The sequence below is a fragment of the Macaca thibetana genome, chromosome 10, assembly GCF_024542745.1.
Source record: "Macaca thibetana thibetana isolate TM-01 chromosome 10, ASM2454274v1, whole genome shotgun sequence".
NCBI classification, from domain to species: Eukaryota; Metazoa; Chordata; class Mammalia; order Primates; family Cercopithecidae; genus Macaca; species Macaca thibetana.
Window position 1 is genome coordinate 26658964 of NC_065587.1, and position 61513 is coordinate 26720476.

A 61513-nucleotide genomic window follows, 5' to 3' on the forward strand; every position below is an offset into this window, starting at 1 on the left:
AATGCAGCATGGGAAGGGGTGCGGTGGGGCTGCTTGTGGGCCAGGGACCTTTCTGATGGACTCTGTCTGCCTTCCAGGGCAACAGCAACAAGAGGAGGAAGGTGAGCAGCTGGGGCACTCACGTTGCATGAGGGTGGGGATGTGGACGTCACAGTCCACCTTGGACAGGACACTCCCTGGCTCCATCCTCTACATCTTAGGTTTACTGGGAGGGGTTGACACACACAGGAGGAGGAGACCTATCCCAGTGGAGAAAGTGGGAAATGGAATGAAATCAAAGACCAGTTCCTGCAGGAGGGGCTTTTTACATCCAACTCTGAGAACAGGCTGGGGGCTGCATGGGGCCCCCTCAGAAAACTGCCCGAGGGATCAGCCCCTTCTCCCTGCCTACCAAAAGTGCCCTCAGCATCTTCCACCCAGGCCCTGTCAGCATCCTACCTTCTGTCTCTAGGAGGTCCGAGTTCTGCAGGAAATGCAGATGCTCCAAGTGGCTGCCATGAATTACAGGCTTCGGCCTCTTGAGAAATTTGTCACCTATTTCCCAAGAATGGAGCAGCTCAGTGACAAGGAGAGGTGAGGGCCTGGCACATGGGCAGAGGGTGGGGGAAGGCTCTCCATTTTTTTTTTTTTTTTAATGTGATCTGGCTCTGTCGCCCAGGCTGCACTGCAGTGTGTCACCATCTCTGCTCACTGCAACATCTGCCTTCTGGGCTCAAGCCCTTCCTCAGCCTCTCAAGCAGCTGGGATTACTGCGGTACACCATGTCCCAGGACGTGGTACAGCCTGTACAGACACCATGTCCTGTTGTTCTGCTGTTGTTGTTCTGGTACAGATGGGGTTTCACAATGTTGTCCAGGCTGGTCTCAAACTCATGGCCTCAAGCAATCCACCCACCTCAGTCTCCCAAAGTACTGACAGTACAGGTGTCAGCCACCCCACATGGCCTAGAGGAGGCTCTCCTGTGGACAGCAGCAGAGAGCCTATGGCCATGACTCCACTGCCAGCATCAAGCCCTGTTGCATGGGGACCGCTGGGGACCCAGGATTCCAGCTGGGCAGGCACTGAGAGGGGACCTGATGTGTGGCTCATGGTGGCCTCACAGCTGCCTCACTGTTCTGCAGCTACAAGCTGTCCTGCCAGCTGGAGCCCGAATCACAGTAGGCCAGTAACATCCTGCAGTGGCTGGGACCCCACTGGGATGCTGGTCAGAACACTGGCTCTGCACCATCCTTCACCTAGACCATGACACCAGGGAACCACATCTAGGTGGCTGGCAGCTGCATCTGGCCCCTGCTCTTCAACATCAGCTGCTCCTCCTGGCCAGGATCAGGCCATGGGTCTTTTGCCAGGCAGGCGGGAGACCATTTTATGTTTAGTTTCTTTAGTGTATAAGTAAGGGTTTTTTTCTTAACTTTCATTAAAATAAAATTTTAAAACACTATTCAAAATGTTCTATAGTTGTTGGAATGAGAAAAGTAACCGCGGTGCAGTAACCGTATACCAGTCTTCAGGATTCATAGTCCAGTATGTCAAATTGAGGCTATGGCTGAACAAGTCATGCAACAGCGTTTATGTTACACATGCCAACCATTTAATGTTTTCCTTCTTTGTTCTAATTAATTATTGTTAACTCTGTTTAAGGAAAACAAACAAACTAAAAAAAACAACAAAGCAAAACCCTTAAAAATCAGAGTATGTTACCCAAACTACCACACTTGTTCTACTGACCAGCTACTCTCAAATTTAAATTCTAGTTAAATTCGAGTTCCACTGGGTTACTCTGTCTTAAAGTTTAAATATTTAATGAATCACTTATATATTTACTGAAGGACTGGAGATGGGAGGTATTTAAGCAAGTGGTAGGGCTGGCCTTCTCCAGAAGTCCTGGGCAGAAGGGAGCTGGCCATCCATCTCCACGAAATACAGATAAACTTTTTCCACTACGGATCTTCCCTGACTTTCTGACACCTCTCCCCTAAGTGAATATCAAGGAAGGAGAGAATCATTTGAGCCCAGAATCGAAAAGGATGTCCCATGGCTTAATTTGAACACAACCACCAGTGTGTTATATCAGAGAAAAAACAAGCCAAAGAAGTCAACATTTCAGGGTCTGAAAATACCCCCAAATCAACACAAAATAAACACCTAAACCCAATCCTGCAGCCACAAAGCTCCTATAAGAAAAGTGGGAGTCTGTATCTCAGCAAAACTTGTATCTCTGCATGCAGTTTGCAAAAAAGAAAGAAAACAAAAGCAAAAATTATCTACGGCAAGAAACCCTTAGACCATGCAACTGATTTGGCAATACTTTTTCTTAATTTTTGTTCTTTTTGGATGGGACACAAAAATCACTGCTAACAAACATGAATACAAACACATGGGACTATACATCATTTCAGAGCTTACGCATGGGGAAGAGGAACAATGAACCATTAAAGAAATCATCCTACAGATTGAGAGAAAGTTCAGCAGAATCTTACCTGTGAAAGGGGTTGTTATCTAACATGCATGAGAAACTAACACTACTCTAACTGGGAAAATGAACAAAACCTAATACCCAAGCTAAAACTGGGCAAAGATCCTGAACAGGCACATCTGAAAAGAAAACACAACATTCACTGACAGGTCAAAGAGAAGCTGCTCAACTTCACTAATCCTCACACAAATGTCTAAGTACGAACCATGCTCAGATGTGTCTCACTCTAATTAGAACGAAACTTACCAAAAACAACAGAAAACCCATACGTTCACAGGCAGTGGCCAATGCAGAATAGCAGAAAAAGACACTTTTATACGTTACTATACACATGAAGCAAAACAGTTGAAGGTGTCTTAAACATTTTACAACTATCCGTTCACCCAGCAATCCCACCACTGGTTATAAACAGAAACCACATAGAATCTGCTATGTTGAGGAGATATCAGCCTTCCTATGGCGACTGAAGCACTATTCACAATAGCGAAGCTATTCAATCCACCTACCTGTTCATGCACAGATAAAGGGATAAAGAAACTGCAGTACACAATGGAATCCTCTTCGGCCACAGAAATTCATGAAACCATGTCATCTGCAGCAACATGCAGAAACCTGGAGGACATGACCCTCAACGAAATGAGTCAGGCAGAGAAAGACAAACACGGCATGATTTCATGCATGTGAGAATGAGATCAACTTCCTCTCTAAACGACTTTATCCCCTAGAAGTAGAAAGTTCCACAGTGGTGAAGAGAGGCTGTGGGTTGGGAAGTCCTGGCAAGGACTGCAAAGGGGACACAATGTTACTCTCAGATGACAGGAATAAATTTAGCCGTTCTACTCCACAGCAGGTGTCCAGAGTTAACAGTATCCTACCATATTTTCCAAAAAAGACTGAAAAGAAGCATTCTGAATATTGCAACCACAGAGAACTAACAAATAATAACTACACAAGGTAATAGAGACAGTCAATGCCTTGCTTTCATCATTACACAAGGTACATATGCATGGATCAAAATGTCCCACTCTACTCTTTAGTTGTAAATCTTTACTATAGAGCAAATTGGTTTTAAGCACATAGAAAGAAACAATGCTGAAGTATATGTGAGACCAGGAAATTCCCACATCTAATACACTAAAGAGCCACCACACAACACAAGAAATTACCAACAGAGTAGACAGACAACACACAGGATGAGAGAAAATGTTCCCAAACTACGCACCTGACCAAGGCCTAATATCCAGAATCTATCTGAAAGACCTTACAGAAATCAATTAGCAAACCCCCCCAAATAACTCATCAATAGGCACCGGATATAAACACACACTTCTCAAAAGATAATGTAAAAGCAAGCAATGAATGTGAAAACATGCTAAACCTAATTATCAGAGAAATACAAATCAAAAGCACAATGAGCTATCATCTCACACTGGTCAGAATGGCAATTACACAGTTAAAAAAAAAAAAGGGACACAGACAAGGCAGCAGAGAAAGGGGACACTGGTCCACTTTTGGTGAAAATGCAAAGTAGTTCAGACACCATAGAAAGCACTTCAAAGATTGCTCAAAGAATTTAAACCAGAACTACCATCTGACACAGCAAGCCCACCACTGGGGTATACACAAAGGAAAATAAATCCTTCTGTCCAAAACACACATGCACACAAACGGTCTTGGCGGCACTCTTTACAAGGGCAAACACGTGAAATCAACCTAGATATCCATCAACAGTGGATCAGAAAAGGAAAATGGGGTACATATATACCACAAAAAACTAGGCAGCTAAAAAAAAAAAAAAAAAAAGACGCAAATCATGACCTTGGCAGCAACATGAAAGGAGCTGGAGACCATTATTTAAAGAGAAGTAAGGAAAAAACAGAACACCAAATGCCACATGTTGTCACTTCTAAGGTGGAGCTAACATTGAAAACACCCTACCATAAAAGTGAAAACAACAGACACTGCTGACTATAAGACAACAAAGGAAGAAGGGATGGAGTATGGGCTATAGACCTACCTGGTGGGTCCACCACTCCCTGCATGATAAGCTCTCTGGGACCCCAAGTCTCAGTATCAGGCAATATACCAAAGGCAGCAACTAATCTGCCTTTGTACCTTTAAGTCTATAATAAACTATATTAGTCTATAATAAACGTAGAAATTATGTTAAAAAATACAAACTTAGAAGCTAAAACAATGAATGAAAAACACAAACTTATAATTATCCAAACAAGCTTTTATTGGCATAAACTAAGGAAGTGGTCAGAAAGAGTAAACCAAATACTCAACCCCAATGTACATATAGTGAAATGTACACATTTTTCAAAAGAACACCAAAAAGGCACAATGGGCAAAAGACCGCCTGTTCAGTAGATGATTTTCAGCAAACTGAATATTCACATACAAAACACTGAAATAGGACCCTTATGTCATGCAAAACAAAAATCAATGCAAAATACATTAAAGACCTAAAACTGAATTCTGAAACCACTACAAGAAAACCCCTACAAGAAAACATACGGTGAGCACGTATTTTAGAAAACAAATCCATGCAAGTAGGTTGCTAAAGGTATTTAAAAAACAGTAAAACAAAGCAAACACTCTAAGAAAACAACCATAGACAATGTAATGCCTTGCCATTTTTACAGAAAAGCTGGGGACCCGGTTCCGCAGAACAGTGGAACAGATTAGAAGACCCAGATATAAACCTGCACACCTGAAACCATCTGATATTTGAAAAAAAATCAACAAAAATAAGCAATGGAGAAAGGACTGCCTATCAGTAAGTGGTGCTGGGATAAGTGGCTAGCTAGATGCAGAAGAAATAACACTAGGCCCCTGTGTCTCACCATGTACAGAAAGCAACTCAAAATGAATCAAAGATTGAAATGCCAAACCCCAGGCCGGGAGCGGTGGCTCACGCCTGCAATCCAAGCACTCTGGGAGGCCGAGGCGGGCAGATGACTAGAGGTCAGAGAGTTCGAGACCACCCTGGCTGACATGGTGAAACCCTGTCTCTACTAAAAAACAAAACTTAGCCGTGCATGGTGGCACATGCCTGTATTCCCAGCTACTCGGGAGACTGAGGCAGGAGAATCACTTCAACCCGGAAGGTGGAGGGTACAGTGAGCCGAGATGGCTTCATTGCATTCCAACCTGTACAACAGAGCGAGACTCAGTCTCTAAATAGATAAATACATAAAAATTCAAGCCCTGAAACTATGAGAAAATCCTGCATGAGAATCTAGCAAATACCATTCTCAACAGAGGCTTTGGCAAAGCATTTAAATGTCAACTCCCCAAAAGCAATTACTGATAAACGGGACCTAATACACAAAAAAGCAGCTGCACAGAACAAGAAACAACCAACAGAGTCAACACACAGCCTATAGAATGAGGGAAAATATTCCACAACTACGCATGTGAAAAACATCTAATATCCAGGATTTATCGTAAAGACCTTCAACAAATAAAATCAGAAAAAAAAAACCGAAATTATAAATGGGCAAGGGACATGAACACACACTTAAAAGGAGGTGTACCAGTAACCAATGAGAATGAAAAGATGCTCAATCTCACTGATCATCAGAGAAATGCACATCAAAAACATACTGCGATACCACGTCGCACAATAGTCAGAATGGCAATTATGACACACAGTCCACAACAACAGAGGCTGGTGAAGCAGACTAGCAAAAAGATGCAGGTCCACTGTAGGGGGAAATGCAAACTAGTTCAGACACCTTGGAGAGCAGTGTGGACATTTCTGAAAGAACTTAAAAGAGAACTACCACCCAGCGCTGCAACCCCACTCCTAAGGATCTACCCAAAGGAAAATCCTTCCATCGAAAACACACATGCACTCGTATGTTCACGGAAGTACTACTCACAATGGTAAAGACATGGCACGGAACACTACACAGCCGTAAAAAACAAATCCATGCCCTTACCAGAAACCTGGACAGAGCCATAGGCCATTATGCCAAAAGGCAAGAACAGAAAACCACAATTTTCAAAACAGCTACAAAGGTCAGTTGTGAATATTCTCTCCACAGAGAAATCATAAGTCTGGAGCTCACAGAGATGCCAGACACTGCGACTTCATGATGATGCTACGTTTACACAGATCAAACTGTGCCTTGCACTCGCTGGATATACACACAGACTATACGACAATGAAACTGCTGTCCCATTTTGGTAACATTCATTCTCACCAGAGACAGATGCTATCTCAGTGTGGTTTTGATTGACTTCTCGTGAGGATCAGTAATGTTGATTCAGAATCTTTAACCTGTGCATCCATCTCAGGTCTTCAGGTCCTTTGCCCAGTCTTACACAACAAATTGAAACAAGTTCACAATAACCTGGCAAACATCACTAACCACAAGCAAAATGTAAATTAAAACCACACTTAGACACCATCTCGTTCTAATTGGAATGAGTGTTACAAAAAAAGAAAAAAAAACATTGAAAGAAAGGGAAATGCTGGTGTGTTTCCAGAGAGAAAGAGACACTCTTCTCCACAGTTCGTGAGAAGGTTAAACTAGCACACACACTACAGAAACCACTTGGAGGTTCCTCTAAACCTTAAAAGACTCCAACTACCACTTCAACCAGCAATTCTACTACTAGAAATACACTTAAAGTCATTGAAATCAGGACACCAAAGACAGATCTACCCACCCATGTGGATTCCAGCACTGTTCCCAAGAGCCAGTGTAAGCATCAACCTACCTGCTTGTCCACAGACGAAGGGAGAAAGAAGCTGCTCCACATGTACACACCGGGATACTCTTCACACAGAAAACCACAATGACATCATATCGTGGGGAACCACACGGTTGCACCTGGAGGGCATGATGGTAAATTAAATGAGTGAGGGGGAGAGAAACAAACCTTGAGTCATCTCACACATGCAGAATCTGAGAAACTCTATCTCAAAGACCTTTCAAGCACAATATTGGTTTCCAGAGACTGGGGGAAAAGAGGGGTAATGGGCAGGGATCATAAATGGGTACAAAGTTACACATAAGTGAGAGGAAGAAAACTCTGTTGTTTTATTCCACTGCAGGGTGACCAGGGTTAACGGTATCGGCACATCACTTTCAAAGCAGCTTGACAGGAGAATATTGAAGGTTCTCACCATAAAGGAATAAACAATGGGAAAATGTAGCAGGAACTCTAAGTACCCTGATTTCATCATTCCACAATGTATGCATGGACCATAACGCCCCACTCTACCCTCTTGTTGTATTGTTCCTTTACTATGCAACGCATTTGTTGAAAGAAATAGAAATATGCACTGCTAATATTCATGTGGGACAATGAAGCGCCCTGAGTTTCATCCTCTGCAATCCTGAGACATCCAGACTACATCGGACACATCACACTTCCTGATTTCAATTTTCATGGAAAAGTCAGGGACCCACTTCCACACAGAGCAGTGGAACACAAGAGAGGACCAAGAAGTAAAACCACACACTGAAAACTATCTGATCTATCATAGAATCCACAAAAGTAAGCAAAGGGAGAAGGACACCCTATTCAATCAATGGTGCTGAAATAAGCAGCTAGCCATGTGCAGAAGAAAAACACTAGGTCCCTACCTCGCACCAGACACAAAGAGGAACTCAACATGAATGAAAGATTTCAATGGAAAAACTCAAACTATTAAAATCTTATGAGAACACTTGTGAAATATCCTTCTCCACATAGGCTTTGGCAAAGCATTTAGATGGCTAAGTCCTGAAGAGCAACAGCAACAAAAACAAAAGTTGACAAATCAGACTTAACACCTGAAAGAGCTGCTGCACAGCAAGAGAGACTACAACAGAGTAAACAGACAGCGTACAGAATGGGAGAACACGTTCCCAAACTGTGCATCTGACCAACGTCTAATATGCAGAATCCACAAGGCCCTTCAACAAGTCAACCAGGGGAATAAACAGAAAAAGAATATCCTGTTAATAAACAGTCCAGGGATGTGAACATGCACTTCTCTAAAGTCATTGTACAAGCCACTAACAAATAGGAAAACATGCTCAAGCTCACTCATTAACAGAGAGCTGCCAATCAAAAGCATGACAACATGCCATCCCATCCATGGTAAGGACCACGCAGGCAAAGAAGGAAACACTGGTACGCTTTCAGGTGGGGGGGTTGAAAACTAGTACAGACACAGTTGAAAGCAGATCGGGGATTTCTCAAAGAGCTGAAAACAGAACTACCATCTCACCCAGTAAGCCCACTCCTGTGCATCTACCCAAAGGAAAATCAATCCTTCTATCCAAAAGACACAGACACTCGTATGTTCATGGCAGTGTTATTCACATTGTCAAAGACATGGAATCAACCTAGCCATCAACAGTGGATGAGAGGCTGGCACAGTGAGTCACACCTGTAATTCTAAAACTTTGGGAACCCGAGGCAGTAGGATCGCTTCAGTCCAGAATTCAAGACCAGCCTGGGCAGAATGGTGAAATCCCATGTTTATGATAATACAAAAATTAGCTGGATGTGGTGGTGGGCACCTGTAGTCCTATCTAATCCTGAGGCTGAGGTGGGAGGATCACCTGAGCCCAGAAGATGGAAACTGCAGGCCACTGTCGTAAATGAACTAAGGCCCAAATAGAAAACAAACGCCACATGTTCTCACTTATAAGCGGGAGCTAAACTTTGAATGCATTCAAGCATAAAGAAGAGAACAACAGACACCTGGAATGACCACCAGACCAATAAAAAAACAGGGGAGACGGAGCATGTACTGAAGACCCACAGGGTGGGTCTTGGTCACTGTCTTGGTCATAGGGTTGTTGGGACTCCAAGCCTCAGCGTGATGCAATCAACAGATGCAACTAACTTGTATATGTACCTTTTAAACTATAATAATAAGAGTAGAATGCATTAAAACAATCCAAGGTTAGAACCAAAGAAAATAATAAATGAAAAAACAATCTGTAGTTATCCAAACAATCCATGACTGTCACAAACACAGAATGAGGACATAAGTGACAGAAAGAGGCAGCCGAATACTCTATCCAACATGATATGTAGGGAACACAGTTTTCAAAACCCCAAAAAGATACAATGGGAAAGGGAGAGTCTGGTTCAATTACTGATTTTGAGAAAACTGAATCTCCACAGGAAAAACACTGAAATAGGGCCCTTATAATGCATGATACGGCCGGGCGCGGTGGCTCACGCCTGTAATCCCAGCACTTTCGGATCACAAGGTCAGGAGATCGAGACCACGGTGAAACCCCGTCTCTACTAAAAATACAAAAAATTAGCCGGGCGCGCGGTGGCGGGCGCCTGTAGTCCCAGCTACTCAGGAGGCTGAGGCAGGAGAATGGCATAAACCCAGGAGGCGGAGCTTGCAGTGAGCCGAGATCGCGCCACTGCACTCCAGCCTGGGCGACAGAGCGAGACTCCGTCTCAAAAAACAAAACAAAACAAAACAAACAAACAAACAAAATAATGCACGATACACAAAATCAACACAAAATGAATTAAAGACCTAAACTCAATCTTGAAATTGTAAAGGTCCTATAAGAAAATATAGGCCGGGCATGGTGGCTCACGCCTGTAATCCCAGCACTTTGGGAGGCCGAGGTGGGCGGATCACAAGGTCAGGAGATCGAGACCATGGTGAAACCCCGTCTCTACTAAAAATAGAAAAAATTAGCCGGGCGCAGGGGCGGGCGCCTGTAGTCCCAGCTACTCGGGAGGCTGAGGCAGGAGAATGGCGTGAACCCGGGAGGCGGAGCTTGCAGTGAGCCGAGATTGCGCCACTGCACTCCAGCCTGGGCGACAGAGCGAGACTCCGTCTCAAAAAAAAAAAAAAAAAAAAAGAAAAAGAAAATATAGAGTGGGTGTATATTTTAGGAAACCCTGTATCTATGCAAACAGGCTGCAAAAGGTAAAAAAGCATCATAACACTAAAAAAAAAAAAAAAAAAAAGTAGGGAGACTACACGCACACACACGCATGTTTTTGTGCTTGGTGGAAGTGGGGTGTTGAACACAAAAATCACTGCTAACATACGCAACTATAACCATATGAGACTAGGGACACTTTACAACTTCTACAGGGAATAGAAAACAAACAAACAAAAGGAATCCTAAAGACTGGGAGAAACTATAAAAAATCCTACCCCTGAAAGAGGTTGTTATCTAACATGTGCAATAAATTGATATGACTAAGCGAAAAGCAACAACAACAACAACAAATATCCAACTTAAGAGGATCTAAATAGACCTGAGTGAAAAGAAGGCAGGAAACTGACTCACAGGTTAGTTTCTCAATATCACTAATCATCACAAAAATGTGAATCAAAACCATACTCAGTTACCATCTAATTCCACCTAGAATGAGTATTACAACAGACAAAAGTCAAAATTGTTGAAGGCAATGGTCAGTGCAGACTTGCAGAAAAAGAAAATCTCCTACATTCTTTGTGGAATGAAAATTACTATACACACTACAAAAAACTTTTGGAAGTTCCTTAAAAAAGTAAAATGTAGGCTGGGTGCAGTGGCTCACACCTGTAATCTCAGCACTTTGGGAGGCCAAGACAGATGGATCACCTGAGGTCAGGAGTTTGAGACCAGCCTCACCAACATGGTGAAATCCCATCTCTACTAAAAATACAAAAATTAGTGAGGCGTGGTGGCGGGTGCCTATATTCCCAGCCACTTGGGAGGCTGAGGCAGCAGAATCGCTTGAACGCAGGAGGTGGAGGTTGCATTGAGCCAAAATCACGCCACTGCACTCCAGCCTGAGCGATAATAGCAAGACTCCATCTCAAAAAACAAAAGAACAAAACTAAAGGTAAAAGTACCACTGCCACTCCAGCTAACAATCCCACCACTGGGTACATGTTTAGAGAAAATGAAATTCCTTTGTTATCTGCCTTTTCATGTGTCCTGAAGCCCTAGTCACAATAGCCAAGATGTGGAATCAACCTACCTGTCTATCCACAGATGAAGGGATAAAGGAACCACAGTATATATACACAAGGAAACACACTTCAGCTGTAACACTTCAGGAAATCATGTCATCTGCAACCACTTGGAGAAACCTGGAAGACAATTAGTGAAATGAAATGAGTCTGCTAAGGAGAGACCCATGCTGCATGACATCAGACATATGGAATCCAAAAAACATTGTCTCCTATAAGCAGAACTTCCAATAGGGGTTACTGGAGGCACATTAAAGGAAACAATGCACCAACCAACACTCAGAAGGCATTCTTCAGACAGAAAGGACATCATAAGGAATCATGTATCTGAAACTACCACACCACTGAGGAGCAAAACACACAAAACCAAGTAACCCAGCCAAAATTGGGCAACAAACATGAACAGACATTACTAAAAAGTGCACAATTCACTAACATGTGAAAAGGGCGGTTCTCAACATTACTAGTCATCTCTAAACTGTAAATGAAAACCATGCTCAGATACACACTCACCCTAATTTGAACAAATCAAAGAAACCAATTATTTCAAACCAATTCCCCGGAGGAAGTTGTATAAACAGATACTCTCATACACAGTTGGGAGAAATCACTGTTACTACAGACACTATGAAAACCTCTTGGAGCTTCCCAAACAATCAAAAAGGAAACTACCATTTCATCTGGCAATTCTAGCAGTGGGTATATACTTAGGGACAGTGAAATCACTGCATGGAAGCCACAGCTGCCTTCCCAGGTTGACCGAAGCACTATACACAATAGCCAAGGTATGCAATCAAGCTACCTGTCCATCAACTGATGAAGGAATGAAGGAACTTCAGTATACGGACACAACGAAATACGCCCCATCAACAAAGATTGATGACATAATGTCCTTTGTGGCAACACGGATAAACCTGGAGGATATTATATTCAGTGGAATCAGCCAGGCAGGGAAACAAAAACACGGCATCATCTGACCCATGAGGAGACTAAAAAAAACTTATCTAATTGAAAGTGAAAGTACAATAGTGGTTATCACATGCTGTGGGGAGGGGAGGGCATGGGCTGGCATTGGTAATGGGTACCAAGTTGCATTTCCAGGGGAGGAATTAATGCTGGTGATCTACTCCACAGGAGGGTGACTACAAGTAACAATATGGTAGGATCTCTTTCAATAGAGCTAGAAAGGAGAGGAACACTGAAGGTTCACATCACAGACAAATAAAAACTGGACATGGGAATAGACATGCAAAACACCCTGACTTTATCATTCCTCAAAGTACGCAAGTAAACAAAATCCCACTGTACCCCCTAATTTTGGACATGTATGACAAACTCAATTTTAAAACTGTAAATGAACAATGGCAAAATTCACAGAGAACCATGGAAGACCCTGAAAATCCAAAGCACTTCCCAGAAAGAGAAAATCACTTGAATGTCTCATGCTCGCTGATGTTAAATTACGTCAAAAAGCTATACTTACTAAGGCAGCAAGGAACTGGCATAAAAATAGAAACATTTATCATTGGAGAGTATCAGGCAGCCAACAGACAAATCTGAATGTACTTACAGTCAACAGATTTCTCAAAAGGTCAGGCACAGTGGCTCATGCCTGTAATCCCAACATTTTGGGAGGCGATGGCAGGCAGACCACTAGATGTCAGAAATTTGGGATCAGGCTGGCTAACATGGTGAAATATGGTCTCTTATAATAAAAAATAGAAAAATTAGCCAGTGTGGTGGCGTGTGCCTGTAATCCCAGCTACTTGGGGGCTGAGGCAGGAGAATTGCTTGGATCTGGGAGGTGGAGGTTGCGGTGAACCAAGATCACACCACTTCACTCTAGCCTGGGCAAAAAAGCAAAACTCTGTATCAAAACAAACAAACAAACAAACGAACGAACGAACAAAAAACCCAAACAAAATGGGAAACGGCTAGTGTGTTCTGTAAATGACCTTGAGAAAACTGGAAACCCACACACAAAACATGGAAACCTCCTTGAGTTTATCCTTAATCCTTATGCAAGGTACACAAGTACTGCAATATCCCCATTGCACCCCTAATTCTGGACATGCAGTATGAACCAAACTTATCATGAAATGTAACTATACATAGCTAAAAATTCACATGGAACTACCATAGACTCTGAACATGCAAAGCAATCCTAGGAAATATAACCTTGTTTGGAGGCCTCACACTGTTCAATTTCAAATTACATGGAAAAGATCTACTCATCCAAAGACTATGGCAGTGGCCTAACAGTGAAACCATGCAGACATAACAGAACCTAAATGTACATCTGTATGGAGTCAACACACTGTTTTCAAGAGAATGTCTGGATGACGCAATGAGGAGTGGGATGTCTATTCAATTAATGAATCTGAAAATACAGGATATCCACATGAAAAAGAATGAAATAGGACCCTTATGTTACACAATACACAAATACCAACTCGAAATAAATGAAAACCTAAACACAAGACCCAAAAGCATAAAACTCCTACAGGAAAACACAGAGTGAGTGGAAGATCAGGGCAACTTCATCTATGCTCCTAGGTTGCAAAAAGAAAAAACAGTTAGGAAATATATGGAAAATATACTCAAAATCAATGAAATGCATCAAAATTGTGATTTTTCTTTCTGGCCTGACCCAAAATTGCTGCTAACAAAAGGAAAACTCAACAAGTGAAAAAGACAAAACAAAACAAAACAAAACCTCAAGAACTACAGCATGGTAAAGGGAGCAATGAAGTAATCAACAATGAGAAGGCATCCTTCATATAGAGAGGGCATGATGAGGAATCATTTATCTGAAAGAGGTTGTTACATGGTATGCACGAGAAACTAATGCTACTAAGAAGCAAAACATGCAAAACCAAGTCACCCAGTCATAGTTGGGCAATGAACCTGAAGAGACATTTCTCAAAAGTCCCAGCTACTCGGGAGGCTGAGGTGGCAGTGAGCTGAGATCGCACCCCTACACTCCAGCTTGAGCAACCAGAGCCAGACACTGTCTCCAAAAAATAAATAAATAAATAAAGGAAAAAAGAAAAAAGAAATAAACTATGGAGAGAAAGACAAACATTGCGTTGTCTCACTCAGGAGGAATCTAAAAATCTTATTTCATAGAACTAGTAAGCATAACTGTTCTTACCACGGGTTGGGGTTCAAAGCTGGGGCACGGTCAGAGATTGGAAACAGGTATAAACTTACATATTCCATGAGAGGAATGAAACCTGTAGTTCTATTCCACAGCAGCAGGGTGACTAGGTCTAACATTATCAGAGTGTACTTTTCAAGAAAGTTAGAAAAGAGGATTTTGAATGTCCTCACCTCAAAGGAATAATAATTTTATGAGGAAAGAGAGATGTTAAATACCCTGATTTCATCACTACACAATGTATGCACAGACCAAAGTGTCTCATTCTACCCTCTGGTGGTACATCTTTACCATAGTGTAAATTTTTGTAAAGAAATTTAAGGGAACAGGCTGAGCATGGTGGCTCATGCCTGCAATCCCAGCACTTTCAGAGGCTGAGGCAGGCACACAGCTTGAGGCCAGGAGTCTGAGATCAGCCTGGCCAACATGGTGAAACCTCATCTCTACTAAAAATACAAAAATTAACTGGGCATGGTGGTGCTCGCCTGTAATCCCAGGTACTCAGGAGGCTGAGGCAGGAGTATCGCTTGAACCCAGGAGGCAGACGTTGCAGTGAGCCAAGATTGCACCACTGCACTCCAGTCTGGGCAATGGAGTGAGACACTGTCTCAAAAAATAAAATAAAATAAAAAGATGACGTTCAAGTGAACAACCCACATGAAAAAATGCACAACGTCACTAATCATCAGTGCAATGCAACTCCCAAACACAATGAGATATCATCTCACAATGGTCACAATAAACATTTTTCCAAAGTCAAAACAACATGCTGGGAGGTGGCAAAGGAAAGGGAACGCTGCTACACTCTTGGTCAACGTGAAAACCAGTTCACACCGTGGAAACCAGTTTAGAGATTCTCAAAGAACTTAGAACTACCATCAGACCCAGCAATTCCACTACACTTGGTATCTACCCAAAAGACAATAAATCCTTCTTCAAAAAGACACAAGCTCTCCTGCATTCATGGCCATGCTGTTCACAAGAACAAAGATGTGAAAGCATCCTAGGTGACCAGCAACAGTGGATTGACTTTTTTTTTTTTAATGTGGTGCATACACACCACAAAATACTACGCAGCCATAAGAAGAACACACAATCATGTCCTAAGCAGCGTGGATAGACCTGGGGCTTATTACATTTAGCAAATCAAGGCAAGAACGGAAAACCAAATACTCCATGTTCTCACTTATGAGTAGGAGCTAAACAGTGAATACATTCAAACATAAAGATGGAAACAATAGACACTGGGGACTATCAGATGAAAAAAGGAGGCAGAAAGCGGGTGTGGGCAGAAGAATCACCTGATTGGCACTTTGCTCTCTACCTGAGTGATGGGGTCAGTGGCCACAAGCCTCAGTGTCATCAAATGTTCACGTGTAACGAACCTGCATTTTAATCAAAATAAAAGTCTATTTTTTTTTTTAAACAGGGTTTCCCTGGGCACAGTGGCTCCCACAAGTACTCACGCACCTTGGGAGGCTGAGGCAGGCAGATCAGTTGAGCCTGGGAGTTCAAGAGAAGTCTGGACAACATGGCAAAACCCTACCTCTACAAAAAGTATAAAAAAATTAGTGGGGCATGGTGGTGCGCACCTGTAGTCCCAGCTACTTGGGAGGCTGAGGAGAGAGGATCACTTGAGCCCAGGAGGTCAAGGCTGCAATGAGCCAAGACTGCAGCGCTGCACTCCAGCCTGGGTGACAGAGCAATAACCAGCCTCAAAAAAAAAAAAAAAAAAAAAAAAAAAAAAGGATTAGGATGTATGCATTATAGATAGATAGATAGATAGATAGATAGATAGATAGATAGATAGATACATGGATGATAGACGAAACAAAACCTACAGTCATCCAGGCAATCACTGACTGGCATAAACATAGAAAGACAACCAAATGGACAAAATGAGGGAGCCAAGTAATCAATCCAAAATTAGCGCAGACATTTTTCAAAAGCACACCAAAGACACAACAGTTGAGAAAACTGGGTACTCATGTGCACAAGATTGAACTAGCACCTCTATGTTGCCCAATACACAAAAATCTATGAAAAACAAATCAAAGAGTTAAATTCAGTCCGGAGAGCAAAACACTCCAAGGAGAAAATATAGGATAAACATATATTTAGGGAAAACTTGACCCTGTGCACACAGGTTGCAAAAAGAAAAAAGAAAAAGAGGCCGGGCGCGGTGGCTCAAGCCTGTAATCCCAGCACTTTGGGAGGCCGAGACGGGCAGATCACGAGGTCAGGAGATCGAGACCATCCTGGCTAACCAGGTGAAACCCCGTCTCTACTAAAAAATACAAAAAACTAGCCGGGCGCGGTGGCGGGCGCCTGTAGTCCCAGCTACTCGGGAGGCTGAGGCAGGAGAATGGCGGGAACCCGGGAGGCGGAGCTTGCAGTGAGCTGAGATCGGGCCACAGCACTCCAGCCTGGGCGACAGAGCGAGACTCCGTCTAAAAAAAAAAAAAAAGAAAGAAAAAAGAAAAAGAAAAGGAAAAATTAGGTGGAAAATACACATAGACAATAAAATGGCTTAACAATCTCTTTTTTGGATGGGACACTGACATCACTGCCAACAAATGCAAATATAAACCTGAGAGACTAAGTACAACATCAGAGCCTCTGCACAGGAGAGAACAAATGAACCCAAAGAGAAGGCATCCTAGACCGGGCATGGTCGCTCACGAGGTCAGGAGTTTGAGACCAGCCTAGCCAACATGGTGAAATGCTGTCTCTAGTAAAAATACAAAAATTAGCCAGGCATGGTTGTAAGCACCTGTAATCCCAGGTACTCAGGAGGCTGAGGCAGGAGAATTGCTTGAACCTGGGAGGCAGAGGTTGCAGTGAGCTGAGATTGCACCACTGCACTCCAGACTGGGTGACAAAGACTCCATCAGAGTCTGGTTTGGGGGAAGGGGGCAGAGAAAAATACAAAAAAGAACAGCATCCTAAAGGTGAGAAAAAAAGTTTGGGGAAACAAACAGCTGATAAGGCATTGTTTTCCAAAAGGCACAAGCTACTAACCTTAGTAACTAGCAAAAAAACTAAGCAAAAGAGAAATGAGTAACTGAACCAAAATTGGGCAAAGAGCCTGAATAGACTTTTCGGCAAAGAAGACATAAGACTGACTCTATCTTTACAAAAATGTGGTTTACTTTACTAATCCTGCACAAAATGGAAATCAAAACCATACGCAGAAAGCATCTCACTTATTTAAATGAATATGACAAATAAAAATACAAACACAAATGCTGGTGTGAGTTTCCAGGAAAAAAGAAGTGTTCATGGGAGGGTCAATTACTATATACATTACAGAAAGCAGTTGCAGATTCCTGAAAAAAATGAAAGTACATAACCATATGATCTATTCATCCCACTACTAGCTACACAGTCAAAGGAAGTCAGGATATTGAAGAGACATCTGCCTTTCCATGTCTGTTACATCACTATTCACAACAGCTAGGATGATGGAATCCGCCTACCTGTTCACCCGCAAATGAAGGGACAAAGAAAATGAAGTAAATATATACCATGATATACTCTTCGGTCATAAAAAATAATGCAATTTTCATTTAGGGCAACACCAATGAACCCAGAAAACATTCTGTTAAATAAGCCAAGCACAGAAAGACAAACACTGCATGACCTCATTCACATTGAATCCAAAAACCTAATACAAGAAGCAGGAAGAACAGGAGTGCTTTCCTGAGGCTGGGGAAGGAGGGGAGGATAGGAGGGATTGGTTATGGAAACAAAGTTACAGTTAGTTGGGAGGAACACATTCTAGTGTCCTGTTCCACAGCTGGGTGACTCTGGTTACAATATTGTATTGTATTTTTCAAAAAAAGCTAGAAGGGAACAATTTTGAGTGTTCTCACCACAGAGAAATAATACCTGTATGAAGGAATAGTCATATTAAGTACCCTGATTTAATAATCACCCAAAATACACATGTATCAAAATGTCCCTGATGAGGCTGGGTAAGGTAGCTCATGTGTGTAATCCCAGCACCTTGGGAGGCTGAGGTGGGCGATTGTCTGAGGTCAGAAGTTCGAGACCAGCCTGGCCAATGTAGCAAAACCCCGCCTGTACTAAAAAATACAAAAATTAGCTGGGCATGGTGGCACACACTTGTAATTCTAGCTACTAGGGTGGCTGAGGCACAAAAATTACTTGAACCTGGGAGACAAAGGTTGTAGTAAACCAAGATTATGCCACAGCACTCCAGCCTGGGCAACAGAGCAGAACTCTGTCTCAAAAACAGAAACAAAAACAAAAAAGTCCCAGAGAATTAAAAATGTCCCAGTATACCCTCTGCTTACATGCCTTATTATAGACAAAACATTGAAGAACTATAGGCCAGGTGCGGTGGTTCACGCCTGTAATCGTAGCATCTTGAGAGGCTGAGGCAGGTGGATCATGAGGTCAGGAGAACGAGACCATCCTAGCAAACATGGTGAAACTCCATCTCTACTAAAAAATACAAAAATTAGCTGGGCGTGGTGGCACATGCCTGTAGCCTGAGCTACTTGGGGGGCTGAGACAGGAGAATCACTTGAACCCGGGAGGTGGAGGTTGCAGTGAGCTGAGATCACACCACTGCACTCTAACCTGGCGACAGAGTGAGATTCCATCTCCAAAAAAAAAAAAAGTGGGTGGGCACAGTGGCTCACGTCTGTAATCCCAGCACTTTGGGAGGTCGAGTTAGGTGGATCACCAGGCCAGATCAAGACCATCCTAGCCAACATGATGAAACCTCATCTCTACTAAAATACAAAAAACAAAATTAGCTGGGCATGGTGGCGTGCACCTGTAGTCCCAGCTACTAGGAAGGCTGAGGCAGGGGAATCACTTAAACCCGGGAGGTGGAGGTTGCAGTGAGCCAAGATGGCACCACTGCACTCCAGCCTGGCGACAGAGCAACACTCCGTCCAAAAAAAAAATGTAAATACACAATGCTAATATTAACATGGAACCACAAACAGGCCTGAACATCTAAGGAATCCTGAGAAATACAAACGAAGTTGGAAGACTCACAATTCCTGATGTCAGATTGCGTTGCAAAGCTGTAGGTAGCCAATATGCCAATCTACATGGTCCTGTGATGTGCCACTGTGATCCAGCTTGGGTGAGAGTGACTGGTCTCAAAAAAGAAAAAGATTGTGAGAAAATATGAGGGAATCATAGAAGTGATAACTGGTTGTTAACAAACACGTACACCGAAGAAAAAAAAAAGCATGAAAAATACGTATCCAAACTAAAATTGGGCAAAAAACCTCAACAGACATCACTGCATAAATGACATAAAATACATAAACACATAAGAGAAAAGGTCCTCACCATTACTGCGCATCAGAAGAGAATGTATTCCAAAACCACATTCAGATACCATCCCACACCTACTAGATGCATGTTACTGAAATTATCTTAAAAATTAAAAGGAATGCTGGTGTGGATTTGGATAAAGGGGAAATCTTATACACTATTGCTGTAAAGATAAATTAGGATACACGCTATGGAAAAAAGTTGTAAGTCACATGCAGCGGTCGATGCCTGTAATCCCAACACTTTGGGGGGCTGAGGCAGGCAGATCACCAGGTCAGGAAATCGAGACCATAGTCTTCTTTACCAGGTGGTCACTGCCTGTGTCCCATGCAGGGCCCAGATTCCCTCCCTCCCTTGTCCCCTTCCCCCATGAAGTCCTGGCCCAGTGCAGGGCCCAGCCATGTGGCAGAATAGAAGGAATTTCTGGGTGGTGTGGGCAGGGTGCCAGGGCAGGTGGCATGGTGGACAGGTTCTAGGGTCTCTGAGATGATCCTTCAGGATGGTTCCATGGGGGCCCATGTGTAACTGCCATATCCCTGTTGACAGAAGGGCCACTAAGGTCACTCCTGTGCCTTTGCTCACACCCATCTTCCAGCATGCCCTTCCTCCCTCTGCCCTCCAGCCCTGGTTCCAGCTCCCAGGCCTGTTTGAGGTTGCCACTGCCACCAGGCCACCTTTGCTGATGTGGAATCCCCAGTATCCCCTGCCCCTTGTCTTCTTCACAGAGGGTCTCACCTGCAACCTGAGCTCTGGGCTGGGCAGGGACAAGTACTCCCAGGGGACCCCAGTGCCACAGCCCCCTTCTCCCACAGTGCATGAGCAGGCACACTTCAGGTCCCCCCGGGGCTGGGCGAGGCCAATCCTGCCTTGCCTGGGACATCAGGAGCTGAGGGTCTATATAGATCAGGCCCCAGGAGGCCTCAGGGGGCTTGTGGAAGGATGGGGGTGTGTGTGCATGGACAGATACATGGATGGACACACTGATGGAAAAACAGATGAGTAACTCTCCAGTCTGAAGTCCTGTCCATGGACTTCAGGAAGGCCTCTTGGGGACAGCTGTGCTTCCAGGTTCCTTGTCACTACCCAAGATCTTAGGGTCCCAGGGCAGCAATTGGAAGGGTCCCCATTTCCCTTTCCCTCCCTGTAACTGGCCCAGCCCCCATGAAATGTCCAAGGTCTGGAGGCAGCATGTGGGGTGTGACCTGCAGGGACCCACTTCCAGCTTCGGCCAATCCTGCCCACCCTGGGTCCCTCTGAGCTCCAAGTGTCTGGCTGTGCCCTACAGTTTGCACAGCACCCAGCGTATTGAACAGCTCCTGTGGAGCCCTGAGGAGGGGGCAGGGCCCACAGGAACAGAAGCTTCTGGAGCAGAAGATGCCACTTCTGACTCTTGACTGACTGTGATCTTGAGACCCTGTCTAGCTCAGGTCTGGGCAAAGGATTTGGGCACCTCAGTGCTGGGACACAGGCCTATTTTCCAACTGGGCTGGCAGAGGCTTCATTAACCAAACCCTCCTGTACCCCTTTGTCCCCACCCCCAGCAGCCTCCTCTCTGAAAACCATTTGGCAATTTCTAATAAACGTGTTTATGCATATTAAGCAAACCCTACTCATAGGTTTTTATCTAAATTGAATGATAACTTATGTTCAAACAAAAATGGTTTTATTCACCATTGGTAAGAAGCAGAAACATCTGGTTTGACACACCACACACACACACACACACACACACACACACACGTGGAAACAACCCAATTGTCATTCAACTGGTGAATGGCTAAACACATTGTGAGACCTTCATAAATGGAATCAGGCTCAGCAATAATAGGGAACAAACTATTGATCCATAAGGCAACTGGGATGAATTGCAACATTGTTACACTGAACTCAGGAAGCCAGACTCAGAAGGTTACATACTTAGACTCCTACTCAGCATTAAAAAGGAACAAACTACGTTGCAACCCAGCCGCCTGGAGGAAAACCCAGAAAACTCTGCTGAGTGGGAGAAAGCCAGTCCCCAGAAGTCACATACTATATGATTCCATGTGCAGAACATTCTTGAAATGACAAAATTATACAAAGGGACACCAAATTAGTGGTTGCCAGGGGCTAAGGAGGGGTTTGGGACAGCGGGATATGGGTGTTTCTGTGAAAGGGCAGCATGAGGGCTGTTTGGGAGGGAACTTTCCGTTCTGGCTGTATCAGTGTCAATATCCTGGCTGTGATCCATTACTGTAGCTGCAAGGTGCTACCCTTGAGGGAACTGGCCGGAGTACCGAGGATCCCTCTGTATTATTCCTCACAACCGCATGAGAAGCTACAATTATCCCCAAATAAAAAGTTTAATTAAAAAAAAAGGTCACATCCTTTACATTTGCATTTCTATGATATTTTGTAAAAAGTAAAAGTATAGAACGAGATCAGTGCTTGCCATGATTGGGGTAGAGAAAGGGTGTGACTATAAGAGGAACATAAGGGCTGAAAGCAGTGGCTCACCCCTGTAATTCCAGCACTGTGGGAGGCTGAGGCAGGTGCGTCACTTGGGGCGAGGAATTTGAGACCAGCCTGGCCAACATGGCGAAACCCTATCTCTACTAAAAATACAAAAATTACCCAGGTGTGGTGACACACACCTGTGACTCCAGCTACTCAAGAGGCTGAAGCAAGAGAATCACTTGAACTCAGGAGGCGGATGTTGCAGTGAGCCAAGATTGCACCTCTGCACACCAGCCTGAGTGACAGAATGAGACTGTTTCTCTAAAAAAGGGGTGCTTAGAGAAATATGGGGATGGTGGAGGAAATAATTCTGTATTTCAATTGTGATAGTTACATGAGTCAATGATTTTTTAAAAATTATACTAGGTTTTAGCCGGGCGCGGTGGCTCACGCCTGTAATCCCAGCACTTTGGGAGGCCGAGGTGGGCGGATCACGAGGTCAGGAGATCGAGACCATCCTGGCTAACACGGTGAAACCCCGTCTCTACTAAAAATACAAAAAACTAGCCGGGCGTGGTGGCAGCGCCTGTAGTCCCAGCTACTCGGGAGGCTGAGGCAGGAGAATGGCGTGAACCCGGGAGGCGGAGTTTGCAGTGAGCTGAGATTGCGCCACTGCACTCCAGCCTGGGCGACAGAGCGAGACTCCGTCTCAAAAAAAAAAAAAAAAAAAAATTATACTAGGTTTTTATAGCTATACCAAAAAGAGTAAACTTTACTGTAAATTAAAATAGAAATGGGCCGGGCGCGGTGGCTCACGCCTGTAATCCCTGCACTTTGGGAGGCCGAGGCGGGTGGATCACGAGGTCAGTAGATCGAGACCATCCTGGCTAACACGGTGAAACCCCGTCTCTACTAAAATACAAAAAATTAGCCGGGCGCGGTGGCGGGCGCCTGTAGTCCCAGCTACTCCGGAGGCTGAGGCAGGAGAATGGCGCAAACCCGGGAGGTGGAGCTTGCAGTGAGCCGAGATGGTGCCACTGCACTCCAGCCTGGGCGACAGAGTGAAGACTCCGCCTCAAAAAAAAATAAAAATAAAAATAAAAATAAAATAAAATAAAATAGAAATGTTTCAAATGTTTAAATGTTTTAAAATGTTTATTATGTCATTACAGTTGTCAAAAACATATTTATCTTAAATGTTTAATGTCCCCTCCCGTGGATGTAACATAGTTTATTTTACCTCCCCCTAATGTTCAACATTTAGGCTGTTTCCACTTTTTCATCCATGAACACATTTCCTTTTTTTTTTTTTTTTTTTTTTTTTTTTTTTTTTTGGAGACAGTCTCTGTCGCTCAGGCTGGAGTGCAGTGGCACAACCTTGGCTCACTGCAACCTCCGCCTCCCAGGTTCAAGCGATTCTCCTACCTCAGCCTCCCACACATTAAGAATTTTTAGCTGAAGTTTTATCTCCCCAAGACAGATTTCTAGAAGTGGAATGACTTGATTAAAAGGAATGTACATTTTTATGATTTCTCATACATGTTTCTGAAATCCAGTCTCCCTCGGGCAGTCCCCGAGAATGCCCACTACTCCCCATCAGCCTCTGGTGCCCCCAATTCAGCTTCACCCGCCCATTTCACAGCAATCTGGGCCCCTGGTGGCTTAAACCTGTGCCTCCTCCAGGCTCCCCACCTCCCCCGGACCTGGCTACCCCCACTCTCCGCCCTGGGCCTCCCTCCTCTAATCTGATCTACACCAGCCTCTCACCAGAAGCACACAAATCTGATGGTCAGTCTCCTCCCCAAATCCCTCCAAAGACTCCTCCTGGATCTGAGGATAAAGGCAGGCCACAAGGACCATGTGGTCTGTCAGCCTCTCCCTTCGTGTCCTCCAGGAGCTCCCCTCCACGGCCCCTGGTCTCCTCTCCACTGGCACTGCTGCCTTTGAGGGGGTGCCCATCACAAGCCAGTGCTGCTTGATCAGTGAGACCAGTATTGGCATCCCCCCACTGCAAAGGGGGGACCCCCTCCCCCTTTATTGCTCCAAAAATGGGCCATGATCTGTCCTCCTGACTGGACAATCCCCCTCCGTTTGGTCCACCCTCCCTGTGTCCCCCAGCCTGGCCCCCAGTAAGCCTTTATGAGCAAGTCATGAGTGGAGCTGGGGGAGACCAATAGCCTTTGGGGGATGCTTTGAGACCAAGCCAAGCCCTTGCCTCCCAGCACTTCTTGGGATGTCTCTACTAAAAATTGCAGACCACCACTAAACCCAGGAGGCCTTGGATCGCGCCACTGCACTTTTGGGCGACAGAGCAAGACTTTCAAAAAACAAAAACAAACAAACAAACAAAAAAAAAAACAAAAAAAAAAAAACAGGGGATGCGCTGACATGCCCAGTGTTCTCTTCACTGTTTATCAAAAAACCCCAGGGTTGTCCTTGCTCCTCCCTCTCCTGTTCCTCTTTCTCCTGAATCTGTCCTCATATCAGTCAAACTGCCTGGGTCACCACAACACCCTCCCTGGGGTGTCCCTAGTTCTGGATTCGCACCCCTGCCCACCCATCCAAGTCTGGTCTCATCGTTTCCCTGCAAATGACCTCCAGGACTCCCCAGATGAGTCTGTCCCCCAGGGATGAGTTCTCTGGGTCTGGGCCTGGTACCTGTCTAGCCTGCTCTTAGACCACTTTGACCCCAGGACTCATTTGCTCCAACCCTGTGGGCCACCTGGAGCTTCTTGAGACTCTATGCCTGGGAGTCCACTGCCAGGTGTACTCTGCACCTGTCACTCATCCTCTGTGGAGACCCCTTGGGCTTTCCCTGTCCCAGTCTTTGTCCTGCAAGCATCATACTGCCCGTGGCTGTCACCTCACGACACCCTCCTTTTGTGGACTTGAGTTGGGGTAAATCTGGTTCCTCCAGGACCTCGGCCCTGGCACAAAGCCTGACCCTGATGGGGACTCCTTGCCTGGAAGTACCTGCAGGACACTGAGACCCCGGTCCCAGCCTGGCACCCACTGGTCTTAACCCTCCCCCGATGGGGGCACTGCTGGAGTTGCACAGGGTCAGCTTTCCTCGTGGAAGCCCTCACCACGGCCACTGCAGGGGTGGGCATCAGGATGCAAGGCCCTCACCAATCAGGAAGCCTCACTTTGCAGAAGGGGAAACTGAGGCCACAGAGGTGCACACACCAGCTCCATCAGCTCAGGGGACAGGGACAGGGAAGAGCTGGAGTTGGACTAACTAAAGCCCTGTGACTTTCTCAATCACTAGTGCTGCTGAGCTGACACTATCTTTATTATCCGGTTCCTTTCAGAGTTGATATTTGGAATAAAATACAAGGCCTTCCTTTATTTCTGTGAAATTACATCTTGATCTAGTCGTCCCAATCCATGGCATTTGGTGCAACTGTCCAAGGTACTCATCAACTCTGCCAGCTCTGCGATATGAGCTGAGTGACTTGGGCAGGTGGCCTCACCTCTCTGGCCTCTATCCCCATTTGTATAAAGGGGATCACAGCAGGACCTGCCTATGAGACCACTGAGATGGAGGTGCTGTCCCTGAAATGATTATCATGTGGGGTATAAAGTTCACCAGTGATGAACAGGCCCTTGTGACCCAGAAGGCTGTAAATGAACCCAGATCCTCAGTGCTTTGTCTGGGGACCTCCCACCACACACAGAGGGCAAGGACTGGGGTTACACAGGGATAAGGGCTGCACTGTGTCCCCCCACAGGCCCTCCCCAGGGCCTTTCCCTCAAAGGCATCTGCACCCTGTGTGGGCGTGGGTTTCCTAGGGGTCAGTAATAGGAGGTGACTTTAGCTGAGGTCTAGTGACCCAGGGACCCCAGGGAAGGCCCCCATAACATCATCTGGAGCCCACCACCTGGTACTCAGGGAGGTGGCCCCTGCCCAGTGGGGAAAAGGGCGTAGAGGTGGCACATATGCAGTGGGAGGAGGAGGGGAGAAAGGAGGAGCCTGGGTGCCCTGTGGGGCAGCGGCCACCATCCTCTGTGGACATCCTGTCCCTGCCTCCATTCCTGCCCTACCCAGAGGACTGGGGGGAGGCCAGTGAGATGCTGGCCTTGGTGCAAAATTTAAGAGGGGCCAGGAATCTCAGGAATCAAGGTAAATAATATTTTAATATGATATTTTAAAATAAAAATCAGGCCAGTCATGGGCTAATTACGGGCTCATGCCTGTAATCCCAGCACTTTGGGAGGCTGGGGTGGGTAGATCACTTGAGGTCAGGAGTTCAAGATCAGCCTGACGAACTTGGCGAAATGCCATCTTTACAAATGAAAAACTTAGCCTGGCATTGTGGTGTGCACCTGTAATCCCAGCTACTTGGGAGGCTGAGGTAGGAGAATCACTTGAATCTGGGAGGCAGATGTTACAGTGAGCTGAGTTCAGGCCACTGCACTCCAGCCTGGGTGACAGAGTGAGACCCCACCTCAGAAAAAAAAAAAGAAAATTTGACTCAAACAAGTTCATCATGGACAAAATAGTAACTCTTTAGTGAAAGCTAGTGTCTACCCAGGCCCCTCTAGGGGTTGATGTTCCTCCTCACCCCTCTGACTTGTCTCCTCCAGATTCCATAAACTCTCTCCACCCTTACCTGCCCCACAGGCTCTCGGGGCTGGACCAACCACTTCCCTCCCAGGCTTCCAGCTCCAGCTGGGAGGAGCCAGGTGGGGCCTGTTTATGGGGGAGGCTTGCCTCATGGTAACTTCTCCCAGTACCTGCACCCCAGCTGTGCCATGTGGAGCCCCCTTCCCACAGAGCCCGAGGTCCCTTCAAGACCCCTTGGCCAGAGCCTATGGCTTCCCGTCGCCTTTAGTTGGGGCACAGCTCTTTTTGGTGTGTGAGACACCGGCCTACACTCTAGCTCTTCCATCTCAGAGTCGAACCCAAGCTCTTCTCAAGGGCTGGTCTGACCAGGCATGAGTCTCCAACCCCTTGGAAATATTTAGGATGGAAAGGGTGAGCTTTGTTGGCTCCCCTACTCTGGGGCGGTGGTAGGGAAGAGTGGAGGGTCTCCTGGTGTGCCTGAACCCCACAGCAGTGAGCTGCCAGATCTCCCAGGGGTGGCTGCTGCCTCTCAGGCCACTGTGCCCTGCTATGGCAGATGCCCCCTGAGATGCCAGTGACCAAAAGCTGGCCCTTCCTGGGTCCTCTGTGCCTGGCCGCTCTCTCAGTCCCTGACATGGCTTCACCCACAGCCTCCTGCTGGCTTCTCAGGCCCCTGGTCAGGCAGCTTCGGGGGTTGATGGGGAATTTGCAAGTTCTCTTTTCAAACCCACCTAGTTGCTCTGCAAAATCCTTCCTGAGCCCTGAGGCCAACCAGCATGGGAGGGGGTGTGGCCAGTCCACCCTCAGTGCCCTTTCCTGTCTCACAGGGGCCCACAGTATCATCAGCAAGGGTCTGATCCGCTCACTGCTGTGGAAGCTGCAGAGGGAGGAGAAGCTCCAGGAGCTCATCCTGGACCCGCTGGCCCCTGCCTGCAGGAGGCTGCAGGAGAGGGTCTGGCACCTCCTCCCCATGAGGAAGGTGAGAACAGGAAAAGCACTGGTGATGAGCCTGACACCCAGCGGTCACTGAGAGCCTCCTGTGTGCCAGGAATTGTCTCCAAACCTCGTATTTAGACAACCCTCCAGCGAGGCGATGTCTGCCTTCACAGGTGAGGAAACGGAGGCGCAGTGTCTTGTCTCTCACCCCAGGCCACACAGGATCACAGTTTACATCCTGGCCTCAAAACTGGGGGAGCACAAAGACTCAGAGCTTGCGGTGGTTGGGGGGTGTTCCTACACTGGTTCCCTCATTGTGAAGATGGGCCGGTCACTGACCCCCAGAGTTCCTGCCTTGGCTGTGGTCATAACCCCTTGCGGGGGGGGCCCTCTTGCCTTCCCTAAGTCCTGGCTTCTCTTTCTTCTGAGAGTCTCATTAGAGGCCTGGGTGAGTATTTCTCCAAGTGTGGCCCCTGAACCAGACCCCGGGTGGTCTGTGGAAATGCATGTTCCCAGGCCCCATCCCAGCCCATCATTCTTAGGTTTGCACAGAGGTCCCTTTCTGTGGGACCTGGAGAGTGGCTTTCCAGGAGAGAGCTTTCTTTCTGAAACTGTGGCCTCCCCAGCCTCCCCGCATCCTCCTGTGTCCACTGTGACCACCATCCTTGCCATCACTTTCTGTCATCCCCAAGTGGAGCTCCTGAGGACAAGGCTTTGCTCTGTTTGCAGCTCCAGACCCACAGGTCACAGCAGGGGAGCTTTGGCCCCAAGTTGAGAATTGCCTGGCCCAAAAGAGTGCTGAGGTGGGAAACCCAGTTCTTGCCTCAGCGTGTCACTGTATGAATGAATCAGGGAATCCCTGCAGCAGGGGGACAGGGTGGCACCTCCCCTGAGACTGCAGGCACGATGGTCAAAAGAGGGCTAGGGTGAGAAGAACCCCCACAGGCTGTTAGAAATTCCCTGTGTTGGTGGCCTGCTGAGAAGTATGTGGCCCTGGATGCACAAGCCATCAGCCTGCTCCTGAAGCTGCTACACTCACCCACAGGCAGCGTGTACCTGAAGGCCCCCAAGGCCCTCACCATGCTGCCAGAGGCCCCTGAGGGCTGCAAGGTTGTGCAGGCCCACGTGCATACCTTCCATGTCCTGGAGGAGGACTCTGACAGCAAGGCTTGCGAGGGCGAGACCTTATGGCAGGCGACCCAGATCGCCATCGATGTCTTTGAGTGGAAACCCTGAGCCCCTCATTGGGTCAGACCTGATCAGCCACCTCCGCACCTGAATCAATGCACTCAGTCTCTTTATTTCAAGTTCGAATGGCACTTTCTGTTCCTGGAGCACAGTCACATCTCTTCTCACTCTCTTGCCAAAGGTGGAATGCCAGGCCCAGAAGCACCAGGTCCTGGATGGTACAGGCCGAACCCAGTGCTGGGGTGGGGGGGAGATGGCCTTGGAGTTTCACTCTCTGCTGGGGCCAAGAGTTTTCCTCAGCATGTAGAGAGGACGGAGACCTCCAGGGGCAAAGCTGGGGGCAGGAATTTGGGCTGGGGGAAGGAAGGAACGCAGCTGCACCAGGCATCACCCAGGTTTCAGAAGCTCCAGTGATTGACCCATGGGGTGTGGCTGGCTGTGGCTCTGCTCAGCTAGGTCTGCCCTTTCCCTACCCTGGGTGGCAGGAAGGAAGGCAAAAGGTGAAACCCGATGCAGGTTCTTACGACTGAGGATGACTCTGTCCTAAAAGGCTCCCCCAAGGATGAGAGCTCAGGACAGGGAGAGGTTCTGGTTTCCTCCTCAAGATCTTCCCAGCAAAGAGCTGCATTCTCCAAAGTCACCCAACCATGCCCCCAGGCTGGCCTGAAGCCCCACCTCGAAGGCACATTCCTGGTGCTGTCCAGGAGGGGAGCCTAGGAATCCATGGAAAACACCCGACTGCAGAGCTTGAGCCTCCCTCAGATGTCCCTGTAGCACGTGCTGGCCTGCCCTTTAGGTCAGCTCCCTGGTCAGCTCCTGGGAGGGCTTCACCCTGGATGAAGAAGAGACAATCCCTTTTCAGTGAGAGCAGGCTCCCAGCTTTGTGCACTATGACATCATCCCACTAAGCAGCCACCACGCCAGCATCTCCTGGGCTCCTACCTCTGCAGTCCAGGCTGAGGAGAAATTAGAGATGCAGGAACTCATCAGCCAGGGATGGAGGTGCCTCTGTTAAAAGGGGAGGGCCAGGAACACAGACTATGTTGTGACCTAGAAGTGCTGAGCACCACACCCTTGCCTCCATTCTCCAAGGCCCATTTACCACACTGTTATCAGTTTCTGGGATTTAAGAAGCTGCTGCCAGGAGAGGTATGGGAACCAGCCTGGAAGAGGCAACTGGTCATTCAACTGTAGCCCAAAGGCACAAACTGCCACCCCAGAGAGCCAAGGCTGGACAAGGGTAGTGGGACAGCCAGTGGCTATAAGCCCACACTATGGAGGGAGCCAGCTGTGTTGAGACCCCAGCTCTATACTGACTGTTTATCTATGGAGCCTGGGGCAAGTTGATTAACTGCTCAGTGCCTCAGTTTTCCTAGCTCTAAAATGGGGATAGTAATTGTGTCTTTCCTAAATGGGTATGATTTTGGCAGTGCCAGGTGCATCATATTGAAAGTAAGTGCCTTGTACATTGTGGGTACCCAAGAAGCCAGTTTACAGCACCTCAGAGGAGATGCATCAGCAGGCATCTGAGAGAGCCTGGAACCCTGCATCCTGCAGGTGCCCAGGGTCCTATGCCCAGGAGAAGCTGCTCCCTCACTCCACAGCAGTCTACACAGCACCCCCTGACCAGGGGTACACCGGTTTGGGCAAGTGTTAAGAAGAAGCCCTGGGCCTCTCTGGGCTCTGATCTTCCCTGGAAGGACTGTAGAGGTCCCAGAACTCTGCCTTCTCCCAGCCAGGCCCTTCCTTCCCATTCCAAACTCACAGCCTCCTCACCGCTCTCTGCCTCAGACTCAGGACTAATCTCATTATGTCCTTTATCCCTGTTTGCATCAGGGGCTGCAAGAAGCTCAGGTCGGCCGTGCGCGGTGGCTCAAGCCTGTAATCCCAGCACTTTGGGAGGCCGAGATGGGCGGATCACGAGGTCAGGAGATCGAGACCATCCTGGCTAACATGGTGAAACCCCGTCTCTACTAAAAAATACAAAAAACTAGCCGGGCGCGGTGGCGGGCGCCTGTAGTCCCAGCTACTCCGGAGGCTGAGGCAGGAGAATGGCGTGAACCCGGGAGGCGGAGCTTGCAGTGAGCTGAGATCCGGCCACTGCACTCCAGCCTGGGTGGGAGAGCGAGACTCCGTCTCAAAAAAAAAAAAAAAAGAAGCTCAGGTCACCTCCCCTTCATGGCCGTGAATACTCCTTTTCTGACCCCATCTGCTGAAACCTTTTTTCCAAGCCCTCTGGAGGCCCCAGGGCCTCAGCATCTCCCTGGAACATTCTTCCCTTTCTTGCTTGGACTGAAACCTAGCTCTTTCGAGACCTGCTTCCCCACCCTAGGCATCCTCCTATGTGGGGCTGCTTTCCTCCCTCTCTGCCCCTCATGCCCTCATTGGAGTGGGACAGGTCCTTACAGACCATCTCCTGTGTCCGTTCTGAGGAGCCCTCTGGTTCGGAATCCCTGCACAGGTCTGTGGCCCTGGCCCTCTCCCCTCCCCAGCACCACACCACCAGATTGCTCTTGTAGGGCACCACGTGGTCTCCATGTGGCTGAGCCCAACTGCCGGTCCTCAGGCCTCATCTTTCTTTGGCCATGAGCATTTCCCCAGTGGAGCCTCACCACCTCCCCTCCCTGAAACACTTCCAGGAAACAAGGCCACTTCTCTGCAATTTTAGTTGTTCAGTAACGTGCTATTGTGCTCTTTTAGAAACTGATACACACCACGGTGTGTTTAAGCCTTTAGGGAAGTGGGAGGATACTGGAGGCTGCTGTGTGAGCACCTCTATGCTATACCAAGTCAGATCAGTGAGGGAAACTGGACCGCTAAGCTGCAGGGCTACCTTCCCCTCCAGGATGCTTTTCACATCTTCCACGATCCTCTCACTGGAGACCTTCCATGACCCGGACTCATCTTAGGCCTCCCTGTTCTCTCCATGTGCTACTGGGGTGCCTGCAGATCAGATAATGAGCGGTGCTGTCACTGAACTGACTGCCCGCGGAGACTCGTGGTCTTTGGTGCATTCCAGGCTCCACCACAGACTCTGCAGCCACAGACAACTGTGGTCCTGGCTGCTCTCTGCCATCAGGTTTCCCTTCCATTTTTACTTATTGCCTAAAGAACTTCATACAAAATTCTATTTAAAAGCAGTTTATTCCACAGTCCCACATAGAACACATCAACTATTTTTTCTTCTTTTCTATCACTGTCTAAAAGCACATTTTTTTTTTACACAGTAAGACCCAGTTTGGTTAACTGCATCTAATTTTTAACTATTCGATGGGCATTTTTTTTTTTTTTTTTGAGATGGAGTCTTGCTCTGGGTGATTCTCTTTTATTGTCTCTGTTCTCATTCCATAAGAACAACCACATGCTCTATGGAAGCATAATCCTTCAATTGCACTCATACAACCTGTAACTTTTCACTCCCTGAGCCAAGAGCTTCTCCATCCGAGTTTCAGCAAGACCAATTTCTGAGCCATGGAGCAATGGGTAACGCCAGCCTCACTAAGCTCACACACCCAGCTGTGGAAGCACGTTTCATTTTATGGTAAGTCTACTTTGCCACTACAGGCGGTGTAGCATGTTAGTTTCTAGATTAGCCTTTGGTGTTAAAGAGATCCCGCTCTTGGTGTGTCTCCTGAGTAATTTACTTAGCTGAGACTCACATTCCTCATCTGTATAATGACTATAACAAAACTAATTCTGTCTCAAAGTGATTGTGACACTTCAAGGAGGCAACATAGAGAAGTGCCCATATAGTATCTGATACTCAATTTATATCTGTTATTATGTTCATTCTTATAACTTAAGCACCTGCTTATCAACTACAGTCATATGTGGCAGAATGACATTTTGGTCAATGACAGACCACATGTATGACAGTGGTCCCATAAGATTATAACAAAGCTGAAAATTTCCCTTTGCCTAGTAAAGTCGTAACTGTTGGAATGTCAGCGCAGTGCGTTACTTACGTGTCTGTGGTGAGGCGGTGTAAACAAACCTACTGCGCTGCATCATTAGAGTCAAACAACATTTCTTTTTGGTAAAGATTTTAAGATATGTTATACAAATGAAAGACTAACCACAGTGATGGAATTTTTAGAAAGAGATAAAACTAAGAGTCCACGAGGATTTGGAGAAATGGCTACTCATATATACTGTTAGAGGAGCATGAATTGGTGTCATCATTTTGGAAAAAAATTTGGCATTATTTATGACAATGAAAGATAAGCCCCCTTCCAACAGTCTACTCCACAGAAGTGAGTGGTGGTGTTATTCCAAAACCATTGACAAAAATACTCAAAGCACCATTACTTGAGATAGACACAATTATATTAAAAATAACTCTGGCCAGGCACAGTGGCTCATGCCTATAATCCGAGCACTTTGGGAGGCTGAGGCGGGCCGATTGCCTGAGGTCAGGAGTTCGTGACCAGGCTGGCCAACATGGTGAAACTCTTTCTCTACCAAAAATACAAAAAATTAGCGAAGCATGGTGGCGGGTGCCTGTACTCCCAGCTACTCAGGAGGCTAAGGAAGGAGAATGGCGTGAACCCGGGAGGCAGAGCTTGCAGTAAGCAAGTAAGCAAGCCACTGCACTCCAGCCTAGGGGACAGAGCGAGACTCCGGCTCAAAAAAAAAAAAAAAAAAAAAAAAAAAAGAAAAGAAAGAAAGAAAAAGAAAAAGTCTAGAACTTCAGTGATGAATATCATCTCAGAGAACAAAACCAAAGCCAAATCTTTGAAAACAGGAAATAATGTGATACTATCTTTTGTGGGAAGGAACTCTTGGCTTACCCAAAAATTAGAGAACTGGGGAGAAAGAAGCCTTATCTCAGAATCTGTGACTGGATTGGGAAGTGGAGGTTGGAAATGTGCTCAGGGTCAAACTTTTCCCCATTCAAAGGAGACTGGAGTTTTACCAGTGAGCCCAGAGTGAATATTCACTCCACCATCCACCCCGGGAGATCCCTTTAAACCAGGAGCTCACAGCAAGGACAGAAACATGAATGTGCACTAACAAGTCCTGAAAGTTCAGAGGTGATTCTCGATTTCTCCTTGGCACACAGCAGAAGAACTGTTTCTCTAGGTTCCAGGAAATGCCTTTGAGAGAGCTGTGTCCCCCAGATTCCCTTCATCACAGATGACACCCAGTGCTTAAGCCTGCACCCCTTGTGCACAATCCCTAGGAGTGCTGACTAATCCAAACCAAAGGCTCTCATGTTCCACAGGCAGAAAAGAGCAGGTGGACTGCAAAGAGAATCTCTCATGAACGCAGCACCCCCATAGCCCATAGAGACAGTTCTTACCATGATGCCAAGAAACTCTGAGAACAACAAGACAGACCTCACACATATTTCCATTTTCCTTCTGATTTCATACCCCCTCCTTCAGCCCCTCCTCACAAGCAGCAGGGATAACCTGGAGGCTCCTGGGAACCTTTTCCCATTGGGTTTTTCCTGGCACGTAGTTCCCTACCTGGATAAGTCTCCTCATCACTTATGCTCTCCAGCGTCAAGTCTTCAGAAAGAAAAACACCAGGATAAGTCATTAGACAGAGTGACTCACCCGCTCCTCCTACTTTAGCTGAAGCTGATTGATGGGCTATTCTCCCACCCCACGCTGCTTCATACATGATCCCCTCATCTTTCTTCTGGGTTGACAAACCTTCCTACAGCTTCTTGGGCCAGAGTTCTATATTGGCAAAATCACTTTCACGAGAACCCCAAGCCTCTTTCCCAGCAGGAACCCAGAATCAGGTTTCTATACACTGAAGCTAGCAAGTTTTTCCCTCTATAAGTGAGTTATTTCATGGTACATACCATTTTCATTCCAAGCTGTTATCTGCAATTATATAAAAGAAAACATGAGAATCAGATTCTGCTGTGCACTTGACATAGATCTGTTATTCTCTGGACAACGATAAAAAAACCAGAAGGCAGTACAGTGATTGAGCCATAGGTCAAAATCCCCAAAGACTACCACAGAAGATAGCTATAGAAAAACAAGACTTCTATTCACAGAATTTACCTTTAAATTTAATTTTATATGCAAATGTACAATGCTTAATCCAAGGAGGAAAACTGGTATTGTGGAAAATGCCTCAGTATTCCAGTTGATACTGGATGTTGTCATTTAGAAGCAGCATAGCGGACCATGTAGAAGTTGGGAAGACACACTTACTGAATTCCAGCCCCACAAAGACAATAGTGTACAGTGTACATAATGTGCATTGCCAGGTTTTCAAATCAAAATTAATTGAGAAGTAAAGAATCAGGAAAGCAACATTGCTGTAGAAGACAAAAAAGGGGGATCTTACCTGGACATCACCATCATCATTATCATCTTCATCTTTATGTTGTGGTGAGCATCTTAAAAACAGGTCGTCCTCAGGATGAGCTGGAAGGACACAGAGGAAAGATCAGTGCACCGGTGGTTAGTGACTGAGTCACTCACGAGGCTTTGCCAGAATTGTTGTATGGAGGTGGTTGATTAATAAGCATGGACTGAGTTGATGTTGGGCTATTCCCCTGAGGGGAAGAGGGATGGCAGAGAAGGGGAGCTGGAAAGACATGAGACATGGAGGCCTTGGCCTTGCACTGGAGGTATCAGGCAGCAACACAAAATAGTCAACCCAAAATGGAACAAAAATGCACACTGAGGGTCAATGGAAGAGTGCCTTCCTCCCTCTCAAATGTTTTGAAACTCCACAAAACAAACAGCATTTTCTTAACGTATTCAAGACCACGTCAGTACACTAGGATCTAATTATGCTGATACCACATTTAGCATCTGTTTTAAAGGATTCATTACTTGATTAAAAGCCTATTTTATTAGTGAAATTGACTGAATTTTATGCAAATTACTCTATTCTATTAATCACACATTCTTCTTCATAGAGATCATTTAAAAATTCAATATTAAAATGTTACAATAAAAATAGTCATGATTTCCTCTTTGTAAGTCTTCTTCTGGAACGACTTCTAAACACCCTTTTGGGGCCCTGTGATCAGGGGCTCAAGCAGCTCCTGTGTGACTCTCCCTGGGGAGATTCCCTAAAAATCAAGCTTCATTCAAACAGGCCAAGCTCACACAGCCTGCTCTACCTACACCAGTGAAGCTGAGAGACATGACTCTGAACACTTTAAGCCATGAAGATAAGTTTAAAGGTTCAAATACACATTATCTACTGAAATGAGGAAACGTATACCAATAGAAATGAACAAATTCATGAAAAAATCTTCATGAGTATGGGGTGATTTCTGGTTAACTAGCTTACATAAAAATTATTTTTTTGGCCGAGCGCTCTGGCTCACACCTGTAATCCCAGCACTTTGGGAGGCTGAGGCGGGTGGGTGACCTGAGGTCAGGAGTTCATGACCAGCCTGGCCAACATGGTGAAAACCCGTCTCTACTAAAAATACAAAAAATTAGCTAGGCATGGTGGTGAGGACCTGTAATCCCAGCTACTCAGGAGTCTCAGGCAAGAGAATCGCTTGAACCTGGGAGGCAGAGGTTACCGCGAGCCGAGATCATGCCATTGCACTCCAGCCTGGGCAAGAAGAGTGAACCTCCATCTCTCTCTCTCTCTCTCTCTGTCTGTCTCTCTCCCTCTCTCTCATCAAATATATATATATATATATTTGATGCCTGTTCATTCAGACATACAAAATATTGGTATAAGAAATCAAAAATTTCTACCGGTCATGTTAAATCTAACTTATCAGCTGTCAACATGAAGATCCTAGGAAGTAAAGAAGGTACAAATAAGTGGAAAGGCATCTTGTATTCATGGATAGGAAGACCAAACCTGACTAACACACAATACTACACACATGATCTACAGACTCACAACAATTACTATCAAACTGGTAACAGCCATCTGTGCAGAAATGGAAAAGATAATCCTACAATTTTAATGAATTTTATGTGCCTCAAGTAACCATGATGACATTAAAAAAATAGTGTTAGAGGATGCACATTCATGAGATTGAAATACACACACACACACACACACACAATACAGAAATACAGACACCATGGTTCTAGCATAGGGGCACTCATAAGTTTCACAGATATAGAGAGCCCAGAATTGAATGAACACACGTACAGTAAACTGATCTTCAACAAAGGTGTCAAAAATACATAATGGAGGGAAAGGAAAGCCTCTTCAACAAATGATGGTAAAACTGCATATTCTCATTCAAATGAAGAAATAGAATGCAGAGAGTGTGCTCAAGGTTGTACTTCTCCCTCCATTTCCAAGACACTGGAGCTTTTGCAGTGAGCCCAGAGTGAATTTTCATTCTGTCCTCCACACCCAGGAAGAGCTCTTGAAACCAGACGTAAGCAGGAAAAACAGACAAATGAGTGTGCTGCCAGGAAACCTAACCATTCATAAGATACGGATTGATTTCTCCTATGCATCTGGGCACTCCACATAAGAATTTTGTCTCCAGCATAAAGTAACTGCTTGTTATAGAACTCTGTCCTAAACCAAAGGCTTTGAGATTTTGCAGTGTCAGAGACAGAAAGGAGCAGGTGTTTTAGAAAGATCATCTTTAAATAATAAAGTAAGAAGAGATGATCGAAAACACAGGATACTCAAAAGCCCATAAACATAGTACTTCTCACCATCATGACAATTCAACTCTAAAAAAAACAAACTTGACTTATATTTGCTTTTTCTTTTTCTCTTTCTACACCCTCCCTCAGCCTCCCAAGCAGCAGGTATAACATGAAGGCTCCTGGAAATGCTGTTTTATTAGACCACACCTGAAATCTTCCTACCTACCTGGAAAGGCATCCTATTCCCTGCTGAGATTCTCCAGAATCCACTCTTCAGAACCACCAACATCAGGATAAGTCAGTGAGAGCTGCACTCACTTCTCCTACTCCAGGTGAAGACACACTGGCTCACACAAAATCTCCTGGTTGGTCCTCTGGGTTCACACACATTTCTACAGCCCCTCTGCTCATACCTATACACTTGTAAAATCATTTGCTCTCACCAGACTCCCAACATTTTTTAACAGAAACCCAGATTAAGGTTTCTATATATTAAAGCCAGCAAGTTTGTTTCTCAGAAAGTGAGTTAGTTCAAGGTACGTACCCTGCACACGTGATGGTAAAATCTGCAATGAGACAAAAGAAGATGCCATGAGGATTAGATCAATTCTGCTGCACCCCTTACACAGATCTGTTAGTCTCCTGATGACTTCACAAAACTACTTGTGAAACACTGGTGAGTCAAGGTCAAAGGCCAAACATTCTAGCATAGAGGACACCTGTGGAAAAGACAAGAGCTTTCCCCACAGAATTTCTTTGAGGTTGATTTAGGTTGGTAAATGCACAATGCCTCATCCAAGGAGAAAAACTGGTGTGGAGGAAAACGCCTCTGCATTACAGCTGATGATGGATGCTGTCCTTCAAAAACACCCTAGTGTGTCATGTATTAGATGAAAAGAAACTCAGACCGAACTCCACCCTCACAAAGAGAATTGTGTATGTTGTACATAATGTGCCTTGACATATTTTTATATCAAAATTAATTGAGAAGGAGAGAAATCAGGTGAAGGAAATAATGTATACAGTTGTCCATTTTTAACACAAAGTGCCTTGAACCAGTTCAGGTCAGCAAAGGACAAAAGAAATAGGATATACTGCCGGGCGCGGTGGCTCAAGCCTGTAATCCCAGCACTTTGGGAGGCCGAGACGGGCGGATCACGAGGTCAGGAGATCAAGACCATCCTGGCTAACACAGTGAAACCCCGTCTCTACTAAAAAATACAAAAATCTAGCCGGGCGAGGTAGTGGGCGCCTGTAGTCCCAGCTACTCGGGAGGCTGAGGCAGGAGAATGGTGTGAACCCGGGAGGCGGAGCTTGCAGTGAGCTGAGATCCGGCCACTGCACTCCAGCCTGGGCCACACAGCGAGACTCCGCCAAAAAAAAAAAAAAAAAAAGAAATAGGATATACTAGGCTCCTACATGGATGGGCAATGCCTGCTTGTTAGACTCCCCTCCACCCGACTTAGTTGCCCTCACTTCAACCAAAGAAGATTAGTCTAAGATGAAAGTTTACTGGCCTAGAAAATCGCTCATTTTGTCTGTTCTTCTCAGCCTGCCCAGCTACTTAGGTCATAAGGCAAATACTTGAAGAGCCCCTGAGCTGACTAGGATGGCAATGCATTGTGGGCTGCAAGAAAATGCAGTAAGACAACCCTAGAAAAATACCTAAAACCCCCTCTCCAAAAATCAATAGGCAACACCTGGGAAGATTCTGACTCCATAGTACTCAGCCTATGAGGAACCAGGAGAGGGACCTGCACACTAGGGGATAAATTGCTTGCGGAAACCGTGCTGGGTGTGTCTGCCCATCAGACACCGGATCTTGCAACACTATCAATAAAAGTCTCACTTTCGGCCAGGCGGGGTGGCTCACGCCTGTAATCCCAGCACTTTGGGAGGCCGAGGTGGGTGGATTACCTGAGGTCAGGAGTTCGAGACCAGCCTGGCCAACATGCTGAAACACCGTCTCTACTAAGAATACAAAAATTAGCTGGGCATGGAGACACATGCCTGTAATCCCAGCTACTCAGGAGGCTGAGGCAGGAGAATTCATTGAGCCCAGGAGATGGAGTCCAGACTGCACCACTGCACTCCAGCCTGGCCAATTGAGTGAGACTCTGTCTTAAAAAAAAAAAAAAAAGAAAGAAAATCTCACTTCTTCTATTTTTCAGCTCCCTGAGTCCATTCTTTGGGTTTGGACTGGTGAGTTTGTTTCTCACATCAGAAAACCAACATTTCCTTAGAAGACAAAGAAAGGTGGTCTTACCTGGGCATCATCATCATCATCCAAATAATCATCTTCACTTCGTGGAAGGCTTAATAAACTCAAGTTGTCCTCAGAAGAACCTGGAAGGACACAGAGGAAAGATCAGTGCCCTGGGTGTTTGTGACTGTGAGTCACTCAGGGAGCTCTGCTGGATGTGGTGTACGGAGGTGGTTGATTAACAAGCTTGGACTGCGTTGATGCTGGGCTATTCCCCTGAGTGGAAGAGGGATGGCAGACGAGGGGATCAGGAAAGACATGAGACATGGAGGCCTTGGCCTTGTACTAGAGGCATCATGCAGCAACACAAAACAGTCAATCCAAAATGGAACTAAACCACACACTAAGTGTCAATGGAAGAGTGCCTTCTTCCCTCTCAAATGTCTTGAAACTCTACAAAACAAACAGCATTTTCTTAACGTATTCAAGACCGTGTAAGTACACTAGTACCCAATTATGCTGGTACCACATCTAGCATCTGTTTTAAAGGATTACTTAATTTATTGGTGAAATGGATTCAATTTTACTCAAATTACTCTATTCCATTGATCACACTTTTTTTTTTTTTTTTTTTTTCTGAGATGGAATGTCACTCTGTACCCCAGGCTAGAGTGCAGTGGTGTGATCTTGGCTCACTGCAAGATCCGCCTCCCAGGTTTATGCCATTCTCCTACCTCAGCATCCCGAGTAGCTGGGACTACGGGCACCCACCACCACGCCTAGCTAGTTTTTTTGTATTTTTAGTAGAGACGGGGTTTCACTGTGTTAGCCAGGATGGTCTCCATCTCCTGACCTCGTGATCCACCCACCTCGGCCTCCCAAAGTGCTGGGATTACAGGCATGAGCCACCGCACCAGACTGATCACAATTTCTTCTTCATAGAGGTCATTAAAAAAATTAAGTATTAAAATGCTAAAATTAAAAACAGTCATGATTTCTTCCTTATAAGTCTTCTTCTGGAACTACGGTGTGTACACACAACCTTTTGGGTCCTTCTGATCAGGGTCTTCAGCAGGTCTGTGTCACTTTCCCTCAGGAGATTCCCTAAAGATCAGGCTTCATTCTAACAGGCCAAGCTCACACAGCCTGCGCAACCTACACCAGTGAAGCTGAGAGATGTGACTCTGAAAACTTTCTGCCATGAGGATAACTTTCCAGGTTGAAATATACATGATCTACTGAAACGAGGAAATGTATACCAATAGAAATGAACAAATTCAGGAAGAAACATCCTTGAGTACGGGGGTGATTTTTGGTTAACTAGCTTATATAATATTTTTTATTTGATGCCTAATCATTCACACATACAAAATATTGATAAAAGATATCACAAATTTGGCCAGGTGCGGTGGCTCATGCCTGTAATCCCAGGCTTTGGGAGGCGTAGGTGGGTGGATCATAAGGTCAAGAGATCGAGACCATCCCGGTCAACATGGTAAAATCACGTCTCTAATAAAAATACAAAAATTAGCTGGACGTGGCAGCACGCACCTGTGGTCTCCGCTACTTGGGAGAATAAGGCAGGAGAATCACTTGAACCCGGGAGGTGGAGGTGGCAGTGAGTGGAGATCTCATCAATGCATCCCAGTATGGTGACAGAGTGAGACACTGTCTCAAAAAAAAAAAAGAAATCACAGATTTATATCAGTCATGTTAAATCTAACTAATCAGCTGACAACACAAAGATTCTAGAAAGTAAAGAACGTACAAATAAGGTGAAAGGCTTCCCGTATTCATGGATAGGAAGACTAAACCTGATTAACACACAATGCACACATGATCTACAGACTCACAACAATTGCTATCAAACTGGCAGCAGCCATCTGTGCAGAAATGGAAAAGATAATCCTAAGACGTTAATGAATTTTTATATGCCTCAAATAACCATGGTAACATTGAAAAAGAATAGTGTTGGAAGACGCACATTCATGAGGTTGAAATCTACAAAAAACACAGAAATTCAGACAGCATGCTTCTAGCGTGGGGGCACCCATAAGTATCACAGATATAGAATCGAAAGCTAAGAATTAAATGCACACATACAGAGTCAGCTGATCTTCAACAGAGGTGCCAAGAATACACAATGGGGAAAGGAAAGCCTCTTCCACAAATGATGGTAAAACTGCATATTCTCATTCACATGAAGAAATAGAATGCAGAGAGTGTGCTCAAGGTTGTGCTTCTCCCTCCATTTCCAAGACACCAGCTTTTGCAGTGAGCCCAGAGTGAATTTACATTCTGTCCTCCATGCCCAGGGAGATGCCCTGACACCAGAGGCAAACAGCAAGGACAGACAAATGAATGTGCTGCCATGAAACCCAACAGTTCATAAGGTGAGGATCCACTTCTCCTATGCATCTGGGCACACCGCAGAACAATTCTGTCTCCAGGATTAAGTAACTGCCTGTGACAGAACTGTGTCCCAAACCAAAGGCTCTGACATTTTGCAGTGGCACAGGCAGAAAAGAGCAGGTGTTCTCAGAAAAATCATCTTTCAATAATAAAATAAGAAGAGATGATGAAAAACACAAGATACTCAAAAGCCCATAAACATAGTACTCCTCACCATGACGACGTTAAACTCTGAAAATAACTAACGCGGCTTATGTCTACTTTTTCTTTTTCTCTTTTCTACACCATCCCTGAGCCTCCTAAGCAGCAGGTATAACATGAAGGTTCCTGGAAATGCTGTTTTATTAGATCCCATCTGATGTCTTGTTGCCTACCTGGAAAGGCATCCTCTTCCCTGCTGAGATTCTCCAGAATCCACTCTTTAGAACCACCAACATCAGGAGAAGTCACTGAGAGGTGCACTCACTTCTCCTACTCCAGGTGAAGACACACTGGCTCACACAAAATCTCCTGGTTGGTCCTTTGGGTTCACACACATTTCTACAGCCCCTCTGCTCATACCTATACACTTGTAAAATCATTTGCTCTCACCAGACTCCCAACATTTTTTAACAGGAACCCAGATTAAGGTTTCTATATATTAAAGCCAGCAAGTTTGTTTCTCAGAAAGTGAGTTAGTTCAAGGTACGTACCCTGCACACGTGATGGTAAAATCTGCAATGAGACAAAAGAAGATGCCATGAGGATTAGATCAATTCTGCTGCACCCCTTACACAGATCTGTTAGTCTCCTGATGACTTCACAAAACTACTTGTGAAACACTGGTGAGTCAAGGTCAAAGGCCAAACATTCTAGCATAGAGGACACCTGTGGAAAAGACAAGAGCTTTCCCCACAGAATTTCTTTGAAGTTGATTTAGGTTGGTAAATGCACAATGCCTCATCCAAGGAGAAAAACTGGTGTGGAGGAAAATGCCTCTGCATTACAGCTGATGATGGATGCTGTCCTTCAAAAACACCCTAGTGTGTCATGTATGAGATGAAAAGAAACTCCCACTGAACTCCACCCTCACAAAGAGAATTGTGTATGTTGTACATAATGTGTGCCTTGTCATATTTTAATACCAAAATTGAAATTGAGAACGAATGAAATCGGGCGCGGTGAAGAAAATAATGTATACAGTTGTCCATTTTTAACACAAAGTGCCTTGAACCAGTTCAGGTCAGTGAGCTGAGCAAAGGACACAAAAGAAATAGGATATACTAGGCTCCCGCTTGGATGGGCAATGCCTGCTTGTTGGACCCCCTTCCCACTTAGTTGCCCTCACTTCAACCAAAGAAGATTAGTCTAAGATGAAAGTTTACTGGCCTGGAAAATCGCTCATTTTGTCTGTTCTTATCAGCCTGCCCAGCTACTTAGGTCATAAGGCAAACACTTGAAGAGCCCCTGAGCTGACTAGGATGGTAATGCATTGTGGGCTGTAACAAAATGCAGTAAGACAACCCTAGAAAAATACCTAAAACCCTCCTCCCCAAAAATCAATAGGCAACACCTGGGAAGATTGTGACTCCATAGTACTCAGCCTACGAGGAACCAGGGGAGGGACCTGCACACTAGGGGATAAATTGCTTGCGGAAACTGTGCTGGGTGTGTCTGCCCATCAGACACCGGATCTTGCAACACTATCAATAAAAGTCTCACTTTCGGCCAGGCGGGGTGGCTCACGCCTGTAATCCCAGCACTTTGGGAGGCCGAGGTGGGTGGATTACCTGAGGTCAGGAGTTCGAGACCAGCCTGGCCAACATGCTGAAACACCGTCTCTACTAAGAATACAAAAATTAGCTGGGCATGGAGACACATGCCTGTAATCCCAGCTACTCAGGAGGCTGAGGCAGGAGAATTCATTGAGCCCAGGAGATGGAGTCCAGACTGTACCACTGCACTCCAGCCTGGCTAATTGAGTGAGACTCTGTCTTAAAAAAAAAAAAAAAAAAAGGAAAGAAAATCTCACTTCTTCTATTTTTCAGCTCCCTGAGTCCATTCTTTGGGTTTGGACTGGTGAGTTTGTTTCTCACATCAGAAAACCAACATTTCCTTAGAAGACAAAGAAAGGTGGTCTTACCTGGGCATCATCATCATCATCCAAATAATCATCTTCACTTCGTGGAAGGCTTAATAAACTCAAGTTGTCCTCAGAAGAACCTGGAAGGACACAGAGGAAAGATCAGTGCCCTGGGTGTTTGTGACTGTGAGTCACTCAGGGAGCTCTGCTGGATGTGGTGTACGGAGGTGGTTGATTAACAAGCTTGGACTGCGTTGATGCTGGGCTATTCCCCTGAGTGGAAGAGGGATGGCAGACGAGGGGATCAGGAAAGACATGAGACATGGAGGCCTTGGCCTTGTACTAGAGGCATCATGCAGCAACACCAAAGAGTCAATCCAAAATGGAACTAAACCACACACTAAGTGTCAATGGAAGAGTGCCTTCTTCCCTCTCAAATGTTTTGAAACTCTACAAAACAAACAGCATTTTTTTAACGTATTCAAGACCGTGTAAGTACACTAGTACCCAATTATGCTGGTACCACATTTAGCATCTGTTTTAAAGGATTACTTAATTTATTGGTGAAATGGATTCAATTTTACTCAAATTACTCTATTTTCTTGATCACACTTTTTTTTTTTTTTTTTTTTTTTTTTCTGAGATGGAATGTCACTCTGTACCCCAGGCTAGAGTGCAGTGGTGTGACCTTGGCTCACTGCAAGATCCGCCTCCCAGGTTTATGCCATTCTCCTACCTCAGCATCCCGAGTAGCTGGGACTACAGGCACCCACCACCACGCCTAGCTAGTTTTTTTTGTATTTTTTAGTAGAGACGGGGTTTCACTGTGTTAGCCAGGATGGTCTCCATCTCCTGACCTCGTGATCCACCCACCTCGGCCTCCCAAAGTGCTGGGATTACAGGCATGAGCCACCGCACCAGACTGATCACAATTTCTTCTTCATAGAGGTCATTTAAAAAATTAAGTATTAAAATGCTAAAATTAAAAACAGTCATGATTTCTTCCTTATAAGTCTTCTTCTGGAACTACGGTGTGTGCACACAACCTTTTGGGTCCCTCTGATCAGGGTCTTCAGCAGCTCTGTGTCACTTTCCCTCAGGAGATTCCCTAAAGATCAGGCTTCATTCTAACAGGCCAAGCTCACACAGCCTGCGCAACCTACACCAGTGAAGCTGAGAGATGTGACTCTGAAAACTTTCTGCCATGAGGATAACTTTCCAGGTTGAAATATACATGATCTACTGAAACGAGGAAATGTATACCAATAGAAACGAACAAATTCATGAAGAAATGTCCTTGAGTAAGGGGGTGATTTTTGGTTAACTAGCTTATATAATATTTTTTATTTGATGCCTAATCATTCACACATACAAAATATTGATAAAAGATATCACAAATTTGGCCAGGTGCGGTGGCTCATGCCTGTAATCCCAGGCTTTGGGAGGCGTAGGTGGGTGGATCATAAGGTCAAGAGATCGAGACCATCCCGGTCAACATGGTAAAATCACGTCTCTAATAAAAATACAAAAATTAGCTGGACGTGGCAGCACGCACCTGTGGTCTCCGCTACTTGGGAGAATAAGGCAGGAGAATCACTTGAACCCGGGAGGTGGAGGTGGCAGTGAGTGGAGATCTCATCAATGCATCCCAGTATGGTGACAGAGTGAGACACTGTCTCAAAAAAAAAAAAGAAATCACAGATTTATATCAGTCATGTTAAATCTAACTAATCAGCTGACAACACAAAGATTCTAGAAAGTAAAGAACGTACAAATAAGGTGAAAGGCTTCCCGTATTCATGGATAGGAAGACTAAACCTGATTAACACACAATGCACACATGATCTACAGACTCACAACAATTGCTATCAAACTGGCAGCAGCCATCTGTGCAGAAATGGAAAAGATAATCCTAAGACGTTAATGAATTTTTATATGCCTCAAATAACCATGGTAACATTGAAAAAGAATAGTGTTGGAAGACGCACATTCATGAGGTTGAAATCTACAAAAAACACAGAAATTCAGACAGCATGCTTCTAGCGTGGGGGCACCCATAAGTATCACAGATATAGAATCGAAAGCTAAGAATTAAATGCACACATACAGAGTCAGCTGATCTTCAACAGAGGTGCCAAGAATACACAATGGGGAAAGGAAAGCCTCTTCCACAAATGATGGTAAAACTGCATATTCTCATTCACATGAAGAAATGGAATGCTTCTCCCTCCATTTCCAAGACACCAGCTTTTGCAGTGAGCCCAGAGTGAATTTACATTCTGTCCTCCATGCCCAGGGAGATGCCCTGACACCAGAGGCAAACAGCAAGGACAGACAAATGAATGTGCTGCCATGAAACCCAACAGTTCGTAAGGTGAGGATCCACTTCTCCTATGCATCTGGGCACACCGCAGAACAATTCTGTCTCCAGGATTAAGTAACTGCCTGTGACAGAACTGTGTCCCAAACCAAAGGCTCTGACATTTTGCAGTGGCACAGGCAGAAAAGAGCAGGTGTTCTCAGAAAAATCATCTTTCAATAATAAAATAAGAAGAGATGATGAAAAACACAAGATACTCAAAAGCCCATAAACATAGTACTCCTCACCATGACGACGTTAAACTCTGAAAATAACTAACGCGGCTTATGTCTACTTTTTCTTTTTCTCTTTTCTACACCATCCCTGAGCCTCCTAAGCAGCAGGTATAACATGAAGGTTCCTGGAAATGCTGTTTTATTAGATCCCATCTGATGTCTTGTTGCCTACCTGGAAAGGCATCCTCTTCCCTGCTGAGATTCTCCAGAATCCACTCTTTAGAACCACCAACATCAGGAGAAGTCACTGAGAGGTGCACTCACTTCTCCTACTCCAGGTGAAGACACAATGGCTCACACAAAATCTCCTGGTTGGTCCTTTGGGTTCACACACATTTCTACAGCCCCTCTGCTCATACCTATACACTTGTAAAATCATTTGCTCTCACCAGACTCCCAACATTTTTTAACAGGAACCCAGATTAAGGTTTCTATATATTAAAGCCAGCAAGTTTGTTTCTCAGAAAGTGAGTTAGTTCAAGGTACGTACCCTGCACACGTGATGGTAAAATCTGCAATGAGACAAAAGAAGATGCCATGAGGATTAGATCAATTCTGCTGCACCCCTTACACAGATCTGTTAGTCTCCTGATGACTTCACAAAACTACTTGTGAAACACTGGTGAGTCAAGGTCAAAGGCCAAACATTCTAGCATAGAGGACACCTGTGGAAAAGACAAGAGCTTTTCCCACAGAATTTCTTTGAAGTTGATTTAGGTTGGTAAATGCACAATGCCTCATCCAAGGAGAAAAACTGGTGTGGAGGAAAATGCCTCTGCATTACAGCTGATGATGGATGCTGTCCTTCAAAAACACCCTAGTGTGTCATGTATGAGATGAAAAGAAACTCCCACTGAACTCCACCCTCACAAAGAGAATTGTGTATGTTGTACATAATGTGCCTTGTCATATTTTAATACCAAAATTAATTGAGAACGAATGAAATCTGGTGAAGAAAATAATGTATACAGTTGTCCATTTTTAACACAAAGTGCCTTGAACCAGTTCAGGTCAGCAAAGGACAAAAGAAATAGGATATACTAGGCTCCCGCTTGGATGGGCAATGCCTGCTTGTTGGACCCCCATTCTCCACTTAGTTGCCCTCACTTCAACCAAAGAAGATTAGTCTAAGATGAAAGTTTACTGGCCTGGAAAATCGCTCATTTTGTCTGTTCTTATCAGCCTGCCCAGCTACTTAGGTCATAAGGCAAACACCTGAAGAGCCCCTGAGCTGACTAGGATGGTAATGCATTGTGGGCTGTAACAAAATGCAGTAAGACAACCCTAGAAAAATACCTAAAACCTCCTCCCCAAAAATCAATAGGCAACACCTGGGAAGATTGTGACTCCATAGTACTCAGCCTACGAGGAACCAGGGGAGGGACCTGCACACTAGGGGATAAATTGCTTGCGGAAACTGTGCTGGGTGTGTCTGCCCATCAGACACCGGATCTTGCAACACTATCAATAAAAGTCTCACTTTCGGCCAGGCGGGGTGGCTCACGCCTGTAATCCCAGCACTTTGGGAGGCCGAGGTGGGTGGATTACCTGAGGTCAGGAGTTCGAGACCAGCCTGGCCAACATGCTGAAACACCGTCTCTACTAAGAATACAAAAATTAGCTGGGCATGGAGACACATGCCTGTAATCCCAGCTACTCAGGAGGCTGAGGCAGGAGAATTCATTGAGCCCAGGAGATGGAGTCCAGACTGTACCACTGCACTCCAGCCTGGCTAATTGAGTGAGACTCTGTCTTAAAAAAAAAAAAAAAAAAAAAGGAAAGAAAATCTCACTTCTTCTATTTTTCAGCTCCCTGAGTCCATTCTTTGGGTTTGGACTGGTGAGTTTGTTTCTCACATCAGAAAACCAACATTTCCTTAGAAGACAAAGAAAGGTGGTCTTACCTGGGCATCATCATCATCATCCAAATAATCATCTTCATTTCGTGGTAGGCTTAATAAACTCAAGTTGTCCTCAGAAGAACCTGGAAGGACACAGAGGAAAGATCAGTGCCCTGGGTGTTTGTGACTGTGAGTCACTCAGGGAGCTCTGCTGGATGTGGTGTACGGAGGTGGCTGATTAACAAGCTTGGACTGCGTTGATGCTGGGCTATTCCCCTGAGTGGAAGAGGGATGGCAGACGAGGGGATCAGGAAAGACATGAGACATGGAGGCCTTGGCCTTGTACTAAAGGCATCATGCAGCAACACCAAAGAGTCAATCCAAAATGGAACTAAAGCACACACTAAGTGTCAATGGAAGAGTGCCTTCTTCCCTCTCAAATGTTTTGAAACTCTACAAAACAGACAGCATTTTTTTAACGTATTCAAGACCGTGTAAGTACACTAGTACCCAATTATGCTGGTACCACATTTAGCATCTGTTTTAAAGGATTACTTAATTTATTGGTGAAATGGATTCAATTTTACTCAAATTACTCTATTTTCTTGATCACACTTTTTTTTTTTTTTTTTTTTTTTTTCTGAGATGGAATGTCACTCTGTACCCCAGGCTAGAGTGCAGTGGTGTGACCTTGGCTCACTGCAAGATCCGCATCCCAGGTTTATGCCATTCTCCTACCTCAGCATCCCGAGTAGCTGGGACTACAGGCACCCACCACCACGCCCAGCTAGTTTTTTTGTATTTTCAGTAGAAACGGGGTTTCACTGTGTTAGCCAGGATGGTCTCCATCTCCTGACCTCGTGATCCACCCACCTCGGCCTCCCAAAGTGCTGGGATTACAGGCATGAGCCACCGCACCAGACTGATTACAATTTCTTCTTCATAGAGGTCATTTAAAAAATTAAGTATTAAAATGCTAAAATTAAAAACAGTCATGATTTCTTCCTTATAAGTCTTCTTCTGGAACTATGGTGTGTGCACACAACCTTTTGGCTCCCTCTGATCAGGGTCTTCAGCAGGTCTGTGTCACTTTCCCTCAGGAGATTCCCTAAAGATCAGGCTTCATTCTAACAGGCCAAGCTCACACAGCCTGCGCAACCTACACCAGTGAAGCTGAGAGATGTGACTCTGAAAACTTTCTGCCATGAGGATAACTTTCCAGGTTCAAATATACATGATCTACTGAAATGAGGAAATGTATACCAATAGAAACGAACAAATTCATGAAGAAATGTCCTTGAGTAAGGGGGTGATTTTTGGTTAACTAGCTTATATAATATTTTTTATTTGATGCCTAATCATTCACACATACAAAATATTGATAAAAGATATCACAAATTTGGCGAGGCGCGGTGGCTCATGTCTGTAATCCCAGGCTTTGGGAGGCCTAGGTGGGTGGATCATGAGGTCAAGAGATCGAGACCATCCCGGCCAACATGGTAAAATCACGTCTATAATAAAAATACAAAAATTAGCTGGACGTGGTGGCACGCACCTGTGGTCTCCGCTACTTGGGAGGATAAGGCAGGAGAATCACTTGAACCTGGGACGTGGAGGTGGCAGTGAGTGGAGATCTCATCATTGCACCCTAGTACGGTGACAGAGTGAGACACTGTCTCAAAAAAAAAAAAAAAAGAAATCACAAATTTGTATCAGTCATGTTAAATCTAACTAATCAGCTGACAACATAAAGATTCTAGAAAGTAAAGAATGCACAAATAAGTTGAAAGGCTTCCCGCATTCATGGATAGGAAGACTAAGCCTGATTAATACACAATACACACATGATCTACAGACTCACAACAATTGCTATCAAACTGGCAGCAGCCATCCGTGCAGAAATGGAAAAGATAATCCTAAGACGTTAATGAATTTTTATATGCCTCAAATAACCATGGTAACATTGAAAAAGAATAGTGTTGGAAGACGCACATTCATGAGGTTGAAATCTAGAAGAAACACAGAAATTCAGACAGCATGCTTCTAGCGTGGGAGCACCCATAAGTATCACAGATATAGAATCGAAAGCCAATAATTAAATGCACACATACAGAGTCAGCTGATCTTCAACAGAGGTGCCAAGAATACACAATGGGGAAAGGAAAGCCTCTTCCACAAATGATGGTAAAACTGCATATTCTCATTCACATGAATAAATGGAATGCTGACAGTGTGCTCAAGGTTGTGCTTCTCTCCATTTCCAAGACACCAGCTTTTGCAGTGAGCCCAGAGTGAATTTACATTCTGTCCTCCATGCCCAGGGAGATGCCCTGACACCAGAGGCAAACAGCAAGGACAGACAAATGAATGTGCTGCCATGAAACCCAACAGTTCATTATGAGAGGATCCACTTCTCCTATGCATCTGGGCACACCACAGACGAATTCTGTCTCCAGGATTAAGTAACTGCCTGTGACAGAACTGTGTCCCAAACCACAGGCTCTGACATTTTGCAGTGGCACAGGTAGAAAAGAGCAGGTGTTCTCAGAAAAATAATCTTTCAATAATAAAACAAGAAGAGATGATCAAAAACACAAGATACTCAAAAGCCCATAAACATAGTACTTCTCACCATGAAGACATTAAACTCTGAAAATAACAAACGTGGCTTATATTTACTTTTCCTTTTTCTCTTTCTACACCATCCCTGAGCCTCCCAAGCAGCAGGGAAACATGAAGGTTCCTGGAAATGCTGTTTTATTAGATCCCATCTGATGTCTTGTTACCTACCTGGAAAGGCATCCTCTTCCCTGCTGAGATTCTCCAGAATCCACTCTTTAGAACCACCAACATCACGATAAGTCACTGAGAGGTGCACTCACTTCTCCTACTCCAGATGAAGACACATCAGCTCACACAAAATCTCCCGGCTGGTCCTCTGGGTTCACACACATTTCTACAGCCCCTCTGCTCATACCTATACACTTGTAAAATCATTTGCTCTCACCACACCCCCAATATTTTTAACAGGAACCCAGATTAAGGTACCTATATATTAAAGCCAGCAAGTAGGTTTCTCAAAAAGTGAGCTAGTTCAAGGTACGTACCCTGCACACATGATGGTAAAATCTGCAACGAGACAAAAGAAGATGCTATGAGGATCAGATCAATTCTGCTGCACCCCTTCCACAGATCTGTTAGTCTCTTGATGACTTCACAAAACTACTTTTGAAACAGTGGCTGAGTCCATGTCAAAGACAAAACACTCCTAGCATAGGGAAAAGACAAGAGCTTTTCCCACAGAATTTCTTTGAAGTTGATTTAGATTGGTAAAGTCACAATGCCTAATTCAAAACTGGCGTGGAGGAAAACCCCTCTGCATTACAGTTGATGATGGATGCTGTCATTTAAAAACATCCTAGTGTGTCATGTATTAGATGGGAAGACGTTCCCACTGAACTCCACCCCAAGAAGGACTGTTGTGTATGTTGTACATTATATGCCTCATCATATTCTTATGTCAAAATTAATTGAGAAGGAAAGAAATCAGGTGAAGGAAATAATATATACTGTGGTCCATTTTTAAAACAAAGTGCCTTGAACCTGTTTAGGTCAGCAAAGGACAGAAGAAACACTAGGTTCCTGGTTGGATAGGCAATGCCGCCTTGTGGGGTCCCCCTTCCACCCTGCTTAGTTGTCCTCACTTGAACAAAGAAGTTTAGTCTAAGTTGAAAGTTTTCTGGCCTGCAAAATAGCTCATTTTGTCTGTTCTTATCAGCCTGCTCAGCTACTTAGGTCACAAGTCAAATACTGGAAGAGCCCCTGAGCTGACTAGGATGGCAATGCATTGTGGGCTTCAACAAAATGCGGTAAGACAACCATAAAAAAAAAAAAATACCTAAAGCCCCTACCGAAAAATCAATATGTGATACCCAGGAAGATTGTGACCCCATAGTACTCAGCCTATGAGGAACTAGGGGAAGGACCTGCACACTAGGGGATAAATTGCTTGCTGAAACTGTGCTGGGTGTGTCTGCCCATCAGACACCCGATCTTGCAAGACCATCATTAAAAGTCTCACTTTCTCTGTTCTGCAGGCCTCTGAGTCCATTCTTTGGGTGTGGATGGGTGAGTTTGTTTCTCACATCAGGAAAGTTGCATTTCCTTAGAAGGCAAAGAAAGGGGGTCTTACCTGGGCATCGTCATTGTCTTCCTCACTTGGTGGTAGAGATTTTAAACTCAGGCTGTCCTCAGGGGGACCTAAAAGGACACAGAGTTAATGTCAGTGCCCTGGTGGTTGGAGACTGTGAGTCCCTCAGGGAGCTTTGCTGGATGCGGCATATGGAGCGTGGGACTGAAGATTCTGAGACCATCTCAGAGAAACAACTATGTTCAAGTGGTGAGCATGAGGGAGTCTCACCAGATACCTCGCATCTTAGTCAGTGCCTGGACCTAATAAGACTCCTGCATTCCCAAGTCAAAGACCAAGGCTTTGATATTTGCTCTGACATAGACAGGAAAAGCTGGTCTTCTGGAAAGATAACCATTAAACACCAGAGCAAGAAAAAAAAAATGGTTACAAACACAGCACACAAAGCCCATGGACACAAATCGCCTCATCTCTAGCTTATTAAAATACAAAAGGAACAAGTCAGACTTCTACACATATTTCCTTTGGTTCTGACTTCATTGCCCTTTTCTTAGGTTCCAAAGCAACAGGTGTCACCCAACTGCTCCCAGAGATCCTCCTAGAGTATCATTCTCCACCTGCAGATCTGCCTCACTGCAGCTGCCCTCATGGACAGTGTCCATTGGCCAATGTTTAGAGACAAAAACTCCACAAGAAGTTATTCCAGAGAGCAACTCGCCCACCCTGCTACTCCAGGTGAGGCCACACTGGGTTACACGAGATCACTCTGCCCTTCCCTCGGTGTTGTCAGACTCTCCCTGGGCTCTGGGGAGTCAGAGGTCTCTAGAAAGGCATCGCTCACACTTGCCAGCCTTCAAGTAAGAAACAGGAACTGAAGGAACCATGTTTCAACTTTTTCCTTCTACTGGCCCATTATAGGTCTCGCCTCCAATCTCACAGCCCTGAGATTCCCACTTTGATGTGCACGCTTTGAGTTAGAGGAGTTCAACAATCGGCCCCTCAGCCAGGCTCACAGCAGATGTGAAAGAGCATTCTGTGGGGATGGAAATCTCTCCGCTGCATGAACAGAAAGCTGCTGGGCCATTGCACGGTGGCTGTTGTGATGAGGTTCTTTTTTCTTTTTTAATTTTTTGAGACGGAGGATCACTCTTGCTGCCCAGGCTGGAGTACAATGGCATGATCTCAGCTCACTGCAACCTCCACCTCCCGGGTTTAGGCGACTCTTCTGCCTCAGCCTCCCGCGTAGCTGGGATTACAAGCGTGCGCCACCACACATGGCTAATTTTTGCATTTTTAGTAGAGATGGGGTTTCACCATGTTGGCCAGACTGGTCTCGAACTCCTGACCTCAGCTGATCCACCCACCCCAGCCTCCAAAAGTGCTAGAATTACAAGTGTGAGACACCACGCCAGGCCCTGAACTTTTAACTGTAAATATTTAAATGTATTTAAATATGAGGAGGCACACGTATGACTGAGAACTGCACTAGATGGCACAGGAGATCCAGACATGATGAAGACATGAACCCCCTCCCCTGGTGTTTTCTTGCAAAATAGTTTGCAGCTCTGCTCCTACGATACTTTTATGGTAACTTCCCAGGCATCTACACAAGGCCCAGTCACTGTGTGGGGCTGGGGATATGACAACAATGAGGACAACGTCCAGGTCCAGAGGGATTTCAGCAGAGGGCACGCGTGCACACAGGAAGACCGTGGCCCTGCACACCCTGTCTATGACCGGATCAGAGCAGCAGGAGCCCAGGGGCAGGGGCACCTCATTGTCCTCAGGAGCTCAACCTCATCTCCAGGGACCCTGACTCAGAAGCTGGGGCAGGCTCCAGGGTTGGTGTAGGGCTCAACAGGCTGGACAGATTGAGAAGGGAACATTTCCACAACTGCGCTAGATCCCAGCCCAGGGCTGACCTAGAACTCATCCCAGGGATGAGTTCACTACAATGCCCATGGGGCCTAACATGTTCTCCCCAGGACTGAGCTCTGGGGTAAGGACTAATGAGGAAGACAGTCACTGCCCTGGCAGGAAACACCCATAGCCAGGGTTCCTCTATCCACCCTGTGGGAAGACACAACACAGATAGAGTTTGACACTGAAGATTCCAAACCTTCTATAAAATAAGTGGAAACTGATGTGTTCTGGATTCCACAGAAGAGTTGCAAGGATGAGCTGGACTCTGGAATCAGTCCCCATCCCTTTGCTGAGCTCCTGGTGCACTGGAACTCGTGTCCCTCCCCACCTCCCCTGCTACTCGGGAGTGCTGCAGCTACAGGCCCAGTGCTAAGGGGTCTGTCCAGTTGAAAGACATTTCAGTCAGGCACGGTGGCTCATGCCTGTGAGCTTTGGAAGGCCAAGGCGAGCAGATCACCTGATGTCAGAAGTTTGAGACCAGCCTGGCCAACATGCAGAAACCTCATCTCTGCTACAAATACAAAAATTAGCTTGGCATAGTGGCACATGTCTGTAATTCCAGCTACTCGGCAGGCTGAGGCAGGAGAATCACTTGAACTTGGGAGGTAGACGTTGCAGTGAGCTGAGATCGCACCACTGCACTCCAGCCTGGGCAACAGAGACTCCATCTCAAAACACACACACACACACACACACACACACACACACACACACACACACACACACACACACACACACACACACACACACACACACACACACACACACACACACACACATACATTTCTGGGCCAGACAACCCTTGGCCAACAGTATCTCCTCAAGGACCATTCCTCAAGTGACTCCCAGAAGAGGTGAAAAAGAAAAACTCTTCTGTCCCAGCCCTAGGAAGATCAGGCCTGGGACCTGTCTGTGTCTGTCCTGACCCTGAAGGCTATCCCTGCTGACTTGTGTCCTGTCTGCTCTGTGTCAGAGAAGTGGGGACCTGATTCCTGTTCTGGCTCCTCACCAACTTCTGCTGCTGTCACTGCCATCATCACACAAAGACATGGAGAAGACAAGAGAAAGCGATGAAACTCCATTCTTGAGGCATTCAGGATGATGTCCACACCATGCTCTCGGCAGACAGGAAGGCCAGATCCTGCTCACTCCTACTCGGAATGGGTCTCAGAGATATGAGTACTAACATTGTGATATTTATCCTCTTCTCTTTGTTTTTCTTTTTTTTGAGGCGGAGTCTCGCTCCGTCATTCAGGCTGGAGTGCAATGGCTCGATCTCGGTTCACTGCAACCTCTGCCTCCTGGGTTCAAGTGATTCCTCTGCCTCAGCCTCCTGAGTCGCTGGGATTACAGGCATCCATCACTACACCCAGCTAATTTTTGTATTTTCAGAAGAGACAGGGTTTCACCAGGTTGGCCAGGCTGGTCTTGAACTCCTAACCTCGGGCAATCCATCCACCTCGGGCAATCCACCCACCTCGATCTCCCAAAGTGCTGGGATGACAGGCATGAGCTGCCGCGCCCAGCCCGTGTCTTCCGTTTCTTTACACTGTGTGTGCGTCCACTGAGTCAGTGGCTGCTGATGCTCACCCCAGCCCCCGACAGTGGGACAGTCCATCACGGGGATCAGTACCTGGTGAGTGCTGAGCCTCACTCACCTAGCTGTGCAGGAGGTCTCCAGTGAGGGTGATGGGCACTAGGCTGATAATAATGTTGTCCTGAGTTCTGATGTGGCACTGGCCCTTGTCTGTCTGCTATGGATTGGAGCATCTCTTTTTATTTATTTCTTTATTTTTCTGAGACAGAGTCTCACTCAGTCACCCAGGCTGGAGTGTGCAGTGGCTCGATCTTGGCTCACTGCAACCTCCACCTCCTAGGTTCAAGTGATTCTCCAGCCTCAGTCTCCCAAGTAGCTGGGATTACAGATATGGGCCACCATGGCTGGCTAATCTTTGTATTTTTAGTAGAGACAGGCTTTCACCATGTTGGCCAGGCTGGTCTCAAACTCCTGACCTCAGGTGATCCACTGCCTCGGCCTCCCAAAGTGCTGGGATTACAGGTGTGAACCACCATGCCCAGCCATGGATTGGAGCATTTCTAAGGCCTGAGGTAGTCCTGTTATTAAATACAATGCAATTATCTTCCTGATCTTCCCTGCTTTGACCAAGTGCTGAGGAATGAGCCCAGCACTGACAGATGTTGACCTGCATGGTTCTACATGATCCCTTACACTTCTCAGAATCTGTGAACTGGCCAGAAGCCTGTGGGCTTTCTATGTGTATTTCACAGTAATGTCCAAGCCAACATCTGTTCTTCCGTGTACCTTTTGCCACCCACGGTTATGTGACCACTGGGGCCCCATTTGATGATGGGCAAAGTTTGGCAGCTTATAGGCCACACAATTCCAGGGGCACACATAGGTGCTGGAGCTCCCTGGTGTGGGGTCCAGTCACCAAGCCTGGGTGATGACACAGTTGAGTAATACAGACCATCAACATTGGGACCCATTTCTGGGTTCACTTTTGCCTCCTCCATTCAGGAGGTCAGAATCTGGGTTCACTCCTTTCTGCACTCTCTCCATCTAAGGAGTAGGGATATTGAACATACCTTTAGTTACAGCTGTGGTGAGGGAGGAAAGAGGTCATTTATGTAAAGAGTATGGTGGTGCTGAAGTTTCTCTTCCTTTCTATTAGTAGAATGACATAACTTGGGAGGCTGAGGTGAGATGACTACATAGGCCAGGAATTCAAAAAAAGTGACACTTGTGCTGTGCTGGGCATGCAGGGCCACAATTTTTGGGGAAAACACACATTTACAAACACACTCACACTCACTATGCATGGATTCACCCCTAGCTACCTCCCAACCCTCCTGCACACAAACCCACACCATTTAAATGATACGGCTGTTTCCAGGGTCTCCAGTGGATGATCACAGTTCTTCACCGAGCCATCTGTTCCTCACACTGCACTCCAGGTCCTCACTCTTATCAGGAACCAGAAGCCAGGCAGGCTCTCCAGACAAAAACAGGCAAGAGAGTCCCCGCGACCCATCACTTAGATTTGTCATCAGCAAGGGAGTGGTCTTAGAATATGAATAGTGTTAGAGAGGAGAACAACACACACTGGGGCCTGTCAGGGGACAGGTGAAGGGAGAGCATCTGGATAAACAGCTAATGCATGCAGGGCTTCATACCTAGGTGATGGATTGACAGGTGCAGCAAACCACCATGGCACACTTTTACCCATGTAACAAAACTGTACATCCTGCACATGTATCTCAGAACTTAAAAAAAATTAAATTACGGGCTGGGCGTGGTGGTTCATGCCTGTAATCCCAGTACTTTGGGAGGCTGAGGCAGGTGGATCACGAGGCCAGGAGATAGAGACTGCCCTGGCTAACACGGTGAAACCCTGTCTCTACTAAAAATATAAACAATTAGCCGGGCGTGGTGGCGGGCGCCTGTAGTCCCTACTCCGGAGGCTGAGGCAGGAGAATCGCTTGATCCCAGGAGGCAGAGGTTGCAGTGAGCTGAGATCGCACCACTGCACTACAGCTTGGGCAACAGAGCGAGACTTCATCTAAATAAATAAATTAAATAAATAAATAAAATAAAAATAAGCTACCTTAAGGGATGGGAGAAAAGAAACAATCTGACCCTTACCTGGTTCCTTCATTTAGGTACCAAACTGGCTAGATAGGTCGGCTAGAGAATGGGACGGGGACTCCAAAATTGGGGTATTTGAATTTTCATTGAGAAAAGGGCTGTCCCTTTTCTAGATCAAAAAGCCTCAACGACAAAGACAAGAGGCAGAGTCAGCCTTTGCCCCCATGTCCCAGGTCTGGGAAAGCTGGCTATGGGCAGGAGGGAGCTGGAAGCTGAGGATGTCTCTGGGGATGAGGCTATGGGAAGGGGGTGAGGGTGGCCACAGTGTGCCAGAGAGTAAATGACACCCGTGGCTTTTTTACCTGTGGGCATCTTTTGGTTGCTGATGTGCTGCAGGTCGTGGCCCTCCGTGGCTCCCACATCCAGCTTGCCAGGCTCTACAGTAGTGGATTCTGATGTTGCAGCAGCCACAGCCTCATAAGTATCAGATTCATAACAGGGTTCCTCCTCCCCCTTGCACCAGCCACAGCTGGAGTCGATACAACAGGTCAGTATACACCCCATGGGGCAACCACAATTCACTCCTGCCTGAGCCTTTGATGAAACTGAAACGGCGCTGCCCGAGCAGCCACACTACTGAGGCTGGCACAGCACTTGTAGAAGCAGCCTGACTCCAGGCAGATCTGGGGCCTCAGCCCGTACTTTGCCGCCACCTTCTAAGGTGGCGGGTCTATGAGGTCGGGGACCTGCTGTCTTCTCTGAAAAATAAACAAACACGACAAGCACTGAGAGGCACAAAAACTGCTGGGACACAGCACAGTCGGAGCTCCTCCTCCTCCTACTCCTAGCTACCGACTGAGGGCTGCTGGCCCTGGCTGATGTCTATAACCCACAAAGCTTCCTATGTCACCTGGTTACCAGGAAACAGCCAGGCCAGGCTAGTGACTCACAATGTCCAGCCCCACAGCCCCACCCAAGGCCTCACAATGCCCATCCCTGCTGCTGCCCACCTTGTGGCCACCCTGCCCCTCTGTGCTGACTGCACTACTCAGGCTTTTATTCACCCTGGGCTGCCTGAGCTTTCCAGTCCTGAGAAAAGTGCAGGGGGGTTGCTATTGGAAGTCACCCTTGGCGAGAAACTCAATAGAAAACCCTGGTACAGCCGGGAGTGGTGGCTCACGCCTGTAATCCTAGCACTTTGGGAGGCTGAGGGGGGTGGATCACCCGAGGTCAGGAATTTGAGACCAGCTTGGCCAACATGGTGAAGCCCCATCTCTACTAAAAATACAAAACATTAGCTCAGTGTGGTGGCGGGCACCTGTAATCCCAGCTACTCAGGAGGCTGAGGCAGGAGAATTGCTTGAATCCAGGAGGTGGAGGTTGTACAGTGAGCCAAGATCGCACCATTGCACTCCAGCCTGGGTGACAAAGGTGAAACTGTCTGAAAAACAAAACTAAAAAAACAAAAAAACAAAATAAAGAAAACCCCGGTTACTAAAGTCAGTTCCACCAGCATTTCTGTTTTTCTAAGCCTGACAGTTTTCATTTGTTCACCAAATGCAGTTATACACAAATTTTTGACTGCTTTTCTAACTAAATGCTTCTCTCCTGTCTTACAAGTGTTAGTTCTTGTCTGCAACTTGACCATAGTTAGCCCCAGGGCCCTGGTCCCACTCTCAGTAGAGAGTCATGGCTGTGTATCCTGAATGAAAGCCTGGGACACATCACACTTTCCCCTCCTGGTCTATAAAATAGGGACTGAACACATCCTTCCCAGCTCTGTAATGCTACGACTTACCAACTCCCTTTTCTTCCTGTTTCTTCTTTCCATGACAGGGGTACTCAGATATTTCTTTTATTTACTTATTTATTTTTTGAGACGGAGTGTTGCTCTGTCCACCAGGCTAGAGTGCAGTGGCATGATCTTGGCTCATTGCAACCTCCACCTCCCAGGTTCAAGCGATTCTCCAGCACCAGCCTCCCGAGTAGCTGGGACTACAGGTGCACGCCATCACATCTGGCTGATTTTTGTATTTTCAGTAGAGATGAGGGTTTCATCATGTTGATCAGGCTAGTCTTGATCTCCTGACCTCAAATGACGGGCCTGCCTTGGCCTCCCAAAGTGCTGGGATTATAGGCATGAGCCACCACCTCTGGCCTCAGATATTTCTTTCACTAACAAATCATAAAGTTTTATTTTCTTATGCAAAATTGAGAACCCCACAGTGGGGTACCATTGGCCTCATAGGATAAAGATGAACAGTCAACATCTGGCAAGTATTATGTACCTGACTGTTCCAACTGTGGCATACTCATTTAACCCTCCAAAACAGTCCCATTGTACACATTTTCGAAAAGTCAAGTAACTTCCCCAAGGTTCCATGACTGCTCAGTGAGTTTAGGCAGATGAGCAAACAAAGGCTTAGAGTTCAGTTATCTGAGGCTACACTGCTGGACAGTGGATGAACCTGGAATACAAAGGCTCATTCACTGTCCAGCACTAAAGTTTAAGTAGAGTTTAAATTTTGTTCTGGAAACATGAGACTCACTGAACCACACAGAGGTGAGGAGTCCCTATCAGACGTGTTTGCAGTGAGGTCTCTCTGCACAATAGAGGACTGACAGAAGCAATGGGACCAATTAAGAGACATTATGTTGGGAGGCTGAGGTGGGTGGATCATTTGCGGTCAGGAGTTCAAGACCAGCCTGGCTAATATGGTGAAACCCCATCTCTACTAAAAATATAAAAATTAACCTGGCGTGGTGGCGGGTGTCTGTAGTCCCATCTACTCCAGAGCCTGAGGCAGGAGAATTGTTTGAACCCGGGAGTTAGAGGTTGCAGTGAGCCAAGATCACACCATTGAACTCCAGCCTGGGCGACAGAGAGAGATTATGTCTCAAAAAAAAAAAAGAGAGAGGCCGGGCGCGGTGGCTCACGCCTGTAATCCCAGCACTTTGGGAGGCCGAGGCGGGCGGATCACAAGGTCAGGAGATCGAGACCATGGTGAAACTCCGTCTCTACTAAAAATAGAAAAAATTAGCCGGGCGCAGTGGCGGGCGCCTGTAGTCCCAGCTACTCGGGAGGCTGAGGCAGGAGAATGGCGTGAACCCGGGAG

The 61513-nt window shown here is 45.8% G+C and overlaps 2 protein-coding genes across 3 annotated transcripts in view; one reads left to right on the forward strand and one right to left on the reverse strand.

Annotated features, from left to right (window-relative positions):
- The window catches only part of LOC126929506 (ral-GDS-related protein-like), an 11375-nt gene extending 10123 nt beyond the window's left edge, over nt 1-1252 (forward strand). For both annotated transcript variants that reach the window (XM_050745939.1, XM_050745940.1), the window contains 3 exons: nt 78-101; nt 452-573; nt 1122-1252. In XM_050745939.1, coding sequence (XP_050601896.1) covers nt 78-101; nt 452-573; nt 1122-1161 — 186 coding nt within the window. In that variant the 3' untranslated portion in view covers nt 1162-1252. The remainder of the gene's footprint in view (nt 1-77; nt 102-451; nt 574-1121) is intronic.
- A 32438-nt stretch (nt 1253-33690) lies between these two features.
- LOC126929519 (aspartate-rich protein 1-like) lies at nt 33691-59703 on the reverse strand. Its single transcript, XM_050745955.1, has 10 exons — nt 58760-59703; nt 52910-52977; nt 47368-47389; nt 44343-44422; nt 42913-42934; nt 39872-39951; nt 38150-38171; nt 35357-35436; nt 34860-34881; nt 33691-34557 (listed from the first exon to the last, which is right to left on the reverse strand). Exons 1-10 carry the CDS (start codon nt 58959-58961, stop codon nt 34439-34441), a joined length of 717 nt encoding a protein of 238 aa, XP_050601912.1. The 5' UTR covers nt 58962-59703; the 3' UTR covers nt 33691-34438.
- Nucleotides 59704-61513: the final 1810 nt, after the last annotated feature.

Bases quoted from the DNA above. Each gene is read 5' to 3' on its own strand.
- LOC126929519 (XM_050745955.1), bottom strand. From the start codon at position 58,961: ATGGGGTGTATACTGACCTGTTGTATCGACTCCAGCTGTGGCTGGTGC. The intron at 47,390-52,909 runs GTAAGACCCCCT...GTCTCATTGCAG, and splicing joins AAGACAATGACGATGCCCAG to ATTTTACCATCACGTGTGCA. The intron at 44,423-47,367 runs GTACGTACCTTG...GTGTCCTTCCAG, and splicing joins TTTACCATCACGTGTGCAGG to GTTCTTCTGAGGACAACTTG.